The 72,089-nt window shown below is 44.1% G+C and overlaps 1 protein-coding gene across 1 annotated transcript; it reads right to left on the bottom strand.

The window, feature by feature from the left end:
• Window positions 1-41,217: 41,217 nt before the first annotated feature.
• On the bottom strand, window positions 41,218-45,378 carry LOC308150828 (E3 ubiquitin-protein ligase TRIM35-like; the record flags this gene model as incomplete). Its single annotated transcript, XM_080523619.1, has 5 exons — window positions 41,218-41,771; window positions 44,675-44,793; window positions 44,877-44,899; window positions 44,999-45,224; window positions 45,371-45,378. 5 exons carry the CDS (start codon window positions 45,376-45,378, stop codon window positions 41,218-41,220), a joined length of 930 nt encoding a protein of 309 aa, XP_080379745.1.
• Window positions 45,379-72,089: the final 26,711 nt, after the last annotated feature.

Below are 72,089 nucleotides of genomic sequence, written 5' to 3'. Positions count from 1 at the left end.
GACCTTTATCAGACCCTTATCAGATCTTTATCAGATCTTTATCAGATCTTTATCAGATCATTATCAGACCTTTATCAGACCTTTATCAGACCTTTATCAGATCTTTATCAGACCTTTATCAGATCTTTATCAGACCTTTATCAGATCTTTATCAGACCTTTATCATATATTTATCAGACCCTTATCAGATCTTTATCAGATCTTTATCAGATCTTTATCAGATCTTTATCAGACCTTTATCAGATCTTTATCAGACCTTTATCAGACCTTTATCAGATCTTTATCAGATCTTTATCAGATCTTTATCAGATCTTTATCAGACATTTATCAGACCTTTATCAGATCTTTATCAGACCTTTATCAGACCTTTATCAGACCTTTATCAGATCTTTATCAGACCTTTATCAGATCTTTATCAGACCTTTATCAGATCTTTATCAGACCTTTATCAGATCTTTATCAGACCCTTATCAGATCTTTATCCGATCTTTATCAGATCTTTATCAGACCTTTATCAGATCTTTATCAGACCTTTATCAGACCTTTATCAGACCCTTATCAGATCTTTATCAGATCTTTATCAGATCTTTATCAGACATTTATCAGACCTTTATCAGATCTTTATCAGACCTTTATCAGACCTTTATCAGACCTTTATCAGATCTTTATCAGACCTTTATCAGATCTTTATCAGACCTTTATCAGATCTTTATCAGACCTTTATCATATATTTATCAGACCCTTATCAGATCTTTATCAGATCTTTATCAGATCTTTATCAGACCTTTATCAGATCTTTATCAGACCTTTATCAGACCTTTATCAGATCTTTATCAGATCTTTATCAGATCTTTATCAGACATTTATCAGACCTTTATCAGATCTTTATCAGACCTTTATCAGACCTTTATCAGACACTTATCAGACCTTTATCAGATCTTTATCAGACCTTTATCAGACCTTTATCAGACCTTTATCAGATCTTTATCAGACATTTATCAGATCTTTATCAGACCTTTATCAGATCTTTATCAGACCTTTATCAGACCCTTATCAGATCTTTATCAGATCTTTATCAGACCTTTATCAGATCTTTATCAGACCTTTATCATATCTTTATCAGACCTTTATCAGACCTTTATCAGACCCTTATCAGATCTTTATCAGATCTTTATCAGATCTTTATCAGATCTTTATCAGATCTTTATCAGACCTTTATCAGATCTTTATCAGACCTTTATCAGATCTTTATCAGACCCTTATCAGATCTTTATCAGATCTTTATCAGACCTTTATCAGATCTTTATCAGACCCTTATCAGATCTTTATCAGATCTTTATCAGACCTTTATCAGATCTTTATCAGACCCTTATCAGATCTTTATCAGATCTTTATCAGATCTTTATCAGACCCTTATCAGATCTTTATCAGATCTTTATCAGATCTTTATCAGAGCTTTATCAGATCTTTATCAGACCTTTATCAGATCTTTATCAGACCTTTGTCAAATCTTTATCAGACCCTTATCAGATCTTTATCAGATCTTTATCAGATCTTTATCAGACATTTATCAGACCTTTATCAGATCTTTATCAGACCTTTATCAGACCTTTATCAGACCTTTATCAGATCTTTATCAGACCTTTATCAGATCTTTATCAGACCTTTATCAGATCTTTATCAGACCTTTATCAGATCTTTATCAGACCCTTATCAGATCTTTATCCGATCTTTATCAGATCTTTATCAGATCTTTATCAGACCTTTATCAGACCTTTATCAGATCTTTATCAGACCCTTATCAGATCTTTATCAGATCTTTATCAGATCTTTATCAGATCATTATCAGACCTTTATCAGACCTTTATCAGACCTTTATCAGATCTTTATCAGACCTTTATCAGATCTTTATCAGACCTTTATCAGATCTTTATCAGACCTTTATCATATATTTATCAGACCCTTATCAGATCTTTATCAGATCTTTATCAGATCTTTATCAGATCTTTATCAGACCTTTATCAGATCTTTATCAGACCTTTATCAGACCTTTATCAGATCTTTATCAGATCTTTATCAGATCTTTATCAGATCTTTATCAGACATTTATCAGACCTTTATCAGATCTTTATCAGACCTTTATCAGACCTTTATCAGACCTTTATCAGATCTTTATCAGACCTTTATCAGATCTTTATCAGACCTTTATCAGATCTTTATCAGACCTTTATCAGATCTTTATCAGACCCTTATCAGATCTTTATCCGATCTTTATCAGATCTTTATCAGACCTTTATCAGATCTTTATCAGACCTTTATCAGACCTTTATCAGACCCTTATCAGATCTTTATCAGATCTTTATCAGATCTTTATCAGACATTTATCAGACCTTTATCAGATCTTTATCAGACCTTTATCAGACCTTTATCAGACCTTTATCAGATCTTTATCAGACCTTTATCAGATCTTTATCAGACCTTTATCAGATCTTTATCAGACCTTTATCATATATTTATCAGACCCTTATCAGATCTTTATCAGATCTTTATCAGACCTTTATCAGATCTTTATCAGACCTTTATCAGACCTTTATCAGACCTTTATCAGATCTTTATCAGATCTTTATCAGACATTTATCAGACCTTTATCAGATCTTTATCAGACCTTTATCAGACCTTTATCAGACACTTATCAGACCTTTATCAGATCTTTATCAGACCTTTATCAGACCTTTATCAGACCTTTATCAGATCTTTATCAGACATTTATCAGATCTTTATCAGACCTTTATCAGATCTTTATCAGACCTTTATCAGACCCTTATCAGATCTTTATCAGATCTTTATCAGACCTTTATCAGATCTTTATCAGACCTTTATCATATCTTTATCAGACCTTTATCAGACCTTTATCAGACCCTTATCAGATCTTTATCAGATCTTTATCAGATCTTTATCAGATCTTTATCAGATCTTTATCAGACCTTTATCAGATCTTTATCAGACCTTTATCAGATCTTTATCAGACCCTTATCAGATCTTTATCAGATCTTTATCAGACCTTTATCAGATCTTTATCAGATCTTTATCAGACCTTTATCAGATCTTTATCAGACCTTTATCAGATCTTTATCAGACCTTTATCAGATCTTTATCAGACCCTTATCAGATGTTTATCAGATCTTTATCAGACCTTTATCAGACCTTTATCAGACCTTTATCAGATCTTTATCAGACCTTTATCAGATCTTTTGTCACAGCTCCGCCCCTGGCTCATCAGACGTCGATCAGTGAACGATTAAGAGCGCCCCTGGCTCATCAGACGTCGATCAGTGGACGATTAAGAGCGCCCCTGGCTCATCAGCCATCAATCAGTGGTGCCAGGTGTGGACGAATAAGACCGCGACTGGCTCCTACTTAAGCTCTGCTCCTGCTTCCAGTCATCGCCAGATCGTAACCACTTAATGGTTGGTTCATATGCTCGTTCCTGCTACTCTTGACGTTATCCGATACCCTAGCCTAACCCTATTCTCCCTGTTCCCCGTTAAAGGATTCCCTGCCTGCCGACCTCCTGCCTGTCTGACTACCCGCCTACCTTCCTGATCCCCTGCCTGTCTGAGTACCTGCCTACCTGCCTGACCCCCTGCCTGTCGGAGTACCTGCCTGCCTGCCTGATCCCCTGCCTGTCTGAGTACCTGCCTACCTGCCAGAACCCCTACCTGCACTACCTACCCCCAGCCGGATTCCCCTAACCCCAAACCCTATAATAAAACACTGTTATTATCTTACCACCTGTTCTCCGTTGTCTGCTTCTGGGTTCCACCCTCTGGTCGTGACATCTTTATCAGACCTTTATCAGATCTGTATCAGACCTTTATCAGATCTTTATCAGATCTTTATCAGATCTTTATCAGACCTTTATCAGATCTTTATCAGACCCTTATCAGATCTTTATCAGATCTTTATCAGATCTTTATCAGATCTTTATCAGACCCTTATCAGATCTTTATCAGATCTTTATCAGACATTTATCATACCTTTATCAGATCTTTATCAGACCTTTATCAGACCTTTATCAGACCCTTATCAGACCTTTATCAGATCTTTATCAGATCTTTATCAGACCTTTATCAGACATTTATCAGACCTTTATCAGATCTGTATCAGACCTTTATCAGATCTTTATCAGATCTTTATCAGACCTTTATCAGATCTTTATCAGACCCTTATCAGATCTTTATCAGATCTTTATCAGATCTTTATCAGACCTTTATCAGATCTTTATCAGACCCTTATCAGATCTTTATCAGATCTTTATCAGACCCTTATCAGATCTTTATCAGACATTTATCATACCTTTATCAGATCTTTATCAGACCTTTATCAGACCTTTATCAGACCCTTATCAGACCTTTATCAGATCTTTATCAGACCTTTATCAGACCTTTATCAGACATTTATCAGATCTTTATCAGACCTTTATCAGACCTTTATCAGATCTTTATCAGATCTTTATCAGATCTTTATCAGACCTTTATCAGACCTTTATCAGACCCTTATCAGACCTTTATCAGATCTTTATCAGACCTTTATCAGACCCTTATCAGACCTTTATCAGATCTTTATCAGATCTTTATCAGACCTTTATCAGATCTTTATCAGACCTTTATCAGACCTTTATCAGACCTTTATCAGACCTTTATCAGATCTTTATCAGATCTTTATCAGATCTTTATCAGACCTTTATCAGACCTTTATCAGACCAGATAAACATTATACCATGTTGGACATGTATATATATATTGTATATATAAACATTATACCCTACTCTGGATATAGTATGGTTATTACTGGTGGCCTGAGGTGGTCCAGTGGTCTAGCACCGTGGTCTACAGTGATATACAAAAAATACATTATATACAATATTATAAATATCCGTTTGTTATATAATATTCATTGATGAGTACATGCATAATCAAACGTAGGCTACTGCAATTACTTTGCTGCGGGAGCTATGCATGCACCACACAACTTGATAGGTACATACTGTGCAGTGTATCATTCATAACTGTACATAGGCTACACATATCATAATATCTTATCACTATTGCATGGAACTTGGGTAAACCCGCTGTGAAAAAAAAAACTCAGCTCCAACAAATCTGAAGGGATTGGGAGACAACTGTACAGTTTATCATTTTCATAACTGTCTGTACATATACATATCTTATGTATCCCTATTGCTATATATAGCCTATATATAAACACATTATGTTACATAGGTATCAGTCTTATCCACTGTATCTAATTCAGCACTGAAGCCTGAAGTTTGAGCACAATGTGTGTCCCCTTGCTACCTCTGCAGATATAAAAGAGAATTGCAGCCTTGGAGAAAAAGATGGCAGCCGAATTCCAAGGCAAATACACAGACACACACAGAAATACTGCAAAAACGCTTTATACTAACTAGATTTTGAAAATGTAAAGATGCTGGGTGGTAGAACGCACATATCTAGGAAAAGTCATGAAAGGAGGGTCCTGACATTTGATCGAGTGCAAAGGTAGATTTGTTTTTGTACTCACTGGTGCCCTATGACACCTCACGGCTTTCCTAGTGCAATAAGCAAAAAGGACACTGGGGGTAATACAATAGACACAAACTCACAAACAAATGGCATATGAAGGTTAAAGCTGAGAAATGCTCAACTACATTGTATGTCTTTATAATCTACTACTGTGGATGTCATATGTTGCATATAAGAAGAAAAGCACGGTGAGCTGCCTAAACGACTACCGCCCGGTGGCACTCACACCAATTATCATGAAGTGCTTCGAGAAACTAGTCCGGGCCCACATAGTCACACGCCTCCCGCCCAACCTGGATCCATACCAGTTCGCCTACAGAGCCCACAGGTCCACAGAGGACGCCATCGCGACGACTCTCCACTCCACTCTATCCCACCTGGAGAGGGGAAACAGCTACGCGAGACTGCTCTTTGTGGACTTCAGCTCTGCCTTCAACACCATCCTTCCAGACAGGCTAGTGACCAAACTACTAGACCTGGGACTATCACACTCTATATGTGCATGGATCAAGGACTTCCTGTCCGACCGCCCCCAGAGGGTGCGGGTGGGCTCCCACACCTCCACAGCCCTCAGACTCAGCACTGGGTCCCCCCAGGGCTGCGTGCTAAGCCCCATCCTCTACAACCTCTACACCTACGACTTCACCCCCGTCCACCCCAGCAACTCCATTGTAAAGTTTGCAGACGACACCACTGTGGTGGGCTGCATCTCGGGGGGGGACGAGGCGGCGTACAGGGATGAGGTAGAGCAGCTGAGCAAGCTGTGCAAGGTCAACAACCTGCTGCTGAACCAGTCAAAGACCCAGGAAATCATCGTGGACTTCAGGAGGAAAAAATCTGAGGTCCAGCCCTTGCTCATCGACGGAGGGAGCGTGGAGAGAGTCTCAACCCTCCGATTCCTGGGGGTGCACATACAGGATGACCTGTCCTGGAAGAACAACACAGCAGCCATCATCAAGAAGGCACAACAGCGGCTCTTCTTCCTGAGAGTCCTCAGGAAGGACCACACCAGACAGGAGATACTGGTGGCCTTCTACCGCTGCGCAGTGGAGAGCATCCTCACCTACTGCATCTGCAACTGGTTCTCCAGCTGCACAGCCACAGAGAGGAATGCGCTACAGAGAGTCGTGATAACGGCCCAGAAGATCACCGGCGCCCCCCTCCCCTCTCTGGAAGAGCTGTACAACACACGCTGCCTCAGAAAGGCCTCCAAGATCTCCAGAGACCCATCCCACCCTGGGTACGAACACTTTCTTGGCTGCCCTCGAACAGGCGGTACAGGACCATGTTCGCAAGGACAAACAGACTGAAGCTCAGCTTCTACCCCAGGGCCATCCAGGCCCTGAACACAGCAAAGACCTAGGTTCTGGGCCCTGGACAGTCTGGACGGATTGATGGCAGCTGCTGGATTGAAAAATCAGGTGTAGTGCTGAGGCACAAATGTGTACATTTCAAGCCTGCAAACTGCGACACTTTAAATGAATGTTCAATAACACTATGTGCAATATGACAACCCTAGGGTACATAAGGTTGCAGAGAAATAGGAAATGTTAGAATAGGTATAGCATAGCATAGAGTACAGCACAGTGTTTTATCTGTACAGTATAGTATAGTGGATAGTGTACATAGCCTTTATTTATGTAAACCAGCTCCTTTCCCTTCTTGTCTTTTTTTTCTTTTCTTTCCTAGCACCAGGGGAGTCACCCCTCCCAAATTTCGTTGTTTGTTACCTGTACTATAGCAATGACAATAAAGACCATTCACCATTCACCATTCATTCACCATTCACCATAAAGTTATGCTCTGTATATATATATATGGGTATAGTACACTTACACACAGGACAAAGTGGCCTGGAACCCACAGTGGAAGGATAAGGGCATCCTATCAGCATGTTCCTGTTCAAAACCATGTACTGCATTTATCATTTTTATCCAACACTTAACTGGGGTGTGCATGATTATGAATTACATGATCATTTGATGAAGTCCTTTCTCATACATGTAGTATTTTTTTTGGCTTAGTGTTAGGAAACCATTTAATTTACCTTGATGAAATCAAGTAAAAAAAAAAAAGAAGGTATTTAGGACCAACACAGCTAATGTGCTGATGTCCCATGAAGGGCATGCTAATTGTAATGCTGGATACAATGTTGTCTACATAGCTGTTTATCTTATTCAAATACCGGCTCAACCATTTGACTTACTGGGAAATGGCTCATGGGATCACAGTTGTGGGGCTGGACCCACGTTGCGGTTACATGAAGGTCAGCAATGAAAACCTCCTTTCCCTGTAGAATTCAAGTGCATCTAAAATTAGTCAATGCTAGAAAATGGTACGTAAAACATATGGCTGAGTTCCAGCTATCTATTAAAATCACAACAAGGCATATAAGCCACAACATTACCTTTTCATCCAGTCACTTCAACAATCAACTATCCTTAGTATAAACATTTCTTGCATAAATGATTTGAAAAAAACATACTGTCGTAAGGCGATGACGTAGTCTATGCAAATATGCAGGCGCAATATGCAAATATGCAGGCGCGGTATGATGACGCGCTCCAACCACTCCAACCAAATAGGGTCCATCAAGCGTCCGGGTGATAGGCGTGATGTCCGCAGCTGGATATACTTGGAGAGTGTTTGTAAGGCTGGCGGCCATCTTAGGTGAGTCTGGTTGTGTTGTTAGGCTGGCGGCCATCTTAGGTGAGTCTGGTTGTGTTGTAAGGCTGGCGGCCATCTTAGGTGAGTCTGGTTGTGTTGTAAGGCTGGTGGTCATCTTAGGTGAGTCTGGTTGTGTTGTAAGGCTGGCGACCATCTTAGGTGAGTCTGGTTGTGTTGTAAGGCTGGCGACCATCTTAGGTGAGTCTGGTTGTGTTGTAAGGCTGGCGGCCATCTTAGGTGAGTCTGGTTGTGTTGTAAGGCTGGCGGTCATTTTAGGTGAATCTGGCTGTGTTATAGGCTGGCGGCCATCTTAGGTGAGTCTGGTTGTGTTGTTAGGCTGGCGGCCATCTTGGGTGAATCTGCAGGGCTGCCAAGTTTCACCAAAAGTTTGGAGTGAGATTTTCTGGCGGTGGAGCGACCCAAAACTGTTTCAGTATGACTTTTATTAAACTGCGGTTCCTCCCGCGCACGCCCACATACAACATCCGGGTCTTACATGCAACATTATCAGGTCACCCCTAGGTGTCCCTGTAACACAGGCTACTTACATATGTGTGGTGGCCTGGGAAAACCCTTCACATGGTGGCATTTTGACATTTTCATTTTTTAATATTTCCATAAATTAGAAGTTCTCAGCTATTCATAACTGGTTGAATGACTGAGATAGCCCTTTATTTTAAAAAGTTATGAGCATTTTAATGTATCATGTCAAAAAAAGTGAAAGGTGAAAAATGCTGCCCCCATGCTGCCCCCGACTCCTTTCTCCTCCGGGTCGGGGGAGGAGCCTATGCAGATCGGCCGGTCTCGTTTGTCTGCTTGTGATGCGGTGTTAGTCTGCTCGCCTCGTCGGTATGCGAGGGACAGATCCATTTGTGTGTCTTCTAGTTAAGATGTTATTACTTTATGCTTATTGTGAGCATCAGTAAACTGGCAATAACACAGGTGGAAGTATCGTCTCTAATTTCGCTCATGTGTGCGTGCGTTGCTTAACTGAGAATGAGACACGTTCAACGTGACGTTGTTTCGCTAGCAAACTACCCACCACAAAAACAAAAAAATAAGTACTTTCTCTTTTGTTTTCTTCTTAAAATGTTTATTCACCATAATGTAGTATGGAGTTCAAAGTACTAGAATACCACATAATATCAAAATCGCCGAAATAGGACATTTCCATCTATTTTTGCTCTTTGCCACAAACGAACGCCAGCGACATCCGACGGGTTTTCCCAGGCCACCACACATATGCCTATATGTAACATCTCCTTTCCTTTAGCTGTTTGCAAATGACATGCTTGCATCTCCGTCTGCAATTCCATTGACAATAACAATCCCAAACATTAACAATAGCATTACAACATTGCATTATTTCCCTTCTTTTTTTTTTTTTTTTTTTTTTCTGAACAAAGAACAACAGTCCAGTACAGCCGTCTGAGGCAAAGTCAAAACAGTCCGAGAAGAGCTGTCCCTTTACTCACCCCTTCCTTTTTTTTTATTCCAGTCGTTGTGGCGGCCGTGACAGGCGACCACTCCGTGAGTAGACACCCTGGCCTGCCGTGGCAGGACCCCCCGGCGTCGCCGGTGCCCTTGGTGTACGAGGATGTACCTCGCCGCCTGTCTCCCCCCGACTTGAGACAATCCGTGTCTCGGCTGAGGCAGTCTCCCCAGCGACCTGGGTCTGGTCAGGACTGCTCCGCTCAGGCCGTAGAATGTCTGTCTGTTGCGCTTGAGCTGAGCGCTCTGCAACACGCAGATCCACTCGGTTGCGTCTGTACAGTGTGCCGTCCACATCCACCACGAACGAGCGGGGAGCGACTCTCTGGAGGCACTGGCCTCGTCGCCACCGCCCTGTGCGATCACCTGGCAGAGGCCTCATCCTAATGTGATCTCCAACATCCAGCTCTGGAAGGTCTCTGGCAGACGTGTCATAGAATGACTTGGCGACCCGCCGTTTCCACCGCAGCTTCTCTGCCACTCCGTCCACCACACGTGGTAGAAGCAGGCTGTCCGCGACGGGCAGTGAAGTTTTGAGCCTGCGTGCCATTAAGCGCTGGGCCGGGCTGCTGTCCAACCCCTCTGTGGGTGTGTTGCGCCAGTGAAGGATGGCCATCCACGCATCCGTGCCATCCAATTTCGCCCGCTTGCAGAGTGACTTGACAATCTTAACGGCCGACTCAGCCTTGCCGTTGGATCGAGGATGTCGGGGTGAGGATGTGACATGGGCAAACCCCCAGCTCGCTGCAAACTTCCTGAACCGTTCGCATGCAAACTGTGGGTCGTTGTCCGAGACCACCCTCTCTGGCTGCCCATAACGTGCAAACTGAGATTTGCAGCGCGTGATGAGTGTGTTAGCAGACAGATCTGGCAGCTGGTCGATTTCCCAGAAATCCGAATACTGGTCCACAATGACGAGAAAGTCCTTGCCTGCATATGAGTAGACGTCCATACTCACTGCCTGCCACGGGCGCACCGGTATGTCATGCGACATCATCGGTTCCTTCTGCTGGACCCGTGCGTACTCATTGCATGCGGAGCAGTTCGCCACCAAGTCCTTTATCTCCGCTCTCATGTTCGGCCAGAAGAGCGTATCCCTGGCCCGTCTGTAACACGCCTCCCCACCAATGTGGCTAGCGTGTATGCGTTTGAGCAGCTCAGATCTCATGGCTTTTGGTATGACGACGCACTGTCCCCTGTACAAGGCTCCGTCTTGAACATTCAGCTCGTCTCTGAAGGGCCAGTATTCCCGCACTGCCAGCGGAGTGTCCTCTTTAAAGTCTGGCCAGCCACTGAGGATCACAGATGCCAGCTCATGAAATACATCACCCGTCTCTGTGTGCTGCACAATCTGGTGGAATCTGAAAGCCGTAACGTCCAGGTGCTGCGCCTGGTCCAGCTGTGAATACCCGGCCTGGGTGCTGTTCACGGCGCACACAGCATGCTGCACGTACGGGGTGTCAGACCCACGGCACGGGGGCGTGGCCCTGCTCAGAGTGTCGCTGACATACATCTCGGGGCCCGGCTTGTACACAACATCCAGATTGTAGCTTTGCAGCTGCAGCAACATGCCTTGGAGACGTTTCGGTGCGCTCAGGAGGGGCTTCTTGAATATTGTGATAAGCGGCTTGTGGTCTGTTTCTGCAGTGATAGCCTCCCTGCCATACAGGTACTGGTGGAATCTCTGGCAGGCAAAGACTATGCTCAAACACTCCTTCTCAATCTGAGCGTAGTTTTGCTCTGTCGGCGTTAGTGCCCTCGATGCAAAAGCCACCGGCTGTCCCCCTTGTAACAAACAGCCCCCCAGCCCGGTCATGCTGGCGTCGCTCTGGACCGTGACAGGCTTTGTGATATCATAGTACTTGAGGTCGGGCGTGCAGGTGACCATACGCTTCACTCCGCACACTGCATCTTCGTGTTTGGGCAACCAGTGCCACATGACGTCCTTATCCAAGAGCCTGCGGAGCGGCTCACAGACCTCCGAGAGCTTTGGCAGAAACTTTGCAAGGTACGTCACGAACCCAATAAAGCGCTGCACTGCTTTCACGTCGGTGGGTGTCGTCATTTCCAGCACGGCCCGTGTCTTCTCTGGGTCGATTTTCAGTCCCTCCGAGGACAGAATGTGGCCGTGGAAGTGTACGGCTTTGAGCTTGAACTGTAGCTTGCGTTCACTCAGCCTGAGTCCCACTGCTCTGCATCGTTCCATGAGAGCACTCAAGTTTCTGTCATGGTCCAGTTCGGCCTCGGCATCCGTATCGCCACACCCGACCACCAGGATGTCATCCGCGATCAGTTCGATGCCGGCCAGGCCCGATAGCAGCTCGTGTTGCTTGCGCTGGTAGATCTCAGGCGCTACTGAGACTCCGAAAGGGAGCTTGAGCCATCTCATCCGACCCCACGGTGTCCAGAAGGTCGTCAGACGGCTGCTCACGTCGTCAAGCTTGCACTGTAAAAAGGCAACACGAGCGTCTGCCAACGTGAAGAGGCGAGCCTTGGGCAACTTGTACAACACATCTTCCAGCGTAGGCATATGGTAGTGAGACCTCAGCAGCGCTCGGTTGAGAGGCTTTGGATCGATACAGATTCTTATTTTCTCTGGCTTTGCGACAGTCACCATGTTACTTATCCATGCTGTCGGCTCAGTCACCGGCGCAATGTTGCCGACCTTGACATGTCTGTCAAGTTCCTCCTTGACTCTCGCCTTCAGAGCCACTGGAACATTCCTCGGCGCGCACTGCACCGGCGTCACATCAGGATCCAGCTCGAAGTGTATCTCGCCCGGGACTGACTCGATTGGGTCATTGAAGACGTCATGATAGTCTCTCAGCAGCTGATCTTTGGTGAGGGGCACAGATTGGCTTGCATCAACTGTGTGGAGTTCATCTGGAACGGTGAAGGATACGAGGCCCAGACGTTCGCATGTGCCCCCCCCCGAGAAGAGGCTTTTGCTCTGTGTCGACTATTTCAAATGTGAGGTTGTGCTTTTCTCCCCGGATGACACATTCAGTGTGGAATTTCCCCAGTGATGGCATGATTTCCCCAGAGTATAACTTTAACTTGGCTGCGCTCGGGCCTAGCGCCGCTCTGGGTGACAGCTTCTCTTTAATCTTGCGGCCCATGACATTGCAGGTGGAGCCTGTATCCAGCTGACACTGTTGCCTTTTCTCATTCAGGCATAGATTCACAAACCACTTGCGCCCCTGCTGGGCCTTTGCAGTATTGACACATTCAGTTACTAGAAACAGTCTATCATCAGTATCTGAGTCATCTTCTCTTTGCTCATCATTTTCAAGCACATTCACTTTTTTTATTTTGTCAGCCTTGCTGCCAGCCTGGCATACCTTGGCAAAGTGATTTGCTATGCCACATATCCAGCATGTCTTACCGTAGGCTGGGCACTGCTCCCTGCCCCGTTTGTGGCTGCCTCCACAGTATTTGCAGCTCCACTGTGGCTCTCTCTCCGCTGGCGCTGTTTTCCTTTGATGTGCGCGCCTCTCACTCTGCCTGTCCGCGGCATTCACATTGTCCGTCTGTGCTAGCGGGGCCATCACTCTCATGTGTCTCTCGGTTAGCTCAGCGAGCCTACAGATTTCAGTCGCTGTGTGTAACGTCAACTCACGTTCGCGTAGCAGACGTCTCCTGGTGCCCTCACTCGCAACACCCAGCACGAGCCTGTCACGAACCCGTCCTTCAGCGCACGGTATTCGCATGACGATGCTCTCTCCTTAAGCTTTGTCAGGAAACTGTCTATTGGCTCATCAGCCTCTTGTTTGCAGCTTCCAAACATGTACCTCTCATAAATGACGTTTCTCGCCGGTTTGAAGTAAACCCCCAAAGCGTCCATAATCGCTTTTGGGTCCTTCTGTTCATCCTCCGTCAACGTGAGGCTATGTGTGTACACATGACGGCACTCACTTCCCATCAGCCGTCTCAGCGTGGCTGCCTTGATCAGCTTCGACTTCTCGCTCAGTCCGGTAGCGAGCAAAAAGTCCTCAAACTCTGCACGGAAAACTTCCCAGTTTTTCGCCAGATCACCAGTCATGCGCATACCATCGGGCGCGGGGATGCTGTTGCTTGCCATGGCGTTTCATTTCTTTAACACTAGGAAAGCCGTGAGGTGTCATCGGGCACCAGTGAGTACAAAAAAAAGTCTACCTTTGCACTTGATCAAATGTCAGGACCCTCCTTTCATGACTTTTCCTAGATATGTGCGTTCTACCACCCAGAATCTTTACATTTTCAAAATCTAGTTAGTATAAAGCGATTTTGCAGTATTTCTGTGTGTGCCTGTGTATTTGCCTTGGGATTCGGCTGCCATCTTTTTCTCCAAGGCTGCAATTCTCTTTTTTATCAGCAGAGGTAGCAAGGGGGCACACACTGTGCTCAACCTTCAGGCTTCAGTGCTGAATTAGATACAGTGGATAAGACTGATATTTGTAACATAATGTGTTTATATATAGGCTATATATAGCAATAGTGATACATAAGATATGTATATGTACAGACAGTTATGAAAATGATAAACTGTACAGTATGTCTCCCAATCCCTTCAGATTTGTTGGAGCTGAGTTTTTTTTTTTCACAGCGGGTTTATCCGAGTTCCATGCAATAGTGATAAGATATTATGATATGTGTAGCCTATGTACAGTTATGAATGATACACAGTGGTGTAGTCTAGTTTTTTCTAGTGGGTATACTGTGATTTTGCCCTCCCAGTCAGAGCGACACCTGTCCCGTAGCGACACCCCATAAGCACCACCACACTCACTTATGCATACAGTATGCATCTACACCGTTGTTTGCTGCCTTGGGGGGGGGGGGGGGGGTGGCATGGACTGCACTTGTACATCAAGCTGCCTCACGCTACAGAAACAGGAGATAGGCTCCTGCCCCTTAAGAGCCGTTAGGCTCAAGAACCATCGGTTCTCAAGGCTACTTATGTGGTCTTGACTACATGTCCACTTTCTCACCTGGTTCTTGCTGTCTCTCTGGTGTGCCGACACCATCCTGCTCTCTCTCATTCTCTCCCTCTCTATCCTCCTCTCTACCTCTTTTGCTGTCAACCAAAAGGCAAATATAACAACCAGAGTATTTATAATTTAATAAGAGGTATACATTGAATTCACATCAAATCAAGAGGAGGTTGATTTGGCAATCGGACAGCTGAAGCACCGCGAGGTGGTCGGCAGAGTCCAGGACGGTAGAGCAGGCCTTGGAAGGAGCGAGACTCCCTTGTTCTGGTCAAAGGCTTCCAAAGAAGATCGAAGAGCCATGGTGGTGGCAGAAGTGGCAAGAACTGAGCAGGAACACCTTAACATAAAGGCGGTGTCCCAGGGCCAGCAAGGACGCTGGACGTCATGGGAAGGTCTCACAAACAGGCCCATGTCATGGTCTGACCTGTGGAAGATCCCCCAAGCTAGGCTCAGCTTCCTGATCAGAGCAACATATGACACCTTGCCTTGTCCCCGAAACCTCCACCAATGGTTTTCTGCCGAAGAGACCTGCCCCCTTTGCAACACCATCAATGCGAGCCTCCAGCACATCCTGACAGGCTGCAAGGTCCACCAGCACGGGCTCCCCGCAGGGCTGCGTCCTGTCTCCAGCACTATTCTCCCTCTACACCAACAGCTGTGTCTCCCGCCACCCCTCGGTCAAGCTCCTGAAGTTTGCAGACGACACCACCCTGGTGGGCCTCATCTCCGGGGGGGACGAATCTGCCTACAGGGGGGAGATCGAGGGGCTGCAGAGCTGGTGCAGTTTAAACAATCTGGAGCTAAATGCTCTAAAAACAGTGGAGATGGTGGTGGACTTCCGAAGGAAAGCAGCCCTGCCCCCTCCCATCACGCTGGGAGGTACCCCGGTGGCCTCCGTGGAGTCATGCCGCTTTCTAGGCATGACCATCTCCCGGGACCTAAAGTGGGAGCAGAACACAGAGGCCCTCACAAAGAAGGCCCAGAAGAGGATGTTCTTCCTCCGGCAGCTGAGGAAACTCAGGCTGCCGAGGTCCATAATGGTCCAGTTCTACACGGCCATCATTGAGTCCATCCTCACCCACTCCATCATCACCTGGTTCCCTGCTGCAACGACCAAGGACAAGGCCAAGTTGCAGCGGGTGCTACGTTCAGCAGAGAGGGTGATCGGCTGCCCCTTGCCCTCCCTCAACTCCCTGCATGACACCAGGGCTCTGAGGAGGGCAAGGAAGATCATGGCAGACCCCTTCCACCCCGGCCACGGCCTCCTCACCCTGCTTCCCTCTGGAAGAAGGTTGCGGCTGCCTAAGGCACTGAAGGCCCGCCACAGGCTCAGCTCCTACCCCTCAGCCGCCAGGCTGCTAAATGACTCTGGCTTCCCCCCCCCCCCCGCCCCCAAGTCTGCCCAGGACTGAACTGGACTCACTGTAAAAAAACTCTGCACTGCACTTTACTTTATACCGCACTATCCAATGCACTGTTGTCTGTCCTGTGTTGTTGTTGTGTTGTCCTGTTTTTTGACATGTGAAAAAAGTATAAACGCACTTGCTGTGGTGACGAAGCAAATTCCTATATGTGTAATGCATAGTGGCAATAAACGTTATCTCAATCTCAATCTCAATCTCAATCTCAATCTCAAGACAGCGCTGTCCCAAGGCCGCTACACATGGTGACACAACCTGGTGCTGAAAAAGCTGGCAGAGGTCGCAGAGTCATGCAGACAGGAGGCAAACAGCAGACCTTCCGCTCCAGACAGACATCCCATCCAGTTTGCAAGGGCTGGAGAGAGAGTCAAACCCTCCCGTCAGAGAGATACAGCAAGACTCCTCGCACCGGGTAGTGAGTGGACCATGAGGATCGACCTGGGGAGACAGCTCCAGTTCCCCAGGGAGATCGTGGAAACATCGCTCCGACCAGACCTGGTCATGTGGTCAGAGGCTTGCAAGACAGTCCTTCTGGTCAGCCAACGAGCGGAAGCGAGCCAAGTATGCAGATCTGGCGGCGGAGTGCAGGGAGGCTGGCTGGAAAGCCGTTACGTGCCCTGTGGAAGTGGGGTGTAGGGGCTTCGTAGGTTCCTCAGCTGCTCGCCTACTCCGTGACATAGGATGCACAGGAGCAAGGCATCGGAAAGTCATGAAAGAGTTGGCTGAGGAGGCGGAGAAAGGCAGCTTCTGGCTGTGGCTAAGAAGGAAGCATAAGGGTTGGGGGGCGAACAACACCTAGGGCAGGGGTGCTCACACTTTTTGGAACCAAGATCTACTTTTCAAGTAGCCAGTCTGCCAAGATCTACCAGTCTAGTTTCAACATCGCAAACGTACATGCACGTACTACAAACACACACACACACACACACACACACACACACACACACACACACACACACACAGTTCCCAGCCTGCATAGTAAACTCACAATACACTTTCCCTCTCTCTGTCACACAGCCACAGGAGAAGACCATCACAAACCCTCCCTCTTTGCTATTCTCGCTCACACACATTCACACACACACACACACACACACACACACACACACACACACACATTTGCCAGTCTGCATAGGGAGCCATAGCACAAACCCTCCCTCTCTCTCCCCCTCTCTCTCCCTCTCTCTCTCACTCTCTTACACACACACACACACACACACACACACACACACACACACACACACACACACACACACACACTCACTTTCTCTCACTCACACACTGACAGCCAGTCTGCAGTACCATAGCCAACTACTGATCCAACAAACAGAAAAGTAAACCAGATACAAAACAGGTAGTTCCCTAGTTTGAAAGGAGGAAATAAATGCATTTCTATACCTTAGTGGGAGACCTGGCACTGGGAGGAGGCAGCTAGTTTCTAATAGTCAAGGCTGTAGGAGCTGGTTGCAAGGTGTCATCAGCCACTGTGGATCTGTCATCGAAAAGGCAATCTGCAGCCTCGAGAAACTTTTTTCACAATTTCGCCGTCTTTGAATGACTTCTTGTGTTTAACAAGAACGTGACTGACGCGATAAGAAGCTATCGTTGCAGCCGTACGTTTTCGCTCTTTTGCCACATTTCCCTTCTTCGAAATAGCCATCGTAGATTTGCTGATCAGACAGACGCATTTCCAATATCACATCGTGTAAAAAAGTCCTCCTCCCATTCTGGATGGAAGTTATACGTTATTGGTTTCTTACTTGGTCCAGCTTCCCCACTCATTTGTATAGCCTTTATTTAGTATTATATAGTAAATAGTAGAAATTGGAAGGCTAACTAGGTAATTAGTCTCGCCGGTATTTTGTATTTTGTAGTTGGTGCTGTTGACTGCGCATGCGTGGTGAACCGCGTGTTAGGTGTAGGTGAAAAGATCAGATCTCAGACTGGCTTACCTGTGCGTCAATCAAGTGGCAAAAGCCATAGTGAGGATGGATGATAGGCGAACTTTTTTTTTCTATTTCTTTTTTCTTTTTCTTTTTTTTTTCCGTTTTGTTCAATGCCATGCGATCTACCCATACTACCTTTGCGATCGACCGGTCGATCGCGATCGACGTATTGGGCACCCCTGACCTAGGGCATCAGCAGGGGGTGGCAGGGAGAGATCCCTGCCATCGCTCCGCCACCAGGAGATGTACTGGGGTTAAAGGAGCGAAACGTCAATGACTGGTGGTCCCCAGCTGATGACCCAGTTAGGCCCACATAGGTGTTCAGTGAGGTGTCACAGCACACCTGTTCTAAAGGCACTGTTGGAGGTGCGTCAGGCAGCAATGCCCAGCAGGAGTACCATCACCTGTATCATGATTTGTTTATAACATCATTCTAATTGAATATTGGGTTGCTGTGGGCAATGCAGTCAGATACTGTCTTTACTTACTCTCTCACCTGTAAGAAAATCGTATGTCCAACTACAAAAAACAGACATTTCCAATGAGTGAGGGTTTGTTCCAATGCTTCAATCCACTGTCCATGTACTGTAAATATACCATTATGGTATTACCATAAAGCCCAATTCTAGCAGAATAAGAAAGATTGTATATCTACTTTAAGTAAAATAATAAAGTGCATCCAGTTAGCTCTTTAGCTGGCATGTGTGCAGCAGACTAGCTCATCTAATCACCTCTGAGCACGCTAGCTAGCTTGCTAGTTCTTTGACACTATTATTCACATCATGAAACTATAATCAGACACTTTCTAGTCACAATAATAACGACTAATTTGAACCAACTTTCTCTGTCAGAACACAGTAATTATATTTGCTAACGTTTCAACTTGCTTACTTTCTTCTGCAGAGCTTTCACCCTGCAAAAACTCTCTCGGTCAAAACAAAACAAAACCAAAACCATTCTCCAGCGCGGCACGAAGCTGTGTGTGGGGGTCTGGCCCGCCCACCCCAAGGCAACTGTAGGGGAAATACTGAGAGCATTCTGAACGACTGGTTATGCGATAACAAACACAGAGCTGCCAAGTCTCACGCAATCGCCGTGAGACTCACGCATTTCAACCAGTTCTCACGCTCTCACGCCACATCTCTATTTCTCACGGTGAGAAATAACAATTGTTTTATGGGACTTTTATTTTTGAAATTCCTCGAAAGAAAGCTACCGGACATGAGTTTCGTGGCATCTTTCTGCACGCGCGTTAACTTGAGTCTGCAATCGAAGCGGCAGGCGAGCGCTGATGGAAGAACCTGTGTTCACGCGAGCTGCAAGAACGTAGCAAGCAGTGTTGCCAGTGTTACACCCACCATATAGGTCCCTAGCATAAGAATGACAGTTGAGAATGTACTTTAAATAGAAAATAGTTTTATTACATTAGTTCACAATCCAGGCCCACATTGACCTCTCTCCAAAGAACCTCAGTTATTGTTACCATGGCAGGTGTTATATTCACTGCACACCATAGGCTACACACTGTAGAAAAGGGTTGTTCACTGCACACCATAGGCTACACACTGTAGAAAAGGGTTGTTCACTGCAATCATCTATAAATATAGCACACTCAAACCTGCCCTGATGGTCGAACTGGGATTAACCCGGTGAAGTGGCAATGGTGGGGGAAAAGCGGATTTAAATAACAAATAAACAAACAAACAAACAAACAAACAAAAAGAAAAACTAGTCCGCCCCGCTACCGGCACACTTGCCCAGGTGGACTAGATAAGAACATAAACTTTAACCAAACAAAACGTCTCACGGCAAGAGCAGCTGGCCGCACTGATGCTCTGGAGGAAACACAAATGTACAATCTTAAAACACTATTACCGACATATTAAAATACATAATGATTCAATTTACATGACGAATACATTAAAATACCTGGTACGTCGATGGCAGCGTCCTACCAGCGACTACCAGCCGCCTTCAACCCAGCAGGGAAGTAGGTGACCTGTAATACATCACACCATCAATATTACATACAATCAAAGAAATAATATAAAACGCTACGCACAGAAAATAGCCATAGGCTGCGGCCTACCTCTTGATCTCTGCCTGTCAGCATGGAGTAAGGTGTGCAACTACCTTACCTCCGACCTGATCACACGGCTGCGCTCTGGCGTTCCCCCTAACGTGAGCCCTAAGTGCTTTCCTTTGGGCACCTCCACTTTTCCTATTGGCGCCACCCGCCACACCAGATTGGGCTCCTTTTGGTCACACTGGACGGGTGGATTCGGCAGCTTTTAGACCGGTTGGGCTGGACATTGTCAATTCCGTCTGGCAACCGTGGTAGCAAAATATGTGCATACATTACAACATCGTATCTGGTAGCCTACTGGACTGGGTTGCACCAATATGGCCTAAGTCATTACTAAATGCAGGCATTTAGTAGTTACTAAACCCCTAGTTGTTCCTAGTTAGTTTCAAACTAGTTGTATACTAATTTCGGTTGCACCACGCCAATCTTTTGCCAATCTTAGCTACTCAGTTTTGGTAACTGTTTTTTGTTTCTCTACTGTAACATAACCAGGTACATTAATAATAATAATTAATAATTACAATTTACAATACAAATACAACAATTGGGGGTCCCTCCAAAAAAATATGGGCTCGCTGTGCGCGCACAAAATCACCCACCAAGCCCTCATTCGGACCCAGGAAAAACCCTGGTATGTACTGTACTATAACATGATAGCCATCTATGAGCAATGCACTGTATATAAGATGATGACCACGGGTCTTCCTGCTGCTGACCAAGGGGCTGAGTCCTGTTGATGGGGCCCATTTTTCTTTTAGAGTCTGTAGGCTACTGTATTTGTTTATTAAGATTTCATAAATATGATATATTGTCTGAATTTTTTTCTTGTTTTATAAAATGTTATTATTTATTAGTTATTATTTTCATTTCTTGTGCTGGTTTATTATGAACAACATGTAACATTGCAGGAAACTAGCACAATTGGGTGGGAGAGAGGGGCCGCCGCTGCCAAAACGTGCACAGTTTTTGTTACATATAGGCATATGTTAGTAGCCTGTGTTACAGGGACACCTAGGGGTGACCTGATAATGTTGCATGTAAGACCCGGATGTTGTATGTGGGCGTGCGCGGGAGGAACCGCAGTTTAATAAAAGTCATACTGAAACATGGAGTCAGAAGCGGGATCTAAGTAAAAATAAAAATAAAATAAAGACGCTTAAAGAAATGAAACGCCATGGCAAGCAACAGCATCCCCGCGCCCGATGGTATGCGCATGACTGGTGATCTGGCGAAAAACTGGGAAGTTTTCCATGCAGAGTTTGAGGACTTTTTGCTCGCTACCGGACTGAGCGAGAAGTCGAAGCTGATCAAGGCAGCCACGCTGAGACGGCTGATGGGAAGTGAGTGCCGTCATGTGTACACACATAGCCTCCCGTTGACGGAGGATGAACAGAAGGACCCAAAAGCGATTATGGACGCTTTGGGGGTTTACTTCAAACCGGCGAGAAACGTCATTTATGAGAGGTACATGTTTGGAAGCTGCAAACAAGAGGCTGATGAGCCAATAGACAGTTTCCTGACAAAGCTTAAGGAGAGAGCATCGTCATGCGAATACCGTGCGCTGAAGGACGAGCTGGTTCGTGACAGGCTCGTGCTGGGTGTTGCGAGTGAGGGCACCAGGAGGCGTCTGCTACGCGAACGTGAGTTGACGTTACACACAGCGACTGAAATCTGTAGGCTCGCTGAGCTAACCGAGAGACACATGAGAGTGATGGCCCCGCTAGCACAGACGGACAATGTGAATGCCGCGGACAGGCAGAGTGAGAGGCGCGCACATCAAAGGAAAACAGCGCCAGCGGAGAGAGAGCCACAGTGGAGCTGCAAATACTGTGGAGGCAGCCACAAACGGGGCAGGGAGCAGTGCCCAGCCTACGGTAAGACATGCCGGATATGTGGCATAGCAAATCACTTTGCCAAGGTATGCCAGGCTGGCAGCAAGGCTGACAAAATAAAAAAAGTGAATGTGCTTGAAAATGATGAGCAAAGAGAAGATGACTCAGATACTGATGATAGACTGTTTCTAGTTACTGAATGTGTCAATACTGCAAAGGCCCAGCAGGGGCGCAAGTGGTTTGTGAATCTATGCCTGAATGAGAAAAGGCAACAGTGTCAGCTGGATACAGGCTCCACCTGCAATGTCATGGGCCGCAAGATTAAAGAGAAGCTGTCACCCAGAGCGGCGCTAGGCCCGAGCGCAGCCAAGTTAAAGTTATACTCTGGGGAAATCATGCCATCACTGGGGAAATTCCACACTGAATGTGTCATCCGGGGAGAAAAGCACAACCTCACATTTGAAATAGTCGACACAGAGCAAAAGCCTCTTCTCGGGGGGGGGCTTATGCGAACGTCTGGGCCTCGTATCCTTCACCGTTCCAGATGAACTCCACACAGTTGATGCAAGCCAATCTGTGCCCCTCACCAAAGATCAGCTGCTGAGAGACTATCATGACGTCTTCAATGACCCAATCGAGTCAGTCCCGGGCGAGATACACTTCGAGCTGGATCCTGATGTGACGCCGGTGCAGTGCGCGCCGAGGAATGTTCCAGTGGCTCTGAAGGCGAGAGTCAAGGAGGAACTTGACAGACATGTCAAGGTCGGCAACATTGCGCCGGTGACTGAGCCGACAGCATGGATAAGTAACATGGTGACTGTCGCAAAGCCAGAGAAAATAAGAATCTGTATCGATCCAAAGCCTCTCAACCGAGCGCTGCTGAGGTCTCACTACCATATGCCTACGCTGGAAGATGTGTTGTACAAGTTGCCCAAGGCTCGCCTCTTCACGTTGGCAGACGCTCGTGTTGCCTTTTTACAGTGCAAGCTTGACGACGCAAGCAGCCGTCTGATGACCTTCTGGACACCGTGGGGTCGGATGAGATGGCTCAAGCTCCCTTTCGGAGTCTCAGTAGCGCCTGAGATCTACCAGCGCAAGCAACACGAGCTGCTATCGGGCCTGGCCGGCATCGAACCGATCGCGGATGACATCCTGGTGGTCGGGTGTGGCGATACGGATGCCGAGGCCGAACTGGACCATGACAGAAACTTGAGTGCTCTCATGGAACGATGCAGAGCAGTGGGACTCAGGCTGAGTGAACGCAAGCTACAGTTCAAGCTCAAAGCTGTACACTTCCACGGCCACATTCTGTCCTCGGAGGGACTGAAAATCGACCCAGAGAAGACACGGGCCGTGCTGGAAATGCCGACACCCACCGACGTGAAAGCAGTGCAGCGCTTTATTGGGTTCGTGACGTACCTTGCAAAGTTTCTGCCAAAGCTCTTGGAGGTCTGTGAGCCGCTCCGCAGGCTCTTGGATAAGGACGTCATGTGGCACTGGTTGCCCAAACACGAAGATGCAGTGTGCGGAGTGAAGCGTATGGTCACCTGCACGCCCGACCTCAAGTACTATGATATCACAAAGCCTGTCACGGTCCTGAGCGACGCCAGCATGACCGGGCTGGGGGGCTGTTTGTTACAAGGGGGACAGCCGGTGGCTTTTGCATCGAGGGCACTAACGCCGACAGAGCAAAACTACGCTCAGATTGAGAAGGAGTGTTTGAGCATAGTCTTTGCCTGCCAGAGATTCCACCAGTACCTGTATGGCACGGAGGCTATCACTGCAGAAACAGACCACAAGCCGCTTATCACAATATTCAAGAAGCCCCTCCTGAGCGCACCGAAACGTCTCCAAGGCATGTTGCTGCAGCTGCAAAGCTACAATCTGGATGTTGTGTACAAGCCGGGCCCCGAGATGTATGTCAGCGACACTCTGAGCAGGGCCACGCCCCCGTGCCGTGGGTCTGACACCCCGTACGTGCAGCATGCTGTGTGCGCCGTGAACAGCACCCAGGCCGGGTATTCACAGCTGGACCAGGCGCAGCACCTGGACGTTACGGCTTTCAGATTCCACCAGATTGTGCAGCACACAGAGACGGATGATGTGCTTCAGGAGCTGGCATCTGTGATCCTCAGTGACTGGCCAGACTTTAAAGAGGACACTCCGCTGGCAGTGCGGGAATACTGGCCCTTCAGAGACGAGCTGAATGTTCAAGACGGAGCGTTGTACAGGGGACAGTGCGTCGTCATATCAAAAGCCATGAGATCTGAGCTGCTCAAACGCATACACGCTAGCCACATTGGTGGGGAGGCGTGTTACAGACGGGCCAGGGATACGCTCTTCTGGCCGAACATGAGAGCGGAGATAAAGGACTTTGTGGCGAACTGCTCCACATGCAATGAGTACGCACGGGTCCAGCAGAAGGAACCGATGATGTCGCATGACATACCGGTGCGCCCGTGGCAGGCAGTGAGTATGGACGCCTACTCATATGCAGGCAAGGACTTTCTCGTCATTGTGGACCAGTATTCGGATTTCTGGGAAATCGACCAGCTGCCAGATCTGTCTGCTGACACGCTCATCACGCGCTGCAAAGCTCAGTTTGCACGTTATGGGCAGCCAGAGAGGGTGGTCTCGGACAACGGCCCACAGTTTGCATGCGAACGGTTCAGGAAGTTTGCAGCGAGCTGGGGGTTTGCCCATGTCACATCCTCACCCCGACATCCTCGATCCCACGGCAAGGCTGAGTCGGCCGTTAAGATTGTCAAGTCACTCTGCAAGCGGGCGAAATTGGATGGCACGGATGCGTGGATGGCCATCCTTCACTGGCGCAACACACCCACAGAGGGGTTGGACAGCAGCCCGGCCCAGCGCTTAATGGCACGCAGGCTCAAAACTTCACTGCCCGTCGCGGACAGCCTGCTTCTACCACGTGTGGTGGACGGAGTGGCAGAGAAGCTGCGGTGGAAACGGCGGGTCGCCAAGTCATTCTATGACACGTCTGCCAGAGACCTTCCAGAGCTGGATGTTGGAGATCACATTAGGATGAGGCCTCTGCCAGGTGATCGCACAGGGCGGTGGCGACGAGGCCAGTGCCTCCAGAGAGTCGCTCCCCGCTCGTTCGTGGTGGATGTGGACGGCACACTGTACAGACGCAACCGAGTGGATCTGCGTGTTGCAGAGCGCTCAGCTCAAGCGCAACAGACAGACATTCTATGGCCTGAGCGGAGCAGTCCTGACCAGACCCAGGTCGCTGGGGAGACTGCCTCAGCCGAGACACGGATTGTCTCAAGTCGGGGGGAGACAGGCGGCGAGGTACATCCTCGTACACCAAGGGCACCGGCGACGCCGGGGGGTCCTGCCACGGCAGGCCAGGGTGTCTACTCACGGAGTGGTCGCCTGTCACGGCCGCCACAACGACTGGACTTATGACTTTGGAGAAAAAAAAAGGGAAAAAAAGGAAGCGGTGAGTAAAGGGACAGCTCTTCTCTGACTGTTTTGACTTTGCCTCAGACGGCTGTACTGGACTGTTGTTCTTTGTTCAGAAAAAAAAAAAAAAAAAAAAGGGAAATAATGCAATGTTGTAATGCTATTGTTAATGTTTGGGATTGTTATTGTCAATGGAATTGCAGACGGAGATGCAAGCATGTCATTTGCAAACAGCTAAAGGAAAGGAGATGTTACATATAGGCATATGTGTGGTGGCCTGGGAAAACCCGTCGGATGTCGCTGGCGTTCGTTTGTGGCAAAGAGCAAAAATAGATGGAAATGTCCTATTTCGGCGATTTTGATATTATGTGGTATTCTAGTACTTTGAACTCCATACTACATTATGGTGAATAAACATTTTAAGAAAACAAAAGAGAAAGTACTTATTTTTTTGTTTTTGTGGTGGGTAGTTTGCTAGCGAAACAACGTCACGTTGAACGTGTCTCATTCTCAGTTAAGCAACGCACGCACACATGAGCGAAAGGAGAGACAATACTTCCACCTGTGTTATTGCCAGTTTACTGATGCTCACAATAAGCATAAAGTAATACAATCTTAACTAGAAGACACACAAATGGATCTGTCCCTCGCATACCGACGAGGCGAGCAGACTAACACCGCATCACAAGCAGACAAACGAGACCGGCCGATCTGCATAGGCTCCTCCCCCGACCCGGAGGAGAAAGGAGTCGGGGGCAGCATGGGGGCAGCATTTTTCACCTTTCACTTTTTTTCACATGAGAGACACATCTCAGTCATTCAACCAGTTATGAATAGCTGAGAACTTCTAATTTATGGAAATATAAAAAAATGAAAATGTCAAAATGCCACCATGTGAAGGGTTTTCCCAGGCCACCACATATATGTTAGTAGCCTGTGTTACAGGGACACCTAGGGGTGACCTGATAATGTTGCATGTAAGACCCGGATGTTGTATGTGGGCGTGCGCGGGAGGAACCGCAGTTTAATAAAAGTCATACTGAAACAGTTTTGGGTCGCTCCACCGCCAAAAAATCTCACTCCAAACTTTTGGTGAAACTTGGCAGCCCTGCAGATTCACCCAAGATGGCCGCCAGCCTAACAACACAACCAGACTCACCTAAGATGGCCGCCAGCCTCACAACACAACCAGACTCACCTAAGATGGCCGCCAGCCTTACAACACAACCAGACTCACCTAAGATGGCCGCCAGCCTCATAACACAACCAGACTCACCTAAGATGGCCGCCAGTCTCACAACACAACCAGTTCACCTAAGATGGCCGCCAGCCTTACACCACAACCATACTCACCTAAGATGGCCGCCAGCCTAACAACACAACCAGACTCACCTAAGATGGCCGCCAGCCTTACAAACACTCTCCAAGTATATCCAGCTGCGGACATCACGCCTATCACCCGGACGCTTGATAGACCATATTTGGTTGGAGTGGTTGGAGCGGGTCATCATACCGCGCCTGCATATTTGCATATTGCGCCTGCATATTTGCATAGACTACGTCATCGCCTTACGATGGTATGTTTTTTTCAAATCATTTATGCAAGAAATGTTTATACTAAGGATAGTTGATTGTTGAAGTGACTGGATGAAAAGGTAATGTTGTGGCTTATATGCCTTGTTGTGATTTTAATAGATAGCTGGAACTCAGCCATATGTTTTACGTACCATTTTCTAGCATTGACTAATTTTAGATGCACTTGAATTCGACAGGGAAAGGAGGTTTTCATTGCTGACCTTCATGTAACCGCAACGTGGGTCCAGCCCCACAACTGTGATCCCATGAGCCATTTCCCAGTAAGTCAAATGATTGCAGTAGCCTACGTTTGATTATGCATGTACTCATCAATGAATATTATATAACAAACGGATATTTATAATATTGTATATAATGTATTTTTTGTATATCACTGTAGACCACGGTGCTAGACCACTGGACCACCTCAGGCCACCAGTAATAACCATACTATATCCAGAGTAGGGTATAATGTTTATATATACAATATATATATACATGTCCAACATGGTATAATGTTTATCTGGTCTGATAAAGGTATGATAAAGGTCTGATAAAGGTCTGATAAAGGTCTGATAAAGATCTGATAAAGATCTGATAAAGGTCTGATAAAGATCTGATAAAGGTCTGATAAAGGTCTGATAAAGATCTGATAAAGATCTGATAAATGTCTGATAAAGATCTGATAAAGGTCTGATAAAGATCTGATAAAGATCTGATAAAAATCTGATAAAGATCTGATAAAGGTCTGATAAAGATCTGATAAAGATCTGATAAAGGTCTGATAAAGATCTGATAAAGATCTGATAAAGGTCTGATAAAGATCTGATAAGGGTCTGATAAAGATCTGATAAAGGTCTGATAAAGATCTGATAAGGGTCTGATAAAGATCTGATAAAGATCTGATAAAGGAGATATGTGAAGTCCTTACATTTTCTAAATCACATCAGGATAAGCTAGTATGAAGCTATTTTGCCGTTTTTCTGTGTAGGAAGAAAGCAAACTTTTGGTATCTGGTTTTCCTCAATAAGCATTTACGGCCTGTGTGTGTGTGTGACACGGAGTGGGTAAAATGCTTTTTTTTCACACACGCAAACATCTCGTCTCAAATGATTTTCTTTTAGACTATCCTAGCTGCTCCGTAAGCCCTGCTCATTGTGTTTAAATTCTTTCAATCGCTTTTTTCACTGTAAAGTCAGTGAGGAGCTTCCATAGGTAAGCTAGTTCACATTTCTTCGTTCACGTTTGATTTTAATACGATTTATTATTATAATATAATTAGTCAGCTAACTACCTAGCTTGCTAGCTATCCCAAGGTGATTAGCAGCATTCATGTTTCCTCTCACAGCCCTGTGAGCAGCCCCATCACATGACCTCATAGCTGTGTGTTGATCACATACGCAAACACAATCACATGTGTGCTGTTTGTCTTCGCAGACAAATCCTGTCTTGGAGGGGATGCGGGCGTCTCTGGTATGCCAGTGACACAGACACACAGAGAATCTTGTCACTTAACAGTAACGCTTAAGTAGGTATGCAGTATGTCGTAGGTATGTAGTATGTAGTAGGTATGTAGTATGTAGTAGGTATGTAGTATGTAGTAGGTAATCTAGGTATGTAGTATGTAGTAGGTATGCAGTATGTAGTAGGTATGTAGTATGTAGTAGGTATGCAGTATGTAGTAGGTATGTAGTATGCAGTATGTAGTATGTAGTAGGTATGCCGTATGTAGTAGGTATGTAGTATGTAGTAGGTATGTAGTATGTAGTAGGTATGTAGTATGCAGTATGTAGTATGTAGTAGGTATGTAGTATGTAGTAGGTATGCAGTATGTAGTAGGTATGTAGTATGTAGAAGGTATGTAGTATGTAGTAGGTATGCAGTATGTAGTAGGTATGTAGTATGTAGTAGGTATGTAGTATGTAGTAGGTATTGTCGAATATTTCTCTGTTTCAGTGATTAAAGAAGAGGTAAAAACTCCTGGCCAAAGTTTAAAAGTATTTATTCAAAAAAGATCAGGTCTTCAGATTACAGGCACACGAAACAGTCACAATGGGATTCGGGGTAGTCAGCAGAGCAGACCGCTTCAGCCTCTGCACAGAGGTTTTATAGCGGCCCTCAGCCAATCACATCACAGTATGTTCTTGGCCAATCATGATCCTTCCTTCTAGGCCTCTGATTGGCCTAGACCCTCGGGGGCGTGCATGTGCATGTGTGTGTGACTGCGCATGTGCGACAATTGAAAATCTTCCAGAGATCGTTTATAATGAAGTATATGAAGTAATAAAAATATACGTGTAATATGTGTAAAATATACGTGAATATATGTGTAAGATATACGTTATATAAGAAGGCTTATTAATGTGTAAAAATATACGACAGTATGTAGTATGTAGTAGGTATGTAGTATGTAGTAGGTATGCAGTATGTAGTAGGTATGTAGTATGTAGTAGGTATGTAGTAGGTATGTAGTATGTAGTAGGTATGCAGTATGTAGTAGGTATGTTGTATGTAGTAGGTATGTAGTAGGTATGTAGTATGTAGTAGATATGTAGTATGTAGTAGGTATGTAGTAGGTAGTAGGTATGCAGTATGTAGTATGTAGTAGGTATGTAGTATGTAGTAGGTAGTAGGTATGTAGTATGTAGTAGGTATGTAGTATGTAGTATGTATGTAGTATGTATTATGTATGTAGTATGTAGTAGGTATGCAGTATGTAGTAGGTATGTAGTATGTAGTAGGTATGCAGTATGTAGTAGTTTATAGATCTGATAAAGGTCTGATAAAGATCTGATAAAGGTCTGATAAAGATCTGATAAAGATCTGATAAATGTCTGATAAAGATCTGATAAAGGTCTGATAAAGATCTGATAAAGATCTGATAAACATCTGATAAAGATCTGATAAAGGTCTGATAAAGATCTGATAAAGATCTGATAAAGGTCTGATAAAGATCTGATAAAGATCTGATAAAGATCTGATAAAGGTCTGATAAAGATCTGATAAGGGTCTGATAACGATCTGATAAAGGTCTGATAAAGATCTGATAAAGATCTGATAAGGGTCTGATAAAGATCTGATAAAGGAGATATGTGAAGTCCTTACATTTTCTAAATCACATCAGGATAAGCTAGTATGAAGCTATTTTGCCGTTTTTCTGTGTAGGAAGAAAGCAAACTTCTGGTATCTGGTTTTCCTCAATAAGCATTTACGGCCTGTGTGTGTGTGTGACACGGAGTGGGTAAAATGCTTTTTTTTCACACACGCAAACAGCTCGTCTCAAATGATTTTCTTTTAGACTATCCTAGCTGCTCCGTAAGCCCTGCTCATTGTGTTTAAATTCTTTCAATCGCTTTTTTCACTGTAAAGTCAGTGAGGAGCTTCCATAGGTAAGCTAGTTCACATTTCTTCGTTCACGTTTGATTTTAATATGATTTATTATTATAATATAATTAGTCAGCTAACTACCTAGCTTGCTAGCTATCCCAAGGTGATTAGCAGCATTCATGTTTCCTCTCACAGCCCTGTGAGCAGCCCCATCACATGACCTCATAGCTGTGTGTTGATCACATACGCAAACACAATCACATGTGTGCTGTTTGTCTTCGCAGACAAATCCTGTCTTGGAGGGGATGCGGGCGTCTCTGGTATGCCAGTGACACAGACACACAGAGAATCTTGTCACTTAACAGTAACGCTTAAGTAGGTATGCAGTATGTAGTAGGTATGTAGTATGTAGTAGGTATGCAGTATGTAGTAGGTATGTAGTATGTAGTAGGTATGTAGTATGTAGTAGGTATGCAGTATGTAGTAGGTATGTAGTATGTAGTAGGTATGCAGTATGTAGTAGGTATGTAGTATGCAGTATGTAGTATGTAGTAGGTATGCCGTATGTAGTAGGTATGTAGTATGTAGTAGGTATGTAGTATGTAGTAGGTATGTAGTATGCAGTATGTAGTATGTAGTAGGAATGTAGTATGTAGTAGGTGTGTAGTATGTAGTAGGTATGCAGTATGTAGTAGGTATGTAGTATGTAGTAGGTATGTAGTATGTAGTAGGTATGTAGTATGTAGTAGATATGTAGTATGTAGTAGGTATGTAGTATGTAGTATGTAGTAGGTATGTAGTAGGTATGTAGTATGTAGTAGGTATGTAGTATGTAGTAGGTATGTAGTATGTAGTATGTAGTAGGTATGTAGTATGTAGTAGGTATGCAGTATGTATGTAGTAGGTATGTAGTATGTAGTAGGTATGTAGTATGTAGTAGGTATGTAGTATGTAGTATGTATGTAGTATGTAGTATGTATGTAGTATGTAGTAGGTATGCAGTATGTAGTAGGTTTGTAGTATGTAGTAGGTATGCAGTATGTAGTAGGTATGTAGTAGGTAACCAGGGACCCAATTATCAATATCATGTACCATACAGAGTAGGGAGCTCTAGTGCTTGATTGGAAGTGCCGTTTGTAAAAAGACATCTTCTCACACGTACAGGCACACAACAAGTACAACATGTTGCATTTTTATGCCATTAGGCAACTTGCTTCCGACGTTTGGAGACGAACGACAGACGTCGAATCCTGACGGCTGCCGTGTGAGACCAGGTTGGCTATGGAGGTATATTGAAAAATATGATGATAAATAGGCTACATGTGGGATGGAGGTAAGGTGTGGGATGGCAGATATATGTATGATATATTATGGCAGTTTCTCGCGCCTGTCCCGCTCTGTTGTTCAAAGACTATAATATAAAACTTTAACTTTACTCTCATTACTCTCATGTGCCGTGGGCTCTCGGAAAGCTGCGCATTGAATGTATTATGTATGAAAATAATGCAATAGGCTACATAGGAATAAGTGTGTTCATATGCAAACATACTCGAGAGATATGAGTTCAATCTGTAAACTGTTATCATCTCAATAGGACGGCCAATGTAATGCGTTGTTTTTTTGATTTTGCATTCCTTGTTTCGTGGTAAACAAATCTCTTTCTGATCGTCCCGTTCACAAAAACCTAAGGTGCATAAGTCACATAATATGGCGAAATAAATGTTCGTTCAGACAATACAAGATATATTATTGAAAAATATGATGATGAATACATGTGGGATGGAGGTACGGGGATGATATGTGGCATGTCCGCTCGCCAACTAAAGCCCATTCTTGCCTATAGACAACTGTACAATCATTCATATTGAGTTTATTCACCCAATAAAGTAAAGATGAATAATTCTGCCCTTCACCTTATTATCAGATGTTCATAGACCTGTGTCGGCAATGATAATAATACACAACAGGCAAGACGGTTGTACCATAGATATACAGTACGCAGATTAATATTTGTAGATTCGTTTTCGAACATTAGATAGGCCTAGTTGATTTTGGCAACATTGTACATTGTAGTAGTACTAGTAGCCAATTGTCCGCTCGCCAACTAAACACACCACATATCATACCTCCGCCCTATATGTATTTATCATCATATTTCTCAATATAAAACGGAGGTACGATATATTACCAGATATACAGTATGTATGGTATATTATGGCAGTTTCTGGCGCCTGTCCCGTTCTGTTGTTCAAAGAATATTATATAAAACGCATCACATGTTTGTCACTGTGTGAAAATGTTTCTGTAGCGAAGAACCTTGGTTCAATCTGGAGCTGATCAACTCCGGACGGCAATAGCACGTTGTGGGTGCAATTGTGCAAGAATAACACTATATACAGCGCTGTCATTTATTGCTATATTTATTACTGTTATATATAAATGTGAACATTACAGATACCTGGTCAACACAGCTTGGGATTCCAAGGAAATTACATGGAACTATGTGTGAAAGGGACAACAGTTATTATATATTACAGTTATAATTTTTTTTCAACTTTCATTCGTTAGTAATGAAAACTCCCGCAGTCTTGATCAATCTCCTAGATCAATCTCCTCTCCACTTACGTTACATCTACAATGGCATGCATACGTTATTATATATATATATATATATATATATATATATGTTCCTTTTCAGCTGACTCTCTGCTCTGTCCCCACTTCTCTGGAACTTTATGCATTTTTAGAGGTAGTGTCTTGTCATTTTCTCTTCTTGTGTGACATCGCCATCCAGCGATTTTTGTGCGTCAGTACACACTCCCCCATTGTGAAGAGTGGTTGTGTGATTCGACACCTCTTTGCGCTAAAAGTAGGTAAAAAAACGTCGCTGTTCTAGTGTTAAGCGTCTTTATTTTATTTTTATTTTTACTTAGATCCCGCTTCTGACTCCATGTTTCAGTATGACTTTTATTAAACTGTGGTTCCTCCCGCGCACGCCCACATACAACATCCGGGTCTTACATGCAACATTATCAGGTCACCCCTAGGTGTCCCTGTAACACAGGCTACTAACATATGCCTATATGTAACAAAAACTGTGCACGTTTTGGCAGCGGCGGCCCCTCTCTCCCACCCAATTATTTGTGCTAGTTTCCTGCAATTTTACATGTTGTTCATAATAAACCAGCACAAGAAATGAAAATAATAAATAATAAATAATAACATTTTATAAAACAAGAAAAAAATTCAGACAATATATCATATTTATGAAATCTTAATAAACAAATAGAGTAGCCTACAGACTCTAAAAGAAAAATGGGCCCCATCAACAGGACTCAGCCCCTTGGTCAGCAGCAGGAAGACCCGTGGTCATCATCTTATATACAGTGCATTGCTCATAGATGGCTATCATGTTATACAGTACATACCAGGGTTTTTCCTGGGTCCGAATGAGGGCTTGGTGGGTGATTTTGTGCGCGCACAGCGCGCCCATATTTTTTTTGAGGGACCCCCAATTGTTGTATTTGTATTGTAAATTTTAATTAGTAATTATTATTATTGTTATTAATGTACCTGGTTATGTTACAGTAGAGAAACAAAAAACAGTTACCAAAACTGAGTAGCTAAGATTGGCAAAAGATTGGCGTGGTGCAACCGAAATTAGTAAACAACTAGTTTGAAACTAACTAGTAACAATTAGGGGTTTAGTAACTACTAAATGCCTGCATTTAGTAATGACTTAATTAGGCCATATTGGTGCAACCCAGTCCAGTAGGCTACCAGATACGATGTTGTAATGTATGCACATATTTTGCTACCACGATTGCCAGACGGAATTGACAATGTCCAGCCCAACCGGTCTAAAAGCTGCCGAATCCACCCGTCCAGTGTGACCAAAAGTAGCCCAATCAGGTGTGGCGGGTGGCGCCAATAGGAAAAGGGGAGGTGCCCAAAGGAAAGCACTTAGGGCTCACGTTAGGGGGAACGCCAGAGCGCAGCCGTGTGATCAGGTCGGAGGTAAGGTAGTTGCACACCTTACTCCATGCTGACAGGCAGAGATCAAGAGGTAGGCCGCAGCCTATGGCTATTTTCTGTGCGTAGCGTTTTATATTATTTCCTTGATTGTATGTAATATTGATGGTGTGATGTATTACAGGTCACCTACTTCCCTGCTGGGTTGAAGGCGGCTGGTAGTCGCTGGTAGGACGCTGCCATCGACGTACCAGGTCTTTTAATGTATTCGTCATGTAAATTGAATCATTATGTATTTTAATATGTCGGTAATAGTGTTTTAAGATTGTTCATTTGTGTTTCCTCCAGAGCATCAGTGCGGCCAGCTGCTCTTGCCGTGAGACGTTTTGTTTGGTTAAAGTTTATGTTCTTATCTAGTCCGCCTGGGCAAGTGTGCCGGTAGCGGGGCGGACTAGTTTTTCTTTTTGTTTGTTTGTTTGTTTGTTTGTTTATTTGTTATTTAAATCCGCTTTTCCCCCACCATTGCCACTTCACCGGGTTAATCCCAGTTCGACCATCAGGGCAGGTTTGAGTGTGCTATATTTATAGATGATTGCAGTGAACAACCCTTTTCTACAGTGTGTAGCCTATGGTGTGCAGTGAACAACCCTTTTCTACAGTGTGTAGCCTATGGTGTGCAGTGAATATAACACCTGCCCTGGTAACAATAACTGAGGTTCTTTGGAGAGAGGTTAATGTGGGCCTGGATTGTGAACTAATGTAATAAAACTATTTTCTATTTAAAGTACATTCTCAACTGTCATTCTTATGCTAGGGACCTATATGGTGGGTGTAACACTGGCAACACTGCTTGCTACGTTCTTGCAGCTCGCGTGAACACAGGTTCTTCCATCAGCGCTCGCCTGCCGCTTCGATTGCAGACTCAAGTTAACGCGCGTGCAGAAAGATGCCACGAAACTCCGGTAGCTTTCTTTCAAGGAATTTCAAAAATAAAAGTCCCATAAAACAATTGTTATTTCTCGCCGTGAGAAATAGAGATGTGGCGTGAGAGTGTGAGAACTGGTTGAAATGCGTGAGTCTCACGGCGATTGCGTGAGACTTGGCAGCTCTGTGTTTGTTATCGCATAACCAGTCGTTCAGAATGCTCTCAGTATTTCCCCTACAGTTGCCTTGGGGTGGGCGGGCCAGACCCCCACACACAGCTTCGTGCCGCGCTGGAGAATGGTTTTGGTTTTGTTTTGTTTTGTTTTGACCGAGAGAGTTTTTGCAGGGTGAAAGCTCTGCAGAAGAAAGTAAGCTAGTTGAAACGTTAGCAAATATAATTACTGTGTTCTGACAGAGAAAGTTGGTTCAAATTAGTCGTTATTATTGTGACTAGAAAGTGTCTGATTATAGTTTCATGATGTGAATAATAGTGTCAAAGAACTAGCAAGCTAGCTAGCGTGCTCAGAGGTGATTAGATGAGCTAGTCTGCTGCACACATGCCAGCTAAAGAGCTAACTGGATGAACTTTATTATTTTACTTAAAGTAGATATACAATCTTTCTTATTCTGCTAGAATTGGGCTTTATGGTAATACCATAATGGTATATTTACAGTACATGGACAGTGGATTGAAGCATTGGAACAAACCCTCACTCATTGGAAATGTCTGTTTTTTGTAGTTGGACATACGATTTTCTTACAGGTGAGAGAGTAAGTAAAGACAGTATCTGACTGCATTGCCCACAGCAACCCAATATTCAATTAGAATGATGTTATGATTTGATATGAATTCAATGTATACCTCTTATTAAATGATAAATACTCTGGTTGTTATATTTGCCTTTTGGTTGACAGCAAAAGAGGTAGAGAGGAGGATAGAGAGGGAGAGAATGAGAGAGAGCAGGATGGTGTCGGCACACCAGAGAGACAGCAAGAACCAGGTGAGAAAGTGGACATGTAGTCAAGACCACATAAGTAGCCTTGAGAACCGATGGTTCTCGAGCCTAACGGCCCTTAAGGGGCAGGAGCCTATCTCCTGTTTCTGTAGCGTGAGGCAGCTTGATGTACAAGTGCAGTCCATGCCACCCCCCCCCAAGGCAGCAAACACCGGTGTAGATGCATAAGTGAGTGTGGTGGTGCTTATGGGGTGTCGCTACGGGACAGGTGTCGCTCTGACTGGGAGGGCAAAATCACAGTATACCCACTAGAAAAAACTAGACTACACCACTGTGTATCATTCATAACTGTACATAGGCTACACATATCATAATATCTTATCACTATGGCATGGAACTTGGGTAAACCGCTGTGAAAAAAAAAAACTCAGCTCCAACAAATCTGAAGGGATTGGGAGACATACTGTACAGTTTATCATTTTCATAACTGTCTGTACATATACATATCTTATGTATCACTATTGCTATATATAGCCTATATATAAACACATTATGTTACAAATATCAGTCTTATCCACTGTATCTAATTCAGCACTGAAGCCTGAAGGTTGAGCACAGTGTGTGCCCCCTTGCTACCTCTGCTGATATAAAAGAGAATTGCAGCCTTGGAGAAAAAGATGGCAGCCGAATCCCAAGGCAAATACACAGGCACACACAGAAATACAGCAAAATCGCTTTATACTAACTCGATTTTGAAAATGTAAAGATTCTGGGTGGTAGAACGCACATATCTAGGAAAAGTCATGAAAGGAGGATCCTGACATTTGATCAAGTGCAACGGTAGACTTTTTTTTGTACTCACTGGTGCCCGATGACACCTCACGGCTTTCCTAGTGTTAAGACCTAACTACTTGTTAGCTATAGCATCATTATAGGCCTCCTTACTGTGTGAGCTGTGGCAAGCAACCGTTGGGTGGGTGTGTGTGTGGGTGGGTGGGAGCGGAGAGGTTGAGGGGTTAAAATTGCACTTTCTACAACAGCATGTATGGATACTGGATTCTGATTGGCTAGGAACAGTGGTAAATATCTCAACAACCCACTGTTCAGACCGCATTTCCAGTATCAATGTGCCTCCCAATCAATCTGATTAAGAACACCTGTGCTGACCTACAATCAGGCCCGTCACTATGGGCGGGCCTCAGGGGGCCAGGCCCCCCCACAGACGTGCTGGTGCCCCCCCAACTGGCAGCCAGATATTTAAAAAAATAAAAAATAATAATAATAATAATTATGTTAAATGAAGACATTAAAATTGAGAAACAATAGTGTGTTTTCCATTTTGTTGGACGGGATTCTAGTGACAACCAATCATTTGAAAGTTGAAAGTTGAAAGTTGCACGTTACGCACGCTGCTGCTCCCGCCATTTCAGTTGTGTGAGGCAGGCGAGCACTGAGCAGTTGAGTGAAATCTGCGCTTTTTGATGGATAAAGCTTTTTGAATAAAGATGGATATAAGAAAGTGGATTACCGGTAAATCCTCGAAAGGTGCAGCTGCACCCAACCCCGATGGACATACGTAGCACCAGCATTAGCAACTGTGGGCAGCCTGACACTAGCACCCCGACGGCTACCACTAGTGAGGTAAGTCCTACTAGCCCAACTGTTAGGGCTAGGGCTACTACTAGCCTTGCTAGCCCCCCGATGAAAGTTTTGTTACTTTTCGAGCCACCAAACAGACTGCTACAAAGCGAGAACATGGACCTGTTCACTGCGGTTACTCTTGTGAACAGTGCATCTGAATGCATAAAATCACTGCGCACAGAGGATGAGTTTACTGTGCTCTGGGACCTCTGCTCTCCTCCAGCCTCAGCCACTGACGAGGCTGGTCCCAGCTGTCCAACTAAGAGAAGACGCACAATTAACAAGAGCTTTGGTGCATTTGTAGTTGAAGGAACGGTTGGACAGTCACAGAGGGACACTGGCGAAAAGACAGAGTTCCTGAGAGTGTTTTACAGTGTTATTGATGCTGTGCAAGGAGAGATGGATGCGCGTTTTGGAGAGCGCAGCTGCAAGCTCATTGGTGCGCTGGCTGCTTTAAACCCAGAGGCCGAGGATTTCATGGATCCATCGAAGGTCACTCCTCTCCTAAGATTAGCTCGAACTGAAGTGGTTGAATCTGAATATGCTGTGGCTCGTGGTGGGTTCCTGGTAAAGAAGATGGAGGACACCTCGTTTCCCCCCAAAGATGGACAATGGACAATAGCCAATATTCTCAGTATACATTCCACTCAGCACTCCAGGCCATGCCAACTGTCATCCAAGCTTATACACTCGCCCTAACTTTGGGAGCGTCTACCGCGACTTGTGAAAACTATTTTTCAACACTTAAAAATGTTTTCTCTGAGCATCGGCGCAGCATGTTGCACAAGCGCAAGGCTCAACTGATTCAGCTTGCCTTCGAAAAGGACCTCACCCACAAGTTCAAGGATGAGTGGAAGGACTTACTGATGAGGAGATTCAGCACTGAAAAACGCCGCCTCCTTCTTTTCTGAGCCGGGTGTGTGTGTGTGTGTGTGTGTCCGTGTGAGCACACGCCGTGGTGATGTTTTGCTAGTTGTATTCTCGACAGCTTTTTCAACTGGAGAGATGAGCTGTTTGCACGGTTATGCTATATTTAATGTGCTTTGTGTATAACGTGTTCAATGATGAGGATCTGGCTGATCCTATTTGCTGTAGATGGGTGGTTTTAATGTGATGATCACACGATCGGTCGGTCATACTGTATCCCTTTTGGAAGTGCACTGATTGCGTGCCAGTCTCCTAATTTTAGTTACGTAGGCTATCCCTGGCATTTATTTAATTCTTGTTCTTGTAAGTGTGCCGGGTTGGTGCCAATTGTTGACCTGTGCGCATTGTAATGCACAACTTGGCCTCTCCACGCTATAAAGTAACTTGCATTCAAATAATTTTAGCTTAGGCCTACTCGGGTCGACAAGGCCTTGTAATAAACCAGCTTCGCCTGTGTTTATTGTTATGTTATTTGCTGCATTCTGATAATTTTAGGTCTAGTCTTCATCGGTAGGCTACGTGTCCAATTTAGCCTCTGCAACCTACTATGCATGTCAGTGTTGCATGACGAATACCATAGCATATCGGATTATATAAAATAGTTAATACTAATTGTGCCCCCCCATGCAGTTCATTGGCCCACCCTAAGACTGGGCCCTGGTGACGGGTCTGCCTACAATGCAATGGTTGATCTTGTTTATGGGACTATATTCTGTGGCGGAAGGATATATGTATTCTGAAACGATTAATGATTGTAAATACATGAATTGTGGTGGCTGTTGTAGAAAAGCAATTTACCATTCGAGGGCGGTGGTTGTGGACTCATTTACCACTGTAACACAACCTGTACTAGTGGTAAATGAGTCCACAACCCCCTTCCTCTCATGGTAAATTGCTTCTGTAGCTAATACACACACAAAAAATGACATTTATATCAGCATTTCTCATCTACAGGCCCTTGTGTAAAACCTATACAAGATGTAAGTTAGCTGGAAGTATGTAATGAAGCATCAACAATCAAGCAATAATGTCATATCACATCACATTGTTTTAATCTACAGCGTGATTGTTATTGTTAGAAAACAGAGAATTGTGAGAAAACAGAGAATATTCCATCCAGACTTTGAATCAAGAAGTCTGAAAATGCATTCCATATCATGGAACTCAAATTCCATTGGATTATCTCATTGCGTCTCTCAGAAATATTCAGATATAGCATCTTTGCTAAATTTCCGGCACTTTCTTTTTTGCATGCAAATTGGAGCCGGGAGTGATTATAATACATATGTGCCATTGTCTCATTACAAGGATCTACAAGAACTGTAGCAAGCAAAAACAAAAAGAGAAGTGACTATGTCATATTGACACGGAGCAGCGATTCAACATGTTGGCTGTGGCTGGGGTCACCCCTATGTTCCCACAGCCCAATGGTCCCACATTTCTAATATTTCATAGGTGGGCTAAGGATAGGGTTAGGGTTAGGGTTAGGGCCAGTGTTAGGTTTAGGGTTAGGGTTAGGGTCAGTGTTAGGATTAGGGCTAGGGTTAGGGTTATGGTTAGAGTTAGGGTTAGGGCTAGGGTTAGGGTTAGGGTTATGGTTAGGGTTAGGGTCAGTGTTAGGGCTAGGGTCAGTGTTAGGGCTAGGGTTAGGGTTAGGGTCAGTGTTAGGGTTAGGGCTAGGATTAGGGTTATGGTTAGAGTTAGGGCTAGGGTTAGGTTTAGGGTTAGGGTCAGAGTTAGGGTTAGGGTTAGGGCTAGTTAGATTACTTAGAAATGTGGGAACATCGGGCTGTGGGAACATAGACACGCTCCCCTGTGGCTGCACGCTAGCTCTTAACATGCTAAGTGAACACTCTAGCTCTTAACATGCTAAGTGAACACGCTAGCTCTTAACATGCTAAGTGAACACGCTAGCTCTTAACATGCTTAGTGAAGTCATTTGGTTCAAGCACGAACATCAAATACAGATGAGCTTTACATAAGAAAACACCAAATCATTGACCACAACACTATATGATGACACAGTACCCTAATTACACAGTCAGGTCTCAGCTGTGGTACCTGTACCAAGCTTTTGAAGAATCACGTTCTGCCCGTTAGATTTGGATTCTTACAAGTAACTAACTGGACAAAGTAAGCAAAATATTTGACCTTGTTAAAGGGCTGTGTCTGTCCCATAGCAGTTCTCCAAACAATATTTACACGTATGTGATTCTCTACACACAAGCTACCGGTACATGTTTTCATATACATACAATTCTTATACCATAATGCTCACACTCCAAAGCAAAGTTTTGTTGATAGACAGTAATACAAGAAAAATGATCTGTTCATTTACATTAAACAGAATAAACAATAAACATTGTCATAAAAAATGAATCTCATCTCATCAATCTCAGTATTTCATAATTATAGGAGAGAGCATACATGTGGCTCATGTTTCACAAACAAGACTCATACACTCCTCACTGGGATGACATCACGGTCAGAGACACCTCTGATTGGCAGATCTGTACATCAGGGTGTTTAGCATCACCAGCTCCTCCAATACAGAAGTATGGGAACAGTCTCTCAGTGAAGGTGTGTTTATGATGAGTGAGGATGAGTGTCATGTCTTCAGGGTCGTAGAAGGACACCTCCCCCTTGTTGTAGTCCAGCTGTACTCTGATCCTCTGGGGTCTCCTCTTCAGAGTGTTGGTCTTACCCACTACATCTGTATACTTACCATCCGTCTGTCCTATAGCCCAGTATCCATACTGTGGTGATGCAGTTACCTCCCCCTTTCTGTCACTGGACTCTTTAACCACACCCATGTTCCAGACAGGATGGTCCCTTACCTCCACCTCCCAGCTGTGCTCTCCTGAGATGAACCCCTCAGAGCCCAGAATATTTGCATACTTCATGAACCGTTCTGGGTTGTCAGGGAGCTGCTGCCTTGACCCTCTCTGTCTCACACTGGTCAGATCATCAGACAGAGAGAGACAGGGATGTGCAGTGTTGGGGTCCAGAATCACAGGAGCTTTAAAACAAACACAGATGCATTCTACACATTATGCGCTGTACTATTTATTATACATATTATACATAATATGATATATTATACATTTGTGATGGCAGCTGGTCAAATGGAACGTGAGCATCATAATGCCTAGGTGAGAATGTTAGCTATAGCTAGCTATGTACTGTAAACTTCCCTTTGAAAAGCCTATCTGACCCAGTAACACTGACAGATATTAACAGCTGGCAGCTGTCAATCTAGAGGGGAAGTGGTTGGGGGCGGGGTTAACCAGCTATTGTTACCGCCAGTGGCGGCTGGCCGATAGAGGGCGCTGGGGCGCCGCCCCCACCTTCACTTCCTAGTTGCGATTTGTAAACGTTTTTTTTAAAAATAAACATTGTTTATTCACAAAATGCGGCTGATATTCTGTCGGCGCCTATCAGCATTCATTAAAAATCCTCCAATATAATAAACATTTTATCTGTGTGTGTGTAAAATTCACTGTTAAAATACACAGGGGGAGGTGTCAGGGCGCCGGTCGAATGCAAGTCTATTGCAGGCCAAATACTTTTCGCTTACACGTGAGCTGTAGCAGCGCTCCAATTGGCTGTCTCCTATTTCTCGGCCGGGGCGCAAAAATTGCGCCTTGAATATCCGGTTGTATAGCATGAAAATGCATAAGCTGAGGACTTCCGACTTCCGGGCTTCCGGGACTGCTCTCCTAACAAATTAAGTTTTTTACAATGTAAGGAGGATTTATTTCTGTAAACAAATTGAACAAATGGATTAGAAGGAGGCATCTTTTGTTCCCAACTTGAGGATTTTGCAACTGGACCTATTACCGAAGTCAAACTTATCTCGTTTGTGGTCGCAATCTCCGCACCGGCTGTTAGGCTGCTACTGTTGGTCTTTTGCGAAGCCAGAATACACAAACTCGACCTGAAGGTAAGAGAGTCAGCTAAGATAAAAGCTACTTCAAACATTTAGTAATATCGTCAGCATGGTACGTTTTCTAATGTCGTCTTTTCGCTTGTTTGTTTATGTATTCACCCAGCACACGCACACACACACACACACACACACACACGCACGCACACACACACATTTACATTTTACATTTTTGGCATTTAGCAGACGCCTTATTCCAAAGCGACTTACAATCAATACATTTGAATACTAAGCATGCGAATCAGCAGTCCACTATTCGTTGCAGGAAGAGTACTCTAGCTCGGGCCCGGGGCCACTGATAGAAGGAAAAACCTTCTCCCTATTATCGCCTTCTACTAAAAAAAAAAAAAAAAACACACACACACACACACACACTCACTCACTCACTCACACACACACACACACACACACAATAACATTGTGCAACAACAGCGTGTGAGATGGGAAATGTGTCACTTGTTGTTAGTCAAGTCCCAAGTCAAGCTCAGCTGATCACCTTAGCCGACATTTACATGATTTATTTGTTTACATGTTTGGCATTTTAGCAGACGCCTTTATCCAAAGCGACTTACAGTAGTGTAAGTAAGTGAATCGTCTGTCCTTCAGTCATGATAGGAAAACCAAATCGATGCTGGGAGAATGAATGGCAGATTGTATTCTGATTGTATCTTCTATGCTCTTTGTATGTTTCTATGCTCTTTGTATGTTTCTATGCTCTTTGTATGTGTCTTGGTGTAGGAGAAACGTAGGACCACGTTGGAAACAAGTGTTTCGGTACACGTTGACGTGTAGAAACTGTAGAGAGAAAATTGTAGAAATTGTAGAGAAAACTGGGGGGGTAGAGGTGATGAAGAGGTCTGTACAGGGGGGGTAGAGGGGATGAAGAGGTCTGTACAGGGGGGTAGAGGGGATGAAGAGGTCTGTACAGGGGGTAGAGGGGATGAAGAGGTCTGTACAGGGGATGAAGAGGTCTGTACAGGGGGTAGAGGGGATGAAGAGGTCTGTACAGGGGGTAGAGGGGATGAAGAGGTCCGTACAGGGGATGAAGAGGTCTGTACAGGGGGTAGAGGGGATGAAGAGGTCTGTAGAGGTGGGTAGTGGGGATGAAGAGGTCTGTACAGGGGGTAGAGGGGATGACGGGGTCTGTAGAGGTGGGTAGAGGGGATGACGGGGTCTGTACAGGGGGGTAGAGGGGATGAAGAGGTCTGTACAGGGGGGTAGAGGGGATGAAGAGGTCTGTACAGGGGGTAGAGGGGATGGAGAGGTCTGTAGAGGTGGGTAGAGGGGATGAAGAGGTCTGTAGAGGTGGGTAGAGGGGATGAAGAGGTCTGTACAGGGGGGTAGAGGGGATGAAGAGGTCTGTAGAGGAGGGTAGAGGGGATGAAGAGGTCTGTACAGGGGGTAGAGGGGATGGAGAGGTCTGTAGAGGTGGGTAGAGGGGATGAAGAGGTCTGTAGAGGAGGGTAGAGGGGATGGAGAGGTCTGTACAGGGGGGTAGAGGGGATGAAGAGGTCTGTAGAGGTGGGTAGAGGGGATGGCGAGGTCTGTACAGGGGGGTAGAGCTATTCTCATGCTAAAATCGACTGTAAATCCAGATTTTAAAGTTGATATTCTTCCCCGTGGAGCATGCCCCCATAACCTGTGCCCCACCCAACATTTTTAGCACCAGCCGCCACTGGTTACCGCCCATTACCTGGCTGTGCAGACGTGTGAAAAACTCAGATCTTTAAAAGGCTTTTTCTCAGGAATGTGATTTCAGGGGTACATTCAAATACGCATGTCGTCTTCTGTTTTCTTCCAATTTCAATGTATGACACATCATTTGAAAGCTTACAATCTGTAGTTTCAGACTATGTAAAAACAGAACAATTACTTTGGCACCTGGTTGGTCAAAACACTGTCTATGAACATATTCATATAATCTATTAGATATTCTTAATCCAATTCTCGTCAGTACTACACTACACTACACTAACCATGCTTGACAATCCCCTGCATCTTCTCCCAGACTCTGAACTGCAGGTTGCCCAGGTGTTTGGCCACGTCTATCAGCGCTCCTGAAACCTTCTCTGGGTCTGGCAGTGTGAACTGGGCTCTGGAAGAACATTCAGGAGTCAGTGCTGCTGTGGGCTTGGGTTCAGAACCCCAGAGAAGAGAGACCAGAGACAGATCACTTACCTTTCCTTACTGGCCTTGAAGTTCTGGAGAGGAACAGAGGAGAATTGTCATCAACGCTCATGATGTCATCAATCAGTCTTTGAAAACATTTACAATTACTGTCTGAGAGAAGGCATCCTTACCTGCAGGAAGGAGATGTCTTCAGCTTTCAGCTCCTTCTCTAAGGCTGTGGTTGTGTCTGAAAGTGATGATATCTGTCTGCTCAGTGCCTCAGTCTTCTCCTTCATCATCTGACTCTTCTGCTCCTCTTCCTCCCTCAGTGCAGCTATCCTGGCCTCCTCTTCCTCTCGTAGAAACTGGTGAAGTTCCTCAAACCCCTCCTTAATCTGTCTCTCTGTGGGCCTGGCTCTGGAGACAGCAAGGGCATGATGATATCTCCATTGTTTGTTATTGTTTGTGCACTAACATCCTACATTACCCTCTGTGATTTTACCCATTACCACAGTTGAATCTGTAGAGGAAATGTATGCTCTACACATAGAATCTTGAGTTACAGATACATGAGTCACCATTCTGATGTGCACAGCATCCAATACTGAGCAGAACAAGAACACAACCTGCAGACTCTAAGGATCCCAATTATTATCTTCCCCTATGTTACAACAAGGAATATGATAGGATGTTACAACAAGGAATATGATAGGATGATACAACAAGGAATATGATAGGATGTTACAACAAGGAATATGATAGGATGTTACAACAAGGAATATGATAGGATGTTACAACAAGGAATATGATAGGATGTTACAACAAGGAATATGATAGGATGTTACAACAAGGAATATGATAGGATGTTACAACAAGGAATATGATAGGATGTTACAACAAGGAATATGATAGGATGATACAACAAGGAATATGATAGGATGTTACAACAAGGAATATGATAGGATGTTACAACAAGGAATATGATAGGATGATACAACAAGGAATATGATAGGATGTTACAACAAGGAATATGATAGGATGATACAACAAGGAATATGATAGGATGTTACAACAAGGAATATGATAGGATGATACAACAAGGAATATGATAGGATGTTACAACTCTCTCTCTGCCCCCCCCTCTCTCTCTCGCTCTGCCCCCCCCCCCCCCCCTCTGTCTTCTCTGCCTCCCAGTGACGGAGGACAGTCCTAACTCATCTAACACCACCAGCCCTGACAACGACTGCAAGAGATGCCAGCTCCAGTGACCAAGGAGGAGGAAGAGGACCTTGTTAAAGGAACAGTACCCTCCCCATGAAGACTTCCTATGGTTTACCATGACGCTGACCCCTACGTGAAGACTTCCTATGGTTTACCATGACGCTGACCCTCCCCATGAAGACTTCCTATGGTTTACCATGACGCTGACCCTCCCCATGAAGACTTCCTATGGTTTACCATGACGCTGACCCCTACGTGAAGACTTCCTATGGTTTACCATGACGCTGACCCCTACGTGAAGACTTCCTATGGTTTACCATGACGCTGACCCCTACGTGAAGACTTCCTATGGTTTACCATGACGCTGACCCCTTCGTGAAGACTTCCTATGGTTTACCATGACGCTGACCCCTACGTGAAGACTTCCTATGGTTTACCATGACGCTGACCCCTACGTGAAGACTTCCTATGGTTTACCATGACAATGACCCCTACGTGAAGACTTCCTATGGTTTACCATGACGCTGACCCCTACGTGAAGACTTCCTATGGTTTACCATGACGCTGACCCCTACGTGGGGTCAGCGTTTCCTTCACTAATAAGGGAGGCATGTGGAAATCTGTTGGAGCTCAAGTCGACTACTAACCCACAATACACTGGTCTCTCTTTCTCTCTCTCTGGCCGTGTTCGTAAATTCGCCGGAGCGCACACTGGGTTCAACGTCATAAAGGAACCGAGTCATCTGATTGGACAAGAGGCAGTCACGTGGACGCTCCGCCGCTCTCAGAGCGAATTTACGAACGTGACCATGACTGGAAGCAACTACGCAATGCATGATGGGAGATGAATGGTGAGGATGATGTTTAGTTTAGCACACTTCAAAACATGCACACTTTAAAACATGCACACTTAAACATGCACCCTCCAAAACATGCACACTTTAAAACATGTACACTTAAACATGCACACTTCAAAACATGCACACTTTAAAACATGTACACTTAAAACATGCACACTTCAAAACATGCACACTTTAAAACATGCACACTTAAACATGCACCCTCCAAAACATGCACACTTTAAAACATGTACACTTAAAACATGCACACTTTAAAACATGCACACTTTAAAACATGCACACTTTAAAACATGTACACTTAAACATGCACCCTCCAAAACATGCACACTTTAAAACATGCACACTTAAAAACATGCACACTTTAACACATGTACACTTAAACATGCACACTTCAAAACATGCACACTTTAAAACATGTACACTTAAAACATGCACACTTTAAAACATGCACACTTTAAAACATGTACACTTAAACATGCACCCTCCAAAACATGCACACTTTAAAACATGTACACTTAAAACATGCACACTTCAAAACATGCACACTTTAAAACATGCACATTTTAAAACACGCACACATCAAAACATGCACACTTAAACATGTACACTTCAAAACATGCACAGGTCAAAGTGGCCTGTTCAAAGGGAACACATGCAGTGAAACAGAGCTGACTTGTCTTTTGCTTCCTCCACAAAAAGCTTCTTCCCACTCCAAAGGCATCAAGTGCTCAGTGGAAATGACTCCCAACACATTGGTGACATTCTGAGATGTGTTTTCTCACGGGAGAAGCCATTGATGTCAAACTGTAAAGACTCTCTGTTGAATGACTGTTGAAATGTCCATCATGTCAGACTTTTCTTCAGCATTTAACTGTGGAGTGTAACACAAGGGATGTTCTTGTGGGGAGCATGCAGCGTCTGGCCTGTAGAGGGAGCTAAAGGACTGTGGTGTGATGATTGGACACCGGCTGGTGCTAACCCACATCAGCCACACTCCACCACAGTCCTGTAGCTCCCCCTACAGGCCAGACTCTGCACGCTCCCCACAGGTCTATACAACCTTCAGCACTGCCATACATCGTCTACTCTACATTAAACACACTTGTGATGAAAAAGAAATAAATAATAATATTGCAACTCTGACACTTCTCCTAAAATACTTTACTGACAAATGTCCCATCTGACGAGGTATTACAGTGCATACGGTGTTTTGAAAAGCATGACAGTATTCATCCACCAGGATGTAATGCTGAGTGCACTTTGAATGTTCAGTTGAACATGTCAGGGGAATGTTTTTAGTGAGGGGAGAGGTCTCTCTGATTCAAGTTTGTTTCATATCATCATTAAAGCATTTTACACTGACCTTGATTGTGAGGTGTGAATCATAATGTCCTGATAAGTGGTGTTTCTACTTGATCACTCTGATTTCACTGCTTACATAACCTCAACCAGTTAACAAGAGATAATCACAGCCAACCTGAGCTCAATGTGACAGGGTCTGGTGAAAAGGTCCCCACGTAAGGCAAGGGCTTCTTTCTTTTTGACAGATTATGGAAGTGCAGATTGTAAACTTTCAAATGAGGTGTCATACATTGAAATCTAAATAGTTGAAGAAGATATGCTTATTTGAATGTTGGTACCCCTCAAACCAAATACCAGAGAATATCGTTCTGAATCTAAACAGACGCGTTTGCTACCATCGCGTTTGGTAATCACTAAACACTGACCGACAGCAGATCTGGGATCAGCAAAACAGCTTTTATTAAATGTCCCACAATTTACATATGAGGAGATCTTCCCAATGCAGAGCACTAGTCATAGAGGAATCACATTCTGCCTGTTGGATTAGGATTCATACTCTGAGCAAAGTAAGCAAGTAAGTATAATGTCAACACAGCAATTATAACTACTACAGCTTATGATAAAAAAACAAATCTTAATAATTTGACAGCCTTAATATTTTATATGTATGATTCTAATACCATAAGACTCACTTCCATGCCCCTGAGACACATTTAGTAACAAAAGAAAAAAGAAAGAAAATACAGAATAAACAATAACAACTTTTTTTGTTTGTTTAAGAACTCAACATTCTTAAGATACAATCATGAATATAAATCATTCAATTATTGAAAATGATAGTGTCGTGGATTTATTACCACACTTGTCATCAACTCTCTATAATTACCAGTGAGTCAGCATTTATATCAGCAAATGTAATGAAGCCTTATGTAAATGATGAACTATGTATCTAAATGTAATGAAGCCTTATGTAAATGATTAACTATGTATCGAGCCTGTTATTGACTTTGGATCGGGTGGGAAAGACGGGTGGCCACCCCACCCCCCACCCCCCCCTCCTCACTGGGATGACATCACGGCCAGGATCACCTCTGATTGGCAGATCTGTAGATCAGGGTGTTTAGCATCACCATCTCCTCCAATAGAGAAGAAGGGGAACAGTCTCTCAGTGAAGGTGTCTTTATAAGTGAGGATGAGTGTCTTGTCTTCAGGGTCGTAGAAGGACACCTCCCCCTTGTTGTAGTCCAGCTGTACTCTGATCCTCTGGGGTCTCCTCTTCAGAGTGATGGTGTTACCCACTCCATCTGTATACTTACCATCCGTCAGATCTATAGCCCAGCATCCATACTCTGGTGATGCAAGTACCACCCCCTTTCTGTCAATGGACTCTTTAACCACACCCATGATCCAGTCAGGATGGTCCCCCACCTCCACCTCCCAGCTGTGCTCTCCTGAGATGAACCCCTTAGAGCCCACAACAGTTGGATGCTTCATGAACCGTTCTGGGTTGTCAGGCAGCTGCTGCCATGACCCTCTCTGTCTCACACTGGTCAGATCATCAGACAGATGGAGCCAGCGGCCTGCAGTGTTGGGGTCCAGAATCACAGGAGCTTCAAAACAAACACAGATGCATTCTACACATTATGCGCTGTATTATTTATGATACATATTATACATATATCACCACTTCCCCAGAGTAAACCAGGGCGAGTTATTAGGAGAGCTGGACAGGGTTGCCAGATGGGATTGACTATTTCCAGCATAACCACAGTCTAAAAACCGCTAAATCCACCAAAAACCAGCCCAAAACCTATATTGTCAGAAAGCAGCTAATTACTATTGGGCAGGTGCCTATCTCCTCCCCATAAACTGTATGTCTGTTGCCAATGATGTTTGTAAAATAATAATAATCCTGCACATTGTGTGTAGCTACCTAGGGTGTGTGTTTTAACTTCACACATTTTGTGACTTTCAGGCCCTGACATTTTGATACCGCCTAAATGCTATTTATCCAGAACAACCTGTTATGTTCAATAACGGAGCCTGAACGCAGAGCTTCTAATCGGAGCTGGTACTCCATTTATTCAACAAACGTGTGTAACACATAACGTAATACGGCACTGTCGTAAACTACAGACCTAACACAACCTAAATGCTATTTATCCAGAACAACCTAAATGCTATTTATCCAGAACAACCTAAATGCTATTTATCCAGAACAACCTAAATGCTATATATCCAGCCCAACCCGTCCAAATGCTTTTTTTTCCGGCCCAGTGTGATCAAAAGTAGCCCTTTCGGCGCTAACCCCGCCCATCTGGCAACCCTGGAGCTGGATGGCTGGAGATAGACAAATCTTGACACGTGTGTGTGTGTGTGTGTGTGTGTGTGTGTGTGTGTGTGTGTGTACGTACACTACTCTGTTATGTTAACATACTCTACTTGGCATCTAATCACTCGTGTGTTTTGTGTGGATATCACGCGTGACCAACAGTGTGAAACAGTTTGGAGTTGTGTGCTGTGAATTGTGTTGCACCTATACGGTGGTGAACTAGTAGCATCATTTCTCTTGTCACATCCAGTCAGAAGTCTCTCTAGCATTACCTGCCAGCCCAGAGTAAAAGCACTATGGGGCTCATGTATTGTTAATAAACCTTGGCACTTTTTATATTCTTGTCCATCTCATTTGTTACTGTGCAGAGAAAGTTGGGGCTTGCTAAACATTTGTTAATGTTGTATTTCTATGAACATATTCAGTCTATTTAATAGTTATTCTTAATCCAATTCTGGTCAGTACTCACCGTGCTTGACAATCCCCTGCATCTTCTCCCAGACTCTGAACTGCAGGTTGCCCAGGTGTTTGGCCACGTCTATCAGCCCTCCTGAAACCTTCTCTGGGTCTGGCAGTGTGAACTGGGCTCTGGAAGAACATTCAGGAGTCAGTGCTGCTGTGGGCTTGGGTTCAGAACCCCAGAGAAGAGAGACCAGAGACAGATCACTTACCTTTCCTTACTGGCCTTGAAGTTCTGGAGAGGAACAGAGGAGAAGTGTCATCAATGCTAGTGATGTCATCAATCAGTCTTTGAATACATTTACAATTACTGTCTGAGAGAAGGCATCCTTACCTGTAGGAAGGAGATGTCTTCAGCTTTCAGCTCCTTCTCTAAGGCTGTGATTGTGTCTAAAAGTGATGATATCTGTCTGCTCAGTGCCTCAGTCTTCTCCTTCATCATCTGACTCTTCTGCTCCTCTTCCTCCCTCAGTGCAGCTATCCTGGCCTCCTCTTCCTCTCGTAGAAACTGGTGAAGTTTCTCAAACCCCTCCTTAATCTGTCTCTCTGTGTGCTGGGCCTGGCTCTGGAGACAGCAAGAGGAACATATCTTATGATCATTGTAGTTTTACTACCATAGTACGTTAACTAGTTTTACTTTAACTTCATTATTATTATTATTCAAAGTTCAGGTGAAATGTATGCAGCTCTCTTTATGATTTTGAGTTGCAGATGCATGACTATCAGTTAGATGTCAACAGAATCCAATACTGAGCAGAACAAGAGAAGACCACATCACTGAAGACAACACGTTGCCTGACGTACCCAGTACCTTAATGTGCTTTGATGTTTCATCACAGGTTTGTTTAACTTTGTTGAAGACCTCCAGCTTCTCCTGTAAGGGTTTCAGAGCTGTCTGGAGTTCCTCCTGGATTGAGACAAAACTTTACTAAGGAGGTAGGCACAGAGGCTGCAGTCCACCATGACCAAAACCTCACCACACAAAAACAATTTCTTCCCGACTAGAGTTGGCCTCATTAACGAGGCCCGGGACCCCCACTGACCCTCACTGACCCCTACTGACCCCTACTGACCCCTACTGACCCCCACTGACCCTCACTGACCCCTACTGACCCCTACTGACCCTCACTGACCCCTACTGACCCCTACTGACCCCCACTGACCCTCACTGACCCCCACTGACCCTCACTGACCCTCACTGACCCTCACTGACCCCCACTGACCCCCACTGACCCCTACTGACCCTCACTGACCCCCACTGACCCTCACTGACCCCTACTGACCCTCACTGACCCTCACTGACCCCCACTGACCCTCACTGACCCTGACTGACCCCTACTGACCCCTACTGACCCCCACTGACCCTCACTGACCCCTACTGACCCCCACTGACCCTCACTGACCCTCACTGACCCTCACTGACCCTCACTGACCCTCACTGACCCCTACTGACCCTCACTGACCCCCACTGACCCCCACTGACCCCAACTGACCCTCACTGACCCCTACTGACCCCCACTGACCCTCACTGACCCCTACTGACCCTCACTGACCCCTACTGACCCTCACTGACCCTCACTGACCCTCACTGACCCCCACTGACCCTCACTGACCCCTACTGACCCCTACTGACCCTCACTGACCCCCACTGACCCCTACTGACCCCCACTGACCCCTACTGACCCCCACTGACCCCTACTGACCCCCACTGACCCTCACTGACCCCTACTGACCCCCACTGACCCCTACTGACCCCTACTGACCCTCACTGACACCTACTGACCCTCACTGACCCTGACTGCTAGCTTGACCCCTACTGACATCACAGTCACACTGCACTATTATCATGTCATATTCCACTCTTCTTGTAAATACTTGGCAATAAATCTGTTTCTGATTCTGATTGAGATTCTGACTGTAAGATTTCTGGACTCATTTGACAGTATCTGTTTACCACAGTTCTGTAGGAATCATTATCATAACCCTTATATAGTATAGTATAGAAACACATTCTCTCAGCACTGCCAAAACTACATTTCTTATTTCAGACAAAAAAGGATGAATCACACTCAAATTAAAACAGAAACTAAAAATGATCATTCATTGTTATCAACAACCCTTTATCTTTTCACCCAGCATGTGCATAACATCAAGTGACATTGCTATCTATCTGTCACAGAATTTCAAATTATTTATTGAATAATTGTATTTATGTTTACCTTAGCAATTTTGATCATAGTATTTTCTTGTAATGGTTTAGTCTTCTGTTCTTCCCTGTTGTAGTCTTGCCACTGCTGTGTTGTAAGTCTGATAGAGCACTCCCTTTAAAAACACTGAGCTGCACTTTAACCTCATCAGAGAGACAGAGAGAGAGACAGAGAGAGAGAGTTCAGCATTGAGTAATCCCATCACTACAATCCCATCACACACAAAAAACGACATCAGCATTTCTCATCTACAGGCCCTTGTGTAAAACCTATACAAGATGTAAGTTAGCTGGAAGTATGTAATGAAGCATCAACAATCAAGCAATGATGTCATATCACATCACATGTTCAGTATCAGTATATCCCAACAATATCAACATTGTTTTAATCTACAGCGTGATTGTTATTGTTAGAAAACAGAGAATTGTGAGAAAACAGAGAATATTCCATCCAGACTTTGAATCAAGAAGTCTGAAAACGCATTCCATATCATGGAACTCAAATTCCATTGGATTATCTCATTCGTCTCTCAGAAATATTCAGATATAGCATCTTTGCTAAATTTCCGGCACTTTTTTTTTTGCATGCAAATTGGAGCCGGGAGTGATTATAATACATATGTGCCATTGTCTCGTTACAAGAATCTACAAGAACTGTAGTGGCGGCTGGTGCAAACATTTTGGGGTGGGGCACAGGTTATGGGGGCATGCTCCACGGGGAAGAATATCAACTTTAAAATCTGGATTTACAGTCGATTTTAGCATGAGAATAACAGTGTTTCCCCTAGGTTTGCTGCCTTGGGGGGGTGGCATGGACCGTGGCATGGACCCCCCCCCCCCCAGGGGGTAAGACCCTGCGACATACCAGCGTCATGTCCAGGGGGTGTACTAACTTGTACATTAAGCCGCCTCACGCTACGGAAACAGGAGATAGGCTCCTTCCCTATGGGCCATTAGGCTCGAGAACCACCGGTTCTCAAGGCTACTTACTTATGTGGTCTTGACTACCTGTCCACTTTCTCACCTGGTTCTTGCTCTCTCTCTCTGGTGTGCCGACACCATCCTGCTCTCTCTCCTTCTCTCCCTCCCTATCCTCCTCTCTCCCTTTTGCTGTCAACCAAAAGGCAAACATAACAACCAGAGTATTTATAATCTAATAAGAGGTATAAATTGATCCATATCAATTTATAACATAATTATAATAGAATTTTGGATTGCTGTGGGCAATGCAGTCAGATAATGTCATTTTGACATTACTCTCTCACCTGGAAAAAAAAACATGTCCAACTATACTATACAAAACAGACATTTCAAATGCTTCAATCCACTGTCCATGTACTGTAAATATGCCATTATGGTATTACCAATGAAGCCCAATTCTAGCAGAATAAGAAAGATTGTATATCTACTTTAATTTAAGCAAAATAATAAAGTGCATCCAGTTAGTTCTTTAGCTGGCATGTGTGCAGCAGACTAGCTCATCTCATCACCTCTGAGCTAGCTAGCTTGATAGTTCTTTGACACTATTTACAATGGAATTATAGTCATTGTCAAGTGTCAGTCAGACACTTTCTAGTCACAATAATAACGACCAATTTTAACCAACTTTCTCTGTCAGAACACTCAGCAATTATATTTGCTAACATTTCAACTTGCTTACTTTCTATCTGAAGACATCTCACCCGGCAAAAACTCTCTCGCGTCGCGCGCACAATGTTGTATTTCTGGTTTGGAGCCGGAAATTGCAAAACGTCACGTTTGACGTCAGACTTAACAACCGGATATTCAGGGCGCAATTTTTGCGCCCCGGCCGAGAAATAGGAGACAGCCAATTGGAGCGCTGCTACAGCTCACTTGTAAGCCAAAAGTATTTGGCCTGCCATAGACTTGCATTCGGCCGGCGCCCCGACTCCTCCCCCTATGTATTTTAACAGTGAATTTTACACACACACAGATAAAATGTTTATTGTATTGGAGGATTTTTAATGAATGCTGATAGGCGCCGACAGAATATCAGCCGCATTTTGTGAATAAACAATGTTTATTTAAAAAAAAAACGTTTACAAATCGCAACTAGGAAGTGAAGGTGGGGGCGGCGCCCCAGCGCCCTCTATCGGCCAGCCGCCACTGCAAGCAAAAACAAAAAGAGAAGTGACTATGTCATATTGACACGGAGCAGCGATTCAACATGTTGGCTGTGGCTGGGGTCACCCCTATGTTCCCACAGCCCAATGGTCCCACATTTCTAATATTTCATAGGTGGGCTAAGGATACGGTTAGGGTTAGGGCCAGTGTTAGGTTTAGGGTTAGGGTTAGGGTCAGTGTTAGGATTAGGGCTAGGATTAGGGTTATGGTTAGAGTTAGGGTTAGGGCTAGGGTTAGGGTTAGGGTTATGGTTAGAGTTAGGGTTAGGGTCAGTGTTAGGGTTAGGGCCAGTGTTAGGGTTAGGGCTAGGGTCAGTGTTAGGGTTAGGGCTAGGGTTAGGGTTATGGTTAGAGTTAGGGCTAGGGTTAGGTTTAGGGTTTGGGTCAGAGTTAGGGTTAGGGTTAGGGTTAGTTAGATTACTTAGAAATGTGGGAACATCGGGCTGTGGGAACATAGACACGCTCCCCTGTGGCTGCACGCTAGCTCTTAACATGCTAAGTGAACACGCTAGCTCTTAACATGCTAAGTGAACACGCTAGCTCTTAACATGCTTAGTGAAGTCATTTGGTTCAAGCACGAACATCAAATACAGATGAGCTTTACATAAGAAAACACCAAATCATTGACCACAACACTATATGATGACACAGTACCCTAATTACACAGTCAGGTCTCAGCTGTGGTACCTGTACCAAGCTTTTGAAGAATCACGCTCTGCCCGTTAGATTTGGATTCTTACAAGTAACTAACTGGACAAAGTAAGCAAAATATTTGACCTTGTTAAAGGGCTGTGTCTGTCCCATAGCAGTTCTCCAAACAATATTTACACGTATGTGATTCTCTACACACAAGCTACATGTTTTCATATACATACAATTCTTATACCATAATGCTCACACTCCAAAGCAACGTTTTGTTGATAGACAGTAATACAAGAAAAATGATCTGTTAATTTACATTAAACAGAATAAACAATAAACATTGTCATAAACATTTGATCTCATCTCATCAATCTCAGTATTTCATAATTATAGGAGAGAGCATACATGTGGCTCATGTTTCACAAACAGACTCATACACTCCTCACTGGGATGACATCACGGTCAGAGACACCTCTGATTGGCAGATCTGTACATCAGGGTGTTTAGCATCACCAGCTCCTCCAATAGAGAAGTATGGGAACAGTCTCTCAGTGAAGGTGTGTTGATGAGTGAGGATGAGTGTCATGTCTTCAGGGTCGTAGAAGGACACCTCCCCCTTGTTGTAGTCCAGCTGTACTCTGATCCTCTGGGGTCTCCTCTTCAGAGTGATGGTCTTACCCACTACATCTGTATACTCACCATCCGTCTGTTGTATAGCCCAGTATCCATACTGTGGTGATGCATATGGTACCTCCCCCTTTCTGTCACTGGACTCTTTAACCACACCCATGTTCCATCCAGGATGGTCCCCCACCTCCACCTCCCAGCTGTGCTCTCCTGATATGAACCCCTCAGAGCCCAGAACATGTGGATGCTTCATGAACCGTTCTGGGTTGTCAGGCAGCTGCTGCCTTGACCCTCTCCATCTCACACTGGTCAGATCATCAGAAAGAGAGAGCCAGGTGTTTGCAGTGTTGGGGTCCAGAATCACAGGAGCTTCAAAACAAACACAGATGCATATCAACCACACCTACATAAGAGACTAATTACCTCCCAGCTGTTTGGTGTCCCAGGTTTCCCGCCCTGTGTCTTGTTCTCCTCAGACTGTCACGAAAAACCCAACTTTTCAACAACATTCAACCTTCAGCAAATAGACTATGGGACTACTTCTGTTTGTCAGACACGTGGGACACTACAAGAGGCTTGTCATGAAAGAGGCAAAGTTGAGGAGTTAGCAGGTCTGCTGGCAGGTGTGCTGACCGAAGGTAAGGGCATCATTAGCGCGTTTAGTTGAAGCCAACGGCCGTTTTATTTATCTGTTTGACTGTTATTCTGTATTGTTGGTGTTTTATTCACTGCTCTGTTATTTGGCTACTTGATAATTGAGTGTGTATTGTTGGTGTTCTATTCAGTGTTAAGTTGGTGTTGGATAGTCACGTGCTCTGTTGAGAGGCAGCTCATAGTAGGCTAAGCATTGTTGTAGGGCTCTCCTGTGCACATGTATAGGCTAATGTATATATTTGAATTAAGTATAGATACATTTATTTATACACTTTAAATACATATATGAAATATGGCAGACTAAGGCAGGGTTGCATCAAATGGTTTAACTTTTAAACTGGGTTACATCCAGGTTTATGTACTAATCCTGTTGCACTGAACTTTAAACCTGTTTTAAATGTAGTTTACAATGAATCCTGGTTAAATCTAACCAGTTGACAGTCTCAGTTTAATTTCCATTCAAACCTAGATTAAATTCCAGTGTGTTGCACCAGTCATTTTAAACCTAGTCTAAAAATGGATTTGGAACAGTGATATGCATGGGCGTTTTTTTTGTTGTTGCTCACACTGGCCCGGAAAGAAAGCACCCTTAAACCAGTTTAAACCTAGATTTACTAACCCTATCTTAAGTCTGAAACAGAATTAATTTAATCCATGTTGGTGCAAGCCGTGCAACCACGCCTACACTTGATATACTACTACAGTGTTAAGTTGTATCCTATAATTTAATGTTGTCTCTCAGGTCTGCAGCATCTCAAGGCACCTGTTCTGGTCCGGAGAATCCCAGTCCTGGTGGAGACCTTATGGTAGGTGTCAATTTAACACCACACTGGACACATCTGTTTGTTCTAAAACCCCAAAATGGATACATTTCACAGGTATTGTAATAGTACACTGTACTGTTTGTCTGTATTTGTGGAACACCCTACCTGAGGGCCTGAGGTTGTCTAAAACTCAGGACATTTTTAAGCGTGACCTCAAAACCTACTTATTCAATGTCGCCTTTTGATACTAAGGGAGACATTGGACATTATAGAACTAGGATCACTAGGCCATTACACCATACTCGTGTTTTTGAGATTTGTGTTGACAGGAAAATGGACCCGGGTGCTGATGAGGCACTGTCAGCTCCAAATAGCACCTAGAGCAGTACTGGAACCGGTACAAGGGTGTACCAGGACCACCATCAGGTTGTATTGCTGTCATCTTTATTGTCTCTATTGTGTTGTTGCATCATAACTGTGCTTAAGTTTCTCTTTTGGCAGGACCTGTGACCATACTGGATGCAGAACGATGCAAATACAACACAACATTTATGGACAGTGTGTACGCCGATAATATGCAAGGAATTTTTCCTGGATACATGGTGTACAGGTTTTTGCCCTTGCTTGCTTGCTTTGTGCCGGTGGTCCTGGCCTCCCCTGGGGGACCGCTGGGTACTGGTAAGCAAACTGGCTAGTAGTCGCTCTATTGGTAGAGGGCTGCAAGGGAATTTTTCCTGGCTACATAGTATACAGGTTTTTTACTTTTGCCTGCTCGCGGCTCTGTCAGTATTGATTGATTGATTGATTGATTGACTGATTGACTGAACATTTAGCTTCAATTCATGTCACCTTCAAATCATGAGAACAAGAATATATGGATAAATAAAAAGTAAAACAAAAGCACAGATAGTAAAAACATCGATACAAATGGTTAAAGATTATAATCTGGTTTAAAAGATCAGTGAGAGCTGAGAATTGTAACACATGCCAACAAATCACCCTGAGATAGTAATTGAACCTGTATTTTGTTTCCAGGTCTTCAAATAATGACATATTGTGGACTGGGAAGCATCACCAGGTAGGAACATTGGTTTCAACCATGCATTCATGGATTGAACCTTTCTACCTAAAGCTGTGAGAGTAGAATGAGTAGGTTTTTTTATTTTTTTCCTTATTTTTCTTATGGTGTATTTGGGAGTGACAGGGTACATCAAAGAATGCACCAGAATGTTTCATCCATAGTTCCATCCATAGTCCCGTAGTTTTGGTTTACTCTCTCTGCATCATTTCAGCACCCTTTTTCATCCATAGTTCCATAGTTTTGGTTTACTCTCTGCATCATTTCAGCAAGACAGGGTAGGCAGGATAGGCATTTCAACAAGACGTTAGGGTAGCCATTTCAACAATACGTTAGGATAGTAATTTCAGCAAGATGTTAGGGTAGTTATTTTAGCCAGATTTTAGGGTAGTCATTTCAGAAAGATGTTAGGGTGCTCATTTCAGCCAGATGTTAGGGTAGTCATTTCAGAAAGATGTTAGGGTAGTAATTTCAGCGAGGCCTTGGGTAGATAGGCATTTCAGCGAGGCCTTGGGTAGGCATTTCGGCATGGGTTTGGGTAGGCATTTAGCAAGGCCTTTGGTAAGCATTTTAGCAAGGCCTTGGTTAGGCATTTCAGCAAGGCATAACGTTTGCCACTGTGTTCCCAGACTCTTTCACGTCTGTCACATGTGCTCAGTGTGAACCTCTTCTTATCTGTGATGAGAACGGGGCACCAATGGCGAACATGCCAATTCTCCTGTTCTCTGGCAAATGACAATCGAGCTGCACCACTGTCCTAGGGGACTTACTGTTCTCCCTCTATGCCAAGTCTCTTGGCTCGGTAATCTCCTCACTTGGGTTCTTCTACCACAGCTATGCAGACGACACTCAACTCTTCCTGTCTCCCCCCCCCCCGACCTACATGTGGCAACACATGTCTCTGTGTTTCTTGCTGACATCTCTACATGGATGTCAGCCCACCACCTCAAGCTCAACCTTAACAACACTGAGCTACTCTTCCTCCCTGGGAAACCTTGCCCTCTCCAAGACTTCTCCATCACAGTTGAGAACTCTACTGCAACCTCCTCCCAGACAGCCAAGAACCTTGGAGTGATCCTGGACAACCGCCTATCCTGTGCGGACAACATCGCAGCAACAGTGCGCTCCTGCAGATTCTTCCTCTACCACATCAGAAGGATACGTCCATTCCTCACCAGAGAACCAGCTCAACTCTTTGTCCAGTCACTGGTCATCTCTCGCATTGACTACTGCAATGCACTCCTGGCTGGACTTTCCACCTCCATCATCAGACCTCTGCAACTCATCCAGAATGCTGCTGCCCGTCTGGTTTTCAACCTCCTCGAATTCTCTCATGTTACCCACCTCCTTCACACCCTTCACTGGCTCCCGATAGCAACTCGCATTCCCCCAACCCCATGAAGATGAGGATGATTTCAGTCCGTCCCTTCTTTCATTCGTTTATTCTTCAGTTCTTTCATTCGTCCCTCAGTTGTTGTTTTCTGCCAGTTCTTCCATCTGTCCGTTCTTCATCTTTTTCATTCTTCTGTTTGTTCTTCTGTTCATTCTTCTGTTTGTTCTTTTGTGTAACCATTCTTTCATTCTTCCGTTAGTTAGTTTTTGTTCTTCCTTGTTCATGTTTGTTCATTCGGCCGGCCCTGGGACTTTTGTGGCTCTAATCAAGATTTTTTAAATAAAAGCAACAACATTGCACCATAACAAGGTCTATAAATAAACACAATGACAAAAGAACACCAATAAAAACACGTAAATAAAAATATTCTAAATAAATAAAGTGAACACAAAGGGCCGGTTTCAGAGACAAGGCTTAAGCCTAGTCCTGGACTAAATCACACTTTCAATGTAAAATCTCCATTGAAGATGTTTTTTAGTCTAGGATTAGGCTTAAGCCTTGTCTGTGAAACCGGCCCAAAATGTTCTGTTAACTACAAAACAAACAGCGATAGACTACTGTAGAAGCTAAATAACAATTTACAACTGCAAAGTATTCAAAATAATGAAGTCAAAATGTAAACTTTAAAAGCAACAAACTTGCACATATCAAGGTCTATAAGTAAAGACAATGACAAATGTACACCAATAAAACCCAAACTATTTTGACAAATAAATAGCAATGAACAATCAATTTTAAGAGTGCAAAATATTCCAAATAAATGAAGTGAACACTCCAAAATTGTTCTGTTAACTACTAAACAGCTATAGGCTACTGTAGAAACTAAATAACAATTTACAACTGCAAATTATTCAAAATAAGTCAACATTTAAACTATAAAAGCAACAAACTTGCACATAACAAGGTCTATAACAATGACAAATTAACACAAATAAACACCAAAAGATTTTTTTGACATGAATAGCAGTGAACAATCAATTTAAGAGTGCAAACTTTTCCAAATAAATAAAGTGAACCCTACAAAATAGTTAACGATGTTAACCACAAAACAACAGGCTACATGCTTTGGGCCGGCCCTGGTTTGTTCTTCAATTCTTTTCTTCTTCATTTCTTATATTCTTTCATCTGTTAATTATTTTATTCTTCCATCCTTCTGTTCGTCCATACTTGCTTCAGTGTTTTTGTCCATCTGTCCCTTCATTAGTTATTCCTTTAAAAAAAGATATGTTAATCAATTTCACCTGCTTTGGTGCAAATGAAAGCAACAACACGTGGACAGGAGAGGCAACAGCAAGACAACCCCCAAAAAGGAAATGGCCATGCAGGTGGTGGCCACAGACCATTTCTCTCCTTATCCTTCCTGACTGATTTTTCTCAAGTTTTGCTTTTTGCTAGTGCCCTTGTCACTGCTGGTAACATGAGGCACTGCCTCCAGCCCATTCAGCTTGCACAGGTAGTCCAGCCTTGCCAGGATGTTACATCAGATACCGGGAGGAGCACTGCCAGAGCCCTACAAAATGACCTCCAGAGGCTTACTTGTGTGCATGTTTCTGACCAAACTGACTCCATGAGGATGGCATGAGGGCCCAACGTCCTCTAGTGGGACTTGGGTATTGTTGTCTGAAGAAGGAAGATTTATAAACATTGGTGAAACGGTACAGTAGATGTAGTGTGTAGTAGATGTCTCAGGATAAATAGTATAGGGGGAGCAGATGTCTCTGGAGACACAGTACAGTGTCTCAGGTGTAGAATGATTACTGAACTGGTCTCCATTGTCTCAGGTGTAATGATTATGAACTGGTCTCCATTGTCTCAGGTGTAGAATGATTACTGAACTGTCTCAGGTGTAGAATGATTACTTATGAACTTGTCTCAGGTGTAGAATGAACTGGTCTCCATTGTCTCAGGTGTAGAATGATTACTTATGCTGATTTGCTCAGATGGACCCCTCCCCCAGTTCCTGCGCCTCAAAGGTAATTTCAACATATACAATATTAACACAATTAAACCTTTACAATGTATATTTGATCCCCCACAGGGATATCCACCATACTCACAGCCCAGCACTGCATTTACATGTTTGGCATTTAGCAGACAACTTATTCCAAAGCAAATTACAATCATACATTTGACTATATAAGTGAATCAATCATCTATCCAACAGTCATAGCAGGAAAAGTAATCTATGCATAGGCCAGGGGCCATTGGCAGTCGTAGTGCTAGAAGAACGTAGAATTATAGACATTGGTGAAATAGTACAAGGGCGTAGTAGATGTCTCAGGAGAAACAGTATGGGGGGGGGGATGCAGGTGTCTCAGGAGACACAGTGCTGGGGGGTAGTAGATGTCTCAGGAGGAGCAGTTAAGGTGTAGCCTGAAGAGATGAGTCTTCATTATCTGACAGATGATGGGGTGTGACTCTGCAGTTCTGTCAGCCATGGAAAGTTCATTCCACCAGGGGCAGTGAGTATAGTGAAGAAATGTGACTGAGCAGCATCACTGCCACATTGGCGTAGAGGTGGTGGGGCCAGTTGGCCAGCAGAGGTGGAGAGCGGAGTGAATGGGCTGAAGTTACCCCCCCAAACTTAAGCCTGTTTACTCCACTCCTCCACCTCTGCTGGGGGACTGGTCCCACCACCTCTACGCCAACGCGGCAGTCACGCTGCCCGGTCACATCTCTTCACTACACTCGCTCCCTGCTTGTGGAATGAGCTTCCCACGGCTTTCAGAACTGCAGAGTCACTCCCCATCTTCCGTCTGAGACTAAAGACCCATCTCTTCAGGTTACATCTTAACTGCTCCTCCTGAGACATCTACTACCCCCCAGCACTGTGTCTCCTGTCCTGAGACACCTGCTTTCTCCTCTACTGTGTCTCCTAAGATGTCTACTTTTCATTGTCTCAGGTGTAGAATGATTACTTATGAACTGGTCTCCATTGTCTCAGGTGTAGAATGAACTGGTCTCCATTGTCTCAGGTGTAGAATGAACTGGTCTCCATTGTCTCAGGTGTAGAATGATTTCTTATGAACTGGTCTCCAGTGTCTCAGGTGTAGAATGAACTGGTCTCCATTGTCTCAGGTGTAGAATGAACTGGTCTCCATTGTCTCTGGTGTAGAATGATTACTTATGCTGATTTGCTCAGACAGACCCCTGCTTCCAGTTCTTGTGCCTCAAAGGTAATTTCAATATATACAATATTAACACAATTAAACCTTTACAATGTATATTCACCATACTCACAGCCCAGCACTGCATTTATATTTTTGGTGTTTAGCAGATGCCTTATTCCAAAGCAACTTACAATCATACATTTGACTAAGTAAGTGAATCATCTATCTAACAGTTATAGCAGGAAAAGTAATCTATGCATAGGCCAGGGGCCTCCATTGTCTCAGGTGTAGAATGATTACTGAACTGGTCTCCATTGTCTCAGGTGTAGAATGATTACTGAACTGGTCTCCATTGTCCCAGGTGTAGAATAATTATGAACTGGTCTCAGGTGTAGAATGACTTTCTTATGAACTGGCCTCCATTTTCTCAGGTGTAGAATGATTACTTATGAACTGGTCTCCATTGTCTCAGTTGTAGAATGAACTGGTGTCCATTGTCTCAGGTGTAGAATGATTGCTTATGCTGAATGGAATGGAATGGACTTTATTTGTCATTGCTACAGTACAGGTACCAAACAACGAAATTTAGGAGGGGTGGCTCCCCTGGTGTTAGGAAAGGGGAAAATAAAAAATAAAACACATTTTAGAAAAAGCATAAATGCATAAAATCACAAGAAGGTAAGGAGCTGGTTTACATCAATAAAGGCTATGTACACAATCCACTGTACTATACTGCACAGATAGTCAACTAGGGTTGTCATATTGCACAAAGAGTATTTTTTCACATTATTTTAAAGTGTCACAGTTTGCAGGCTTGAAAATGTATGTTTGTGCCTCAGCACTAGCTGCCATACAATCCGTCCGGACTGTCCTGGGCCCAGAACTTAGGCCTTTTCTGTGTTCAGGGCCTTGACGGCCCTGTGGTAGAAGCAGTCCTTCAGTCTGTTTGTCTTAGCGGCCGGGGTCCTGTACCTCCTGTTCGAGGGCAGCTTGACAAAGTGTACGTGCCCAGGGTGGGTCGGGTCCCTGGAGATCTTGGAGGCCCTCCTGAGACAGCGTGTGTTGAAGAGATTAGTGTTTATTCTCTGACAGAAGATTGGGAGTGACTGCAGTTCTGAGCGCTGTGGGAAGCTCATTCCACCAGCGGGGAGCGAGTATGGTGAAGAGACGTGACTGCCGCATTGGCATAGAGGTGGTGGGGCCAGTCGGCCAGCAGAGGTGAAGGAGTCGAGTGAACTGGCTGAAGTTTGGACTCACAACTTGAGCAGTAATTCTACCTCCGAGCTGCTTCTTTTCATTCCACCTATATCTGTCGCGATCCCCTGTAGCATGGTCTTGATGTTAGCTAGCTCTGCACCTGTGTCAAACTTGGCCTCCTCAGTCGTTGCCATCTCTTTTCCTTCTTTCTTTTCCCCTGCACGTATACGGTCACCTGGCATTCTCAAGTTGTTTAGGGCACTATTAAGCTTTTAATCTGGTACTTGTAAATATATTACCGTATTTTCTGGACTAAGTCGCTCCGGAGTATAAGTCGCATCAGTCAAAAAATGTGTCACGAAGAGGAAAAAAACATGTATAAGTCGCACTGGACTATAAATTGCATTTATTTAGAAATGTATTTCACAAAATCCAAGATCAAGAACAGATTAAGACATTTAATCTGGAAAGGCAAGTTATTCAACTACACAATAGAACACAGAACAACAGGCTGAATAGGTGTCTGGTATGTTAACGTAACACATTAACAGTTATTCAGCTACACAATAGCATAAAGAACATACCTGGGAGGCTGAATAGGTTAAATTAACATAACAAGCCAGCGAGTCCAACAAGCAAGTTACCGGTAAGCAAGTTCACCAAGCTCCCGTTAATGTTTCAGTTAATTTCTTCAGTGCTACAGGAGCAGCATATAGTTGTCACAAGCCCAGAGCGCCCTCTCTCGGCTGTAGACGGTAATGTTTACTCCTTGGTTTATGTCAGTCAGTATGAAATTATATATATTTTGATATATAAGTCGCACCTGACTAAGTCGCAGGACCACCCAAACTATGAAAAAAAGTGTGACTTGTAGTCCAGAAAATACGGTATATTGTTTTTTAGACAGGTATTGTGTTCAGCTCTGAGGAGCTCTTTAGCTACACAGCTTCTCTGGTGAGGGATGGACGTATCCTTCTGATGTTGTAGAGGAAGAATCTGCAGGTGCGTGCTGTCGCTGCGGTGTTCTCCGCACACGATAGGCAGTTGTCCAGGATCCCTCCAAGGTTCTTGGCTCTCTGGGAGGAGGTTACAGTAGAGTTCTCCACTGTGATGGAGAGGTTTTTGGAGAGGGCAGGCTTTCCCAGGGAGGAAGAGTAGATCAGTCTTGTTTAAGGTTGATCTTGGGGTGGTGGGCTGACATGCATGCAGAGATGTCAGCAAGAAACGCAGAGACACGTGTTGCCACCTGTAGGTTGGGGGGGGGGAGACAGGAAGAGTTGAGTGCCACCTGCCTAGCTGTGGTAGGAGAACCCATGTGAGTTGATTACCGAGCCAAAACACTTGGCATAGAGGAAGAACAGTAAGGACCCTAGGACAGTCGTCAGCTCAATTGGCATTTGCCAGAGAACACCAGGATTTGCAGGTTCCTCATTCGCGCCCCGTTCTCATCACAGATAAGAGCAGGTTCACGCTGAGCACATGTGACAGACGTCAAAGAGTCTGGAGACGCAGTGGCGAACGTTATGCTACCTGCAACATCATCCAGCGTGACCGGTTTGGCTATATGGCGCGATTCCGAGTTGTTGTAATGTTGTTGAAAAATGTATGTAATTGTATGTTTTTGATATATGCCTAATAAAGTTGCCTCCTAAAATCCAACCCCTCGTCCACGTCGTAGGAGGCGGAAACGGATAAGTTACAGGTGACATTAAGCTCACTAGTAGCAGCACCTGTGATTTACCTGGCAAACGGGGCACTGGTGTTGTATGTTTCCATTTTTAAGAAATAAATATAGTTGAAGACAAAAAGGATAAATGTTATATTTTCTCACCAACCTGTGAGGTTTAATATCAAGTCTTAAATATGTTTATAAAGCCAAGTCTTAAATATGTTAAGAAAGCCAAGTCTTAAATATTTTCAAGGCAAGTGAAGTCTTAAATATTGGGACTCAGTGGTACAAAGTCCTTCAGCATTTTATTAAGGCAGTGGAACCTACATTTCGGTTTAGGGGATAGAACCTCACTTGTGTGACTGTTATTAAATGTTTTATCTATTTATTTCTTACATTTGTTTCTCTTCTTTTATTGCATTTTATCTTTACCTTCTTTTTACTGTTATCTAGTTCCCCCGCTTTTATATTAATTTTATGCTTGCTTATACAACAGTTAGTTCCGAGAGGCATTCCATGAGTTACGATATACAGTATAACAGCACTGGGACTTTTAACTATATGTATCACTCCGCCGTACAGATGTTCTACTAAATGACCGTTAATTAGACCACATGTTTGTGTTCAGGTTACTAGGCAACAGTCCATTTGAAGTTCAGTTGCGGAACTATTTTTTGTTTATTTTTATGATTAAATAAACAAACAAATCATAATCTGTTGTCGCTTATTACTGTTAACTAATAAATTGCGCTGTAGAACTGTTGTATAAAAGCAATATCACACTCGAGGTCGTGCTGCGGCCTCGTACCTACGACCGAATCACAGCCGTGCTGATATTCAGTATAACAAACTCCCTCTCGTGTGATATTGCTTAAATATGTTTTTATATTCACTTAATGTTTTTATCCCTGTTGTAAAGCACTTTGAGCTGCATTTCTTGTATGAAAGGTGCTGTATAAATAAAGCTTTACTTACTTACTTACTAATGTACTCACAGAGGCGCTACAAGTCATTGTCCACAAAGACTAAACGCTTCACCAACAGCTTTTTCCCCACAGCCATCAGGACTCTGAACGCCTCCCTCTAGCCCTCTCCTCTCTGTCATGACCGACATGCATACCACGATTGTCTGTTGTTTTATTTATTTATTTTCTCTGATGTTATCTAGTGCACTTCCTTGTTTTTGTCATTTGTGTGCTGCAGTGATTTAATATGCTGTACTGAGAACAAATTCCACCGGCTCTGGTCGTGTGGCTAATAAACTATCCATCTAGTTCAAGTTTATTGTGATATGTATTAATACAATGCCATTCTTCAGCCTCGTCTCTCTCTAGTATCACACACAACAAACAGTCCACAATACAAACAAAACAACAATACAGTACAAGGTGCTTAGTGCAGGGTGTAAAGGTCTTAGTGCAGGGTGTAACGGTCTTAGTGCAGGGTGTAAAGGTCTTAGTGCAGGGTGTAAAGGTCTTAGTGCAGGGTGTAAAGGTCTTAGTGCAGGGTGTAAAGGTCTTAGTGCAGGGTGTAAAGGTCTTAGTGCAGAGTGTAAAGGTCTTAGTGCAGAGTGTAAAGGTCTTAGTGCAGGGTGTAAAGGTCTTAGTGCAGGGTGTAAAGGTCTTAGTGCAGGGTGTAAAGGTCTTAGTGCAGAGTGTAACGGTCTTAGTGCAGAGTGTAAAGGTCTTAGTGCAGGGTGTAAAGGTCTTAGTGCAGGGTGTAAAGGTCTTAGTGCAGGGTGTAAAGGTCTTAGTGCAGGGTGTAAAGGTCTTAGTGCAGGGTGTAAAGGTCTTAGTGCAGGGTGTAAAGGTCTTAGTGCAGGGTGTAAAGGTCTTAGTGCAGGGTGTAAAGGTGTTAGTGCAGGGTGTAAAGGTCTTAGTGCAGGGTGTAAAGGTCTTAGTCAGGGTGTAAAGGTCTTAGTGCAGGGTGTAAAGGTCTTAGTGCAGGGTGTAAAGGTCTTAGTCAGGGTGTAAAGGTCTTAGTGCAGGGTGTAAAGGTCTTAGTGCAGGGTGTAAAGGTCTTAGTGCAGGGTGTAAAGGTCTTAGTGCAGGGTGTAAAGGTCTTAGTGCAGGGTGTAAAGGTCTTAGTGCAGGGTATAAAGGTGCGCATGCATGGTTCAGCTGTTCAGCAACCTGACTGCCTGTGGGAAGAAACTATTTCTGAGGCGGGTGGTGTGTGAGTTGATACTTCTATAGCGTTTTTGGGATGGGAGGAGGGTGAATAGTGCATAGGCAGGGTGGCTGGTGTCTTTAATAATGAGATTTCTTTATACAGTGGGTGCTGTAGATGTTATTGAGTTGTGGCAGTTCTGTCTTTGATTATTTTGACTGCAGTCTTCAGTCCTGGGCAGTCAGGTTGCCGAACTCTCTCTCTCTCTCTCTCTCTCTCTCTCTCTCTCTCTCTCTCTCTCTCTCTCTCTCATATCATGTTCTTATGTCACTATTTACACTTTTTCTGAGTTGTATACAGAACACTAATAAAGATAGAAAGTGCTTGAATTGAAGTTTTATTTAGCTTCCAACAAGTTTTCATTAGCCAAAATAAATAATAGCCTAGTAAAGGTTGCGCTTTCTGCGAGAGAGAAAGAGGGGGAGAGAGAGAGAGAGAGAGAGAGAGAGAGAGAGAGAGAGAGAGAGAGAGAGAGACAGACAGACAGAGAAAGAGGGAGAGACAGAGAGAGAGAGTGAGAGAGAGAGACAGACAGAGAGAGAGAGACAGAGAGAGAGAGAGAGAGGGAGACAGACAGAGAGAGAGAGAGTGAGAGAGAGAGACAGACAGAGAGAGAGAGACAGAGAGAGAGAGAGACAGTCAGAGAGAGAGAGACAGAGAGAGAGAGAGAGAGAGAGAGAGAGGCAGAGAGAGACAGAGAGAGAGAGAGTCTTTGTTTAAAGGGCAGTTTGTTCTGTCAGTTGATTTTGTTAATCTGCCTTATGTGGCTGCAATGCTATTCAGTTTTATAAGACAGAAAGAAAAAAAGAAACAGTTAAAATCCCAAAGAAATAACTTTAATAAACCCCTGCTCGGTGCTCGATTGAGTTAATTTTAGAACTTAGAGATGCCAAACTCTTTTGATATATCGGATTTATATTCACTGGAATAGTGAAAAGGAATAGGCCTAACTTAAGTGTTATATATCTGAGCATATATCTTTATGGCTTTTGCATTATTGCACTTGCATCTGGCTAGATGCCCAATGCGTTTCGTTGTCTCTGTACTTGTACTCTGCCCATGACAATTAAATCCAATCTGAGTCTGAATAAGTTTGACTGAAACTTGGCCGTGGAGGAAGTGAATTTACTGAGAAAGGTATTTGTCATGACTTCATTCCAGTGAATCTCACGACTGCGAGGAGTGGCTCACAATGAACAACATGTGGTGAGCAAGCACTGAGGGGAGGAGTTGTGGTACAAAAGAAGAGATCTGGTGAGGCTGCATTCTCATTTCATGCACCCAGGTTGTGGAATGCACTGCTGTTTACATTAGGGATGCAACCTCAGCACATTATGTTCAAGTCAAGACTAAAAACCCATCTTTTTAATATAGCCTTTAAATTACTAAAAAATTAAATTAAGATTATAAAAACCCATCTTTTTAATATTGCCTTTAAATTACAAAATAATTAAATTAAGATTATATAATGATTAAAGCACTTTGAGCTGCAACGTTTGCAGGAAAAGCGCTATACAAATACATTTATTATTATTATTATTATGATGGGTTGGGGTAGAGTAGATGAAGTCGATGAAGACAGTGGCTAGTGACCGGCAGGTTCTTCTGATCCTTGTATTGCAAACAAACAAACAAACAAACAAACAACTAAACAAACAAACAAACAAACAAGGCCAAGCTGAATGTAGCCAATTAATTTTCAGTCATTATGTTACCGATTTGATTTGGTCATTCTGTTGCAGCGCACAACCTAAACGTAACATCTCAAGACCATACTCATATGAACGTTACTGTTATGCAGGGCTCTGTTGTATGACAAGACACAACACAAGAGTAAAAGGAAACCAATCACACAACACCTCATCAAAATAATTAATGGCAAACAATCCAGTTCAGCTCCTTGTGGAGCCATCTTTCTTTTTCACATTAATACAAATACTACCCCCCCCCCCCCCCACACACACACACACACACACACACACACACACACACACACACACACACACACACACACACACACAAGATTGCTAACAAATTCTAGGTATTTAGTGAATGTAAAACTATTGGTTATTATACAACACTTACATTTTTGAAATATGCAGATTTTTTTATTTTTTTTCACAACAACACTTCGCAATTCCCAGCATACAGACCAAAACACTAGACCATGTCACATATGTCACATCCTGTATTTCTAGTGTACATGGTATTCCTGACAGGATCAAACCTGATAACACGCCTGTGTTCTCTTCAGATTCCTGAGGCTACTTCTACAGCCCTGACTTCACATCACAACACTCTTCCTGGTAAAACATCCAACTACCAACCCCACTAAAACTGACCAATACAGACTACTCTGCCACTGCTAAGATACTGACAACAACACAGTGATGGTATGATGAAGAGGAGGCGTTTCTCACCTTCCTCACTCTTCCTCTTCTTCCTGACGTAGACAACAATGAAGATGACGATGGCAGCCATGACGAGGAGTCCGACCACAACTCCAATGATGAGGCCCAGGGGGGCGGAGTCAGGGTTAACTGTAACCAACACAGAGCAGTCAGACTGGGACTTAGGGTCAGGTGACAGGGGTCACAGTTTGGACAGTTTTACAACACAGCGCAAAAGAACAGATTAAAAACAAACACAATTAAGACATCAGCAATACAGTGCAAAAGAAAGAATTGATTCAATTCGATTAAAAACAACAGTAAATGATTATGGGCATAATAACAACATAATAACAACATAATAACAACATACATTATCTGGTCAAGACTAACCTCAGGTGGTCCACTACCGCCTTTAACACAGGCGCGGATCTATGGGTGGGCCTGGGTGGGCCTATGTATTAATACTAATAATATTCAACTTCCTCTTTTACGTTTACTCTGATTGTTCAGTGGGAAATGGCGCTCCTTCAGTAGAAATTGGTACGAGAAGTTCAAGTGGATGGAATATAGTAAAGAAAGAGACGCTATTTTTTGTAAAGTGTGTCGACATTTCCCAGAGGCGCACACAGAGTTCACTTTTATAAGAGATGGATACAACAATTGGAAACGTCTCCGGCAGGCCTGTGACAAACACGAGTCTAGCAAGCCGCATGCTGTTGCCCTCACCAAGTTGGATGGGTACAGGCAAAGCCATGGACCCCAAAGCCGTGGGACAGTGTTAAATCAAATGCACGGTGATGCCGTTTCATTCATAGAGCGAAACCGGCAACACGTTAAAGTTGTGTTAGACATTGCTATGTTGTGTGCCAAGTTGGAAATTCCACTTAGAGGTCACAGAGAAACGGAAGAGGCGCTCAATAAAGGTAATTCAAGTTCATGTCAAAATATGATCCAGAAATTGAAAATAGACTGAAGGAACTGCCTCGAAATGCCACGCTCCTAAGCCATCACATTCAGGATGAGCTGCTTGAGGCTGCAGCCTCACTGCTAATTCGAAAGATA

This window comes from Nansenia antarctica (assembly GCF_963989245.1).
Source record: "Nansenia antarctica genome assembly, chromosome: 2".
Lineage (NCBI taxonomy): Eukaryota > Metazoa > Chordata > Actinopteri > Argentiniformes > Microstomatidae > Nansenia > Nansenia antarctica.
The sequence above is the reverse complement of the archived record's forward strand: the minus strand, read 5'-3'. Positions and strand labels throughout refer to the sequence as shown.